Source organism: Abrus precatorius, unplaced genomic scaffold, assembly GCF_003935025.1.
Source record: "Abrus precatorius isolate BTA unplaced genomic scaffold, Abrus_2018 Scaffold5, whole genome shotgun sequence".
Taxonomy (NCBI): Eukaryota; Viridiplantae; Streptophyta; class Magnoliopsida; order Fabales; family Fabaceae; genus Abrus; species Abrus precatorius.
In genome coordinates this window covers 1,543,495-1,607,848 of record NW_020874395.1, presented here as the reverse complement: position 1 = coordinate 1,607,848, position 64,354 = coordinate 1,543,495, and the positions used below count along the sequence as shown (strand labels likewise).

Here is a 64,354-nt window from a genome sequence, read left to right as displayed (position 1 = left end):
TAATTAGTTAATTATACTACAACCTAGATTAAACAACCATGGAAGAGAGGGTTAGAGATTAACATATATCTCAAGATTAGATGTGAAAAAAGAAAATGACAAAATCAAATATCATTATTTCTCTCTCTCTTATCTCTTAAATCTTTATAGATAGTGATGATAAAATTGGTTTTTACCAGCAATTTGTTACACTCTGGTGATCTTAATTAACTTGATAAGCTCCAAGGCCTATATAAACAGGCTAGTTATGCTATGAATACAAGGTAAAAACCACAAACACCAAATCTCCCGTTGAGTCTTAAATCTTCAAATCAAAAACACCAATTCAAGAAACACGATCAAGAATGATGAGGTCAACAGAGAAGGGTGATAGAATATGTCCTATCACTTCTGAAATTATCACATATCAAGAATTTGCTCGATGTAGACAGAAATACTTGGTTACATATTTATCCATTTAGTAGCTTCGGACGTGAAGAGAAACAAACTACGAAGCGAAAAATACAAAAGTGGATCAACACCATGAACTTGAAGAAACATATCGATAACTCGAAGAAGGCCAAAGGTACTGCACTTACAGTAAACTCGCCTAGCAAATCCCAGTACATGGCACCGTGGCTCGGTTCTCATGACCATTTTAGTGTGAGAAAACTGAGGTTTTTCCAATGTTTTGGGTGCAACTATGACAATCATCGTCCTCAACTCAGTGAAAGCTTTACAACGACTTCAAGAGTACATGCATTGGCAACGCTTGATTTTTGAAATTCTGTAATTTGATTGATCGTAAAATATTTCATACCAGTAAATCTGTGTTAGTATTTCGTAGTAATATTGAAGCATGTTAGGATACATGCTCTCAATTTTTTTCTTTAGAGTTTATAAAATAAAAATACTAAATAACATTTTTAATTTTTTTAATCAATTTTTGTATATAAATTATGAGTCTTAATTCTTGAATAAGAATGTTTTACAAAATATTATTGAACAAAGTATTTTTAAATTTATTTAATATAATAAATATTTATTATTAATAATTCATGATATCATTTTTAAAATTTAAAATAAACAGTTAATATATTTAGATCTTATTTATTTAAAAATATCCGAACGTTACAATAAACTATAATATCTAAAAAAATTTAAGGTATATGATTGAAAGTGTTGAATCTCACTTGTTTGTTGATCACATGACCACATCCAAGTTCACTTATTGTTACTTAGGATTGATCATTTCATTTGAAAGTTGAGAAAGATGTGTTATTCGATTTGATTATTTCATATTGAAATATATATCTATATATGGTTTTATTTTCAAATCAACTCCTAACAAATTTAAGTGTTTATTTTCAAAATTGCAGTCTTTTTGTTTATGCATTCTTCTTAATACATGAGATGACCATTTTTAAATAAAATGTTAATGAAATGGAATGGTAATGAAGTAAACTTCGTCCAGTTTTATATAATTTAGAAGTATTAATTCAATGAAATCAATATTATTTATAAAGAATTCAAACAGTAGGGTGATATTTTTATTTTACTCAATTATATTCCCTTATCATTTCACTTAATTTATCTCTAGTTAATATGGAAGTAAAGCCTTAAGCACATTTTAATTTCTATTTTATTTTTAAAACATTATCTATTAATTAATTCTATAAAATATTTTATTTTGACAAAAATACTTTTTAAGACACGTATGACTTAAACCATAACTTAAATTATGGTGATCCTATGTTTTCCTTTTGAAATTTTTCTAATTTTAATTATGTTGTATTTTTACAAAGTTTGTCTAATTGGACTTATTTTTAATAGATTAACCATTTTTCATATAATTAATCATTTAATTAGCTACAATATTGTATTTAATTAATATATTTTTTATTATTAGCCACGTGAATCAACTAGTACTTTTCGATTCTCTTCAAGGAACAGTATATTAGATTCTTTTATATTCTTATATTACTTATAAAAAATGGATGCACTTACCCAAAACACACTTGTTCCAAATTTTTTATTCTACCAGGAGGTGGATATCCAAAATAAAGCTTATTGTAGATACTTGCACTGTTAGAATATTATATGCGCATAAAAAAAATGAACAATGTACATAAAATTCAAATATGATAGTTTTTTATTTTTGGAATTTACTGAGTCATAGTCTTGAAGTTCCTTTTGGTGTTAACATGGTTAATTCGATACTTTCATTGCAGGCCCAAAATTACCCAAACATTTACGACGTAGTTGGCCCAAAATTAAAATAAAGAAAAGGAGGGCAATCTGTTAGATCAAATAGCATACAGCTTCGATCCTAAAACACAAATGAACAAAATTGGGCTTAACGTTGTAACGCGGCCCAAATCTAAACCCAACCCCCTCACACTTTTCTTCCACATCATTATTATTATTAATAAAATAAAAAGAAAAATGACCCAAGGAGAAAAACACTTGCCCTAGAACATTCTAAAATTAAAAAAAAAATTAAGTAAAATGATTTTTAATATACTTTTTCAAACTTAAAATATATTAAAAAGTCTTAAATTATATAAATTTTATCTTTAACTTAATGATTTTCAAACTTTGTGCTTAGAATTATCCAATACAGCTCAAGTTGGAGTCACGGGTGGGACTAGATACACTCAAATTTATATTTTATAAAATTATATCTTATTGTTTTAATATATTTATAATTTAAAGTTGGCAATCTGAATGTAACTTTTACTTCTGAAACGTGACCCCATTATGGGAAAGGAGTTATGATTCACTCATAATAATCCTCTCAATTGTTCAATAATCATCATGAAAATTGTCACGTAAAGTCAAGCCTGGGTGTGACTTCAGATGCTGCTCACATTCAAATTTGTTGTAAATGAATTAAAGCTTCCATAAGAATAATAAATAATGGTCTATGCTATTCATATTAGATATTTTATTCCAAGTCAACGCACTTCCCTTTCTGAATTCAAGCCTGTTTTTAACGAGGAAAAATAGGATTTCCAAAACAAAATTGCATACATATTAATTTCTCACAAGTGAGGAATGTTCCACGCAATTATTTTCATGACTAAAGTCAAGGGGCATGTAAAACCATATCATATGGTTCTTCCCATGTTTTTATGAGAGGCTGGCGAAAAAGGGCACTATTTTATCTTTTAATTTCATTTTTATCATTTGATTTTTCTATTAAATGAAAAGAGCATTAATCGAGTAAGATAACATAATGTAATCGTACGTCTAGATTAAAAAAATTGTATTTTTCTTTTCTGAGATTGAAATGCATCTGTCATGGAATAATGCTCCATCCGCTAAGCAGGTAAAGTAATTTGATTAATTTCTAAGAAAGTGCTTCGTCTTGTTCCTTAAATTTTTTTTTCTCCGTAGAATAGTCCTCTTTTTCGACAGGATATATTTTTTGTTGATTAATCAAACGTAAAGAAACTCTTTTTGACTCAATTAATGCATCGTTAGCAGGAAAAGTAATCATGAATAATTGAAAATGGTTAATCAAGGAATCGTTAGAGTAGTAGACATAGAAGAACTTTTGCTCCTTATGAGCCGACATAGCTGTAATCTTTTGGACATCAATAGAAAACAGTATTAAACTTTAAACACCAAGAAATTCATTTATAATGATGTTCTGAAGAGAAAGTAGGTAGAAATAATGCTGAAATTAGCAAATGTTTGTGACACATATACTTTAAATATCCAGAAAACCTTATGATAAAAGAAAATACATCAAGGGCCTTGACCACTCTCACTGATGGATTGATGATTTAAGTTCTATTAAACAAAATGTCTTAGTGTAAATATAAACAGTTTAATGTAAATTATTAATGAAGAGAATTTACATAGATCAACAATATAGAGAATCAAATTTTGCAGTAATCTAAAGAGTCAAGGGAAGAGAGATGCAAACACGAATTTATTCTAAAAGACATGATTTTTTTAAAAACTTGTTGTTTTGTGCGTTCAAGTACGTTGTAATTAATTACTAGATCAAGTATTCGAGTACATTATGTAAAATCACATTTCTAGAATTTAAAAAATTATAATCTATCACTAGATTGATATTTAGGAGTCATACTGACTATTAATCAATTACAAAACAAATATATTTTATTACCAGAGTAACATCTTCTAAATTATGCTGAAAGAATCAGATGTAATTGATTATAAGAATATTATAATCAATTACAGATATTAAAAATGTTTGTTATCATTATTACTTGATTATTCTTTCTTTTATTTAGATTTTTTTTTTTTACTTTTATAGTAAAAATTAACAATTTGAATCTTAATTATGATAATAACCATTATACAAGAAAACTTTCAACAAATAAAAACCTAATTCCTCAACATCTAACCATATAAATTTTAAACTCTTTCCTTACAAAAATTGATATCAACTTTAGCATAATTGAAATCTGCGATATAATCATTACATTCATCTGTCCAACTATGGACTAGGTTCGATGTTATACAAATTAATTTTAAAAAGTGTAAGGAATTTCGGTTGTTGGGTGTGAAAAGAGGTTTAATGGAAAGAGACATAGATATGCATGTTCATTGGAAAGTTTAATTGAAGGAACAATAAAAGAATAAAAGTGTGTTCAGATTGGATTATTTTGATTGATAAAAAAAAATTGTTAATATATACTTTTTACAGTTAAGTTTAAGTAACAAACAAAAATAAATTTTTATTAAAAAATATTTATTATATTAAAGATAAAAATATTTTAATAAATTATTATTAAATATGTAAATTTAGCCAAAAAAAAATATTAAAAAATATATAAAATACTATTTAATCTTGTTTAGTAACTTTTGAAAAACAGTTTGCAATTTTTTGATATGAAAAAACAATTATTTTATGAGAAGCAAAACTTTAAAACTTTAAAACTTTAAATCTTGAAACCCACGGGACATTGTTTAGCTGTAATTGCATTTTTTTTAATGCATGTGGACGCTTATACATACAAAAGTAAAAGATAATATAAAAACTAATTGAAGGAATATTTGTCAATGGATTACAACTAAAATGTTCAAGGGAATTAGAGAATGCAATCTCTAATCTAAAACCTTAAAAATAAACTATGAGTCTATTTCAATAATGCATCTTTCATAATCCTACTTAAGGCAATTTTTTTACTCACACTTATTATTGACTGATATCTGTCATTTCAATAATGTATATATATTTTAATCTTAATTTACGAGTCTTCAAGTCGGCAAATATATTTCTCATAAATTTCTTACATGAGAACAAAAATGGACAATGATCATTTTGTAAATTGTCAATTGCAAATAAGAAAACAAATTCACAAAAAGCTGAAAACCATCAACACCTCGAAAACTAGTCAATATTAAAATTATGGGCTAAAAGAACTCTGCAACAACTTTGATCTCGGAAATAGATGATCATATATTACTATAAATTAAAATTATTTTGTCGTATAATTAACAATAGCTGAAACATTAGTAGTGAAACATACCTCTAGATTCTTTAATCTCTTCTGAAAGCAACCTTCCACAAATGGGGTATCATAATGCAATGAAATCCATTTATTTTAAGTGATAATGTAAGGATAGAGGTCGCAGAGAATCGTGTCGCTGGACAGAGACACTAGCTATACATACACATGCATATACAAATATGTTAAATATAAAAATTATAATCAATAATGTTGAGATAAATGTGTATTCATGTTGGCTAGCAGCAGTGTCATCTATCCTGCGACAAGACTCTCTCAGCCTCTTAATTAGTGCTATTAATTCTCTCTTTCTTTGCCTTCTTTTGATTGCTTTATATAGAACTGGTGAGAATGATTCAGATGCTCTAGAAAAAAGTTGAAAAGTGGCACGGATCGATGATAATGCTGCAAAACTCCAAACATTTCAGAAAGACTTTCAGATTACAAGAAAGTAGATTAAGATTCAAAGTGTGAAATGTTGAATTGAGTTTCACTTAATTAATTTTCTAATAACAAGATAGTTTCTAGGAATTTACTTTGGAGATTAATATATGAGAAACTTCGATGGAATTACGTTGATTGTTTGTTAAATAGTAATTGGCACACCAAGAAACTAGCTCGTTATCACCGTTGAAGGTGACACCACCTTGACTTTGTGCTTTGTGGAAATTAATTACGATTAAGGTCGGTGGCAGCTGTCATAACTTTCCAAAGCAACAATACATAAGAGTTCAATGCATGCAAACCTTAACCTTAACCTTAGTTGAGTTTAAATTAATGTATATAATTAAGTAATAAACTTTTATTATAAATGAAATAGTATTACACTTCTATGTTAAATTTTTTTATTTTTAAATATTTATTAATTAATAAATCATAGCTTAATAAATACTTTTATGTGTTGAAACTTAATTTTAAGAGTTAAAGTTAATAAAATTAATAATTTAACTAAGCGTTTATTCTATGTATGTTTATTAGAATAAGTTACAATAAATTTATTTTAATATACTATTCTTTTTATTTTTTTAAATAAAATTAAAAATTATGAGAATTATAATTTATTTTTATAAGTTTCTTTTTAAAGATCCTTGTAAAAAAAATATAGCCTTAAGTTTTATTTTAAAAAAAGCCAGAAGTCAGAAATTTATATTAATTACCATGTCAAGATCCTTTTGTCTTCTGTTCAAATCCTTATTTTGAACAAATTTAAAAACTAGAGGTAGTTTTTAGCGTGAGTAATTGTGAACATTTATACTTAGTTTTGTTCAATTCCATGAACATCTTATGGTGTGTTTGGTTTAATCTTATCATAGTCTTTCAAATTTTGTCCATATTACAATATATATATATATATATATATATATATATATATATATATACTTTTAGAAAAATATTTTTTTTAAAAATTATTTCTTTTGAAAATTAGCTGTTATGTACCACTAATTTTACCTAATTTAGGTCAGCTCTTTAGCTGGCTAGTTTTGATGATGTACTCTGAATCAATTGTTTCATGACTCCCAATTTGACCAAAAATTTAATTGACCAATTTAGTCTGATTTTAACCATTATGATCTTAAGTCATAAACAACTTAAAATATTATGATAAAACTCACTAGCATATCCAAGAAGATATAAGAATTCTTCTTCCAAGAAATCATATAAGCATGATATTTGTATCGTATGATTTGTAGTTTAAACTATACTTTTATTGGAATGGACTTGTATTATTTTTAAAATTTGATTCAGTTTAATTAATAAAAAAAATTAAATTAAAACACACTAATAATATAAGAAAATGTGTACTAATATTTAGTCATGGACTGTTATATATCAGCATGAATTATTTATTCATGTAATGATTAATTTAAAAGTCATACATTTCGTGTATTTTAATTAATTAACTTTATACAAAATTTTACACTAACTATATATCAAACAATTTTAATTTTTGTATTTTCATTGGATTTTAACAGTTTATAAATATTCTTAACAAGTGTAACCTATACTACATGAAAACATTTATATAATTGAAAAAAGAAAGATAAAAACGAAAAAGAAAATCTAGTTTATCTATATTTTTAATAATTTTTAAAAAAATATCAAAATAAAAAAGATAAATTTTAGAAAATGTGATTATAAAGGTGTGTTTAACATATTAGACGATAGGTTTTGCATTAAAGCGTTTTTGGAAGCTAATACTTTTCACCAGTAATTTTGTAAAACGAAAGTCTGATCAAATTAAGTCCCCACAACATTAAATAAAGATTTGAGGGATAAAGTTAAAACAAAGAACACATAAATTATACTGATATTCATCTTACAAACGTAATTCAATCTTTAACTAATTACCCAAAATTTTTTATTATAATTACTCGGATACCTCCCTACCTATATATTCTTTGGAAAGTTTCATCAAGCTTATAATCTAGATATTTTTTATATATATTTCTTCAGATTTCACTCTCCAAATTATTTTTAAAAAAATTATCTTCTATCTATATATAAGTTTTATGATTAAATTTATAACATAAATTTTCATATAATAAAAAATTATTAATAATTATTTATATATCTTCATGTAATCAACGGATCTAAGTCTTTATATAAATAAACAAATATACATATATATATATATATATATATATATATATATATACATTACAGATAATAATAATAATAATAATAATAATAATAATAATAATTATTATTATTATTATTATTATTATTATTATATTTGTATTTATTTAAATATCTATTAAGTTTATGAGGGCTTCTTTAGTGGTTTAATGCTTAGTTAAGGTATGTAGATGGACTGAGACCGCAAACTAAAATTTACATAATGAATGCATTGTTTATTTCGTTTGGTACGAATTAAATTTACTTCGAAAAATGATAACGATAAACTTATTTAGTATATATGAAAAAAACACCTAAAGTTATTTTCTATTAGGTTTAAAATGCTTTTCAAATGAGTTTAATTGTTTAATATCTTTATCTTTTTATTCACTCATTTCAATTCCTTTTCTTTTTCTTTTCCTTTTTCTTTTTACTTATTTTAAGAAATGAGGTAAAAATAAATATTTTAAACTTATATTATAAATTCGTATAATTGATTAGTTTGAGGTAACTATATCATAATGAATGTATTAGAAGTGTTGTAAAATTAAATTTTCCATCTTTCATTGTGCATAAAAACAAAAATGATTTTCAATTTTTCATTTAAAATAAAATTAATGACAACTCTATTTAAAAAATAAACAAATATTTTTTTCTTCTATTGCAATCTTAGCTGTAATATTTTCTTTAATTTTTTATTTATTAAACAACTCATTCACTTTTTTATTAAAAAAATAAATTACAAACTTATATTATCAAACACCCTTAAGCCATAAGCATTTCATGAATATTCTAACTTATTTTTTGCTTTAAGAGAATAGTGTTGACTTAAATAAAAGCTGTTACTGATACATGGAGCCATAGATGTATAGCCCACATAAGAGGGAATTATCGATGACCAGTCTAACTATGGGTAACCATAGAAGTGAGGATTTATGGACCCTGGGTTGACTTTGCATCTTGTTATGTCTTTATATACTCAATCTGAAAGAGATTATCTCAAGATCATCAAGTATTTACAAAATTAAGGAAAAGGACAATTCAATTTAAACTCTCTTTGGGAAAGAAAGTGTATTTTAATCCAAGAAAAAAAATATTATCCCAAGAGATTTTATCCATGTTTCTTGATCTAACGAATTGAGTCATGAAACTTAATAAATATGCAATTTAGTGCGGTATAGTTTACCCGTTTACTTTTATTTAATAAATAAAATCGTGCATGTTAAATGTTATTATATAGTTTTAAAAGTGAAATAAATAATAATAAGTTTCAATACGTACATATATATTGTGTTTATGTATATATTTGACTTCACTTTTGTAATTTCTTTAAAATCTTGAATTCATTTTTTTTTCGTTAAATTTACACTTTATACTCTCGTTCTAGAGAAAATGAGTTAACCAATCCAAATCCTTATATTAAAACCAAAATCAATCAAAAGGTTTTTCTAATGTTTGTGTTAAGTGATAGGAATAGAGGGGGAGAGTATATATATACACGGTTGAATCCCCCACTACATATATACATATTAACAAGACAAAGCATATTCAGATCAGTTTTAAACCTGATTGGAATCACACTGTAAAGCCTTAAACCAAAAGACAATAATATATAATACGGAGACTGAGAAAACACCATTCCAATTTTTCGCACCTCGTGAAAATGAAAGATTTTCCTGTGGGAACTTGACTTTGATCAAAAGTATATATAGTTTCAATTGTAGAAGAGAATGACCTTAAATTAAATAAATATTTAGGAATCTTCAATTATCACAATAATTTTTGGATCACTGATGGACCAAAGAATAATGTGTTGATTTAGTTAAAACTTGTGTGATTGAGAATAATTTTGACAATCTAATAAAAAAAAAACTTGACTTATAGTAATATGTAAAAGTTGCAGCTTATTCCCTTTTAATAATAATAAAAAAGAACAAGCCTCGCACATTGTCAAAATTTTGGAGTTTTTATTAATTCATTTGTGAAAGATGGATCCTCACACACCCTTGAGGGACTTCCCTGTAGAGATTTGTTTTAACCTTTTATGATGATTTCTCTTCGCTTTTTTTTTTTTTGGGGGGGGGGGGATTCATTGCTTATATTAGATGAGTTTTCTTTTTATTGGTGATAATCCTTCTTTATTTCTAACTGGCTATCATTTTATATTTATTTATTTACCTTAATTTTATCCTCCTCTCATCCAACTCTAGGCTCTTTTCTTCCATGTTATTAAATTTGCGAGATTTGCTATTATACTATTAACCTCCACCATGCCAGACTGTGGATCCCATTGTCACCATTTCGAAATACTCAGCTCCATCAACAAGACAACAACTTTGTTGATATAAGATGTTTCAAGCTTCAAGCTATTAATGTCTTTATCCATGTTGGCCTAACTTGTCGGACTTTGTATTAAATTGAAAGGAGAGGACAAAAAGAGACAAACTTTTTCTTGTAGTTGCATTCCTTGCCATCAGCAAGTAAGACACTTTTTTTTCATTCGGTCGCATTTGGAGTGTATTAAATTGTTAACTTGTGTGATAGTAGATCAAGGAGGTGTTTACAAGAGATTTGGCCTTGTAAAATTGACATATAACTTCCTTAATTTAAGTTCTTTTCATATAGTTTATTTCAATAAATTTTGTGAAAAAAAGTATCTAAATAATCAGTTCTAACCATTTTTTAATAAATTTCACGTATTAACTTTTAAATAAACCCTCAATAAGTTTATTGTATGTAGTTAATTAAACTATTTATCAAAAAAGTATCTCAAGTAATAGGGTTCTAAAATTTGCTCTTGCAATATTGCAGTTCAGATATATATATATATATATATATATATATATATATATATATATATATATATATATATATATGAAAGCACCGTTTTGTTTCTGCCACCATTCACATTATTATTCTTGCTGTTTTACAACTGCAGCAGGAAACTGATCATTCATACAATTGGAAAACTATATGAAGCACTGATGAGAAAACTGAAAAATAAATTGACCTGTACCTGGGTTACCACGAACAACTTCAACACGGTAGGATGGTTCATTCTTAGCAAAATCCTAAACTAAAGAAAGATTAATTAGTGTGGCAAGAGAAACAATAATTGAAAATCATACCTCATATAGTAGCACTACTTTGAAGTGAATGTAAAGAGACAAATCATAAAAACATGTATAATTAGAGGTTTGAAGGGTATCCTGTCACAGGAGGATAGCGCTAGCTATAGATATTTTCATATAATAAACATTCATATATGATAATAGCTGGTGCTATCGCTCCTGCGACAAGACACCCTCAACCCCTTTTGCTCCTTCTCTTCCTTTTGCTTTCAATGATTATTTTGCCAGTAACGTTTACACATACGTGTATATATAGATAGAGATTTTCAGTGTAGTGTGAACAAGCACTGTGTTGGCTTTTCTTTTTTATTTTTGTTTTCCTTCTACAACTCTAATCACATGACATGAATTGCTACGAAGTTTCCAACATATATTTTCGAAGGGCTTTTGGAAAATAAAAGAAGGGTCTTTTCTAACAAGTGTTATCAAGATATTGGTTAAGGAATCTAAATTAATTTTTTTATTAAAAACCATGCTGAAATACATTAAAAATTATAATAAAAGATGTATTATAAAATTATTTTTAATAAAAATTTGTTATTTTAATTTATTAATCAATATTCTTAGGACACTTTTATTTGTGCTGCTTTAATGGTGCTAAGATATGTATTAAAAAATATATTTTAATAAAAAATTGTTATTTTAATTTATTAATCAATATGTTTTGGACAATTTTATTTTTGATGACAGAATGGTGCTAAGATTCTCAGCTGTGGATGTTTGATTCAACATCATCATTTCATTTCCCTTAAGAAACTTACAAGCAGCTTACACTGAACAATATTATAATGATAATTGAAGAGGTTCGTGAGCTTCTAGGAAGTCACTTGTTTCATTAGATGTACCGCAATAAATTGAGACTGCTTTTGAATAAGTCATTGGTTAGTCCATGCAAATTGGAAAATATGGGAAATAACTGTTCGTTTTTGGATTCTTGAGAAATCATATGAGCTGTATGATTAAGGTTTTTCTAATTCATTATAAGATTGTATAGGAGATTTTTTTAATCGATGATGGGAAATTGACTATTCAAAACATTCACAGTTAGCTGGTATGACTTTGTAATTGATTTATGTTTGTGACAGACATTTCAGTTTTGACACAATTTTTGTGGTTATTGTCAGTTTCCATATAAAATTACAAACAAACAAAAAATGGTTTTGGTATGTTTTTGAAATATTTAAACGTTGCATTGTTGTTTTGAAGAATGAGATGAAATCAGGATTTGATTCGTAACTAATTCATGTGATCAGATTATAAATAATTTTCTTGATTGACTAGTATCTTCTTCATTTGACCATCAATTAATGTTTGTTCAAAAGTAAATTTTATTACAAGAATTGATATTTAATATAATGAACTTGAATATTTGTTTTGAAATTTTGAATAGTAGGGTATGGTTTTGCCTGAAAAATGGATCAAGAAAAATTTTAATTGGTAGATATTTAACTAATTATAATGTATTTTCTTCGCCAAAAGGATCTTATGATTCTTATTTAATCCAAGAGAGGATATAAATCTTAATAAATATATATTGATAGGGTTCAAAATGCAAAATCACATCAGTTATATAAAGAACACAAAAAGTAAACCCATTGTGACGTGGAAAATTTTATAATTTTGTATATCCAACAAATGAAAGTTATAGAATTATTATTATTTATTAGTTTTATGGTTTAATTCATGTGATTATCAAGTGGTATTCATATTAATTTGCATGAATTGTAACAAAAATAAGGAATTCACTTGAACCATTAGACGTCTATCCATTTTTTTCTTTAGACTATGGGTTTTATAACATTTTCTCACGATATTTTTTCACAATTATTTTTATTATTTTCTTTATTATAATATTTAATTAATTTTATTATTTTTTATTTTAAAAATATTATTAAAAGGAAAAACTAGAATAATTTATTCATATTTTAAAATTTCATTCTTTCTATATACATGACATGGTGGTTGTGCCGGCAAATTGTACGGCTTCGCTTCCTTAAACTAGACACAAATAGTTTCTTGAAGAAAGATAACTTTTTATTCTTATTTATTTATTTAAATAAATTTAAGATAATATTAATTATTATTTTTTCACAATACTATTTTTTAATAACATTATTTGATAAAATTCTTAAATATTAAATATCTATTTTGTAAATTAAAATTATTAAATATCTATAATACCTGTTTAATTTTAGAATTATTTGATAAACATCTTAATTTAAAAATTACACAGACTAACATTTTAATTGATTCAAATTATTTGTTTCTAAAAAATAATTAATTTTTTTTAGTTTGTGTAATTTTTTTATCTGAAGAGATAAATAAAAAACAAATAAAAATTAAAAACTGCAGAAGTTGTGGTTCCATAAACCCTGGTTGTTTACAGCTAATATAACCTGTAATGATTAATTTTGACAGTAATAAAAGAAAATTGGTTAGACAATTTTTAAAAATAGTTATATAGTCCAGAATAAATAAAATATAGTTATTAATAACCTTTTATTATGTTAAATGCTAGTAACTATGTTGCATAATTTTTCACTTTAAATTGCTATTTGACAAGCATTTTATCACGTGTGCATTATTTTTAAGTTAGAAGTTTGTAAGATAAATTTTAAAATTTTATTATATAAAAAAATGTTTTGTAAGTTAATATTAAATAGCAATTGTATAGCCACTGCCTTTTAAAATCAGTTTTTAAATGATGTAATGTAATTACAATACCTATTAAGAAATAAATTTATCAAGTTAATATTTCATGATAATTTAATTTAATTTAATATTTCATATATAGTCTGATCATAAATGTTGACCGATGGACCCTTGTGTGAAATATAAAGGAAGAGTGAGTAGGATTTTTCTTCTAGCAATTGAGAATTGAATAATTCTAAATCACATGAATTGGAATCAAGAAAGAACCTTTGAATGGTCCAGCAAACAGAGAACCCATGACCCTATCAAACAAATTGCATGCATTGACATTCGGGTCAATTAAGGAAACAACTAAGGTCAGTGTTCACACCATCCTGTTAATAGAAAATTTATTTTTAAAATATATTTCAAATTATTTTATACAATATGCCAATCCTTTCATACTTTGTTTTTTAAAAATTAGATCATTCATTTCACTGGAATATTTAAATAGATACAGTATTTTCTCAGGTGTGAAGAGTTGTATATTTGTTTTTATTTTAATTATAAATATCTTTATTAGAGACAATTTTATGAATTTAAGTAAATAATATATATTATATAATAGAATTAAATCCTTATATATATATAATTTGATTTTAAAATTTTACTCAAAGAGAATTAAACATATATTACTTAAATTAATTGAGTAAAAAATTGTAAACATATGACGGAAAGATAAATAAAAAAATTTGTAATAAAAGAGAGAGAAAATAATGTGAAAAGTTAAGTGAATTTTTTAAAATAATTTTAATGTTAATTTATAACTAACAGTATAGTTTAATAATTAACATTAATATTTAATGTTGATTTTTAAGCTTAATTTTTCTTAAAGAATAAAAGTAAAAACATCACTTCACTATGTCCAAGATTTCCACTTTTTTATTTTGATTAACAGATAAAAGCATGCACAAGAAAAAGAAAGTGATGGAGAAAGAAATTAATTAGGACTAACATCGGAATAAAAATAATTTACTTTGTATACGTTCATAATAATAAAAAAAAAGTCTTATACTATGTGAAATTATTTTAACTTAATTTTAGAAAAATAAAAATTTGAGTTCTTCAAGCAGTTAGAAAAATATTTATTTATAAATAAATTAAAGTAAACGTGCATTATTTTTTTATGATATTTTACAAGTTATATTTTTTAACCTAGTTAAATTATAGATATATTTTCATTTTTTTCATAAAAATGTTTTTTTTTTCAATAAAAGAATTCCATTGTAAAAATTGTTGATGCCCTGTTTTTTGTATAGTACTGGGCCATGTTGGAAACTGGTCACAAGGCTAAGACCATAGAGCCCAAACCAGATCCAACAACAAGCACCCAACTTCTGTTGGACCAAATTATTTTAGACATGACCAAAATAATAAGAATGAGGTAAGGCAAGTGGGGATAAATTTATTAATAAATATATATAGTAATTAAAAATTAAATGAAAAAATGAATTAAATTTTTATAAGTTAAAATTGATTTATATTTATTTTTTTAAAAATTATTTTATTTAACTTTTCTAAAATTTAAATTATTTTTATAAATTAAATTTAAAAGATTACTTCTATTTTGTTTTTGAAAGAGTAGTGTAATGCTAAGGACTAGTTGGAATGACTACTCGTATAGGATCCATATAATAGCCCTTTTCATGTCTTATATAAATCTAACATGTTTACCAACAAAATATCTCACATGTTTTCCTTTGTCCTGAAATTTATACTAAAGTTGTTTAAGGACATATAAAATATTAACAAAATTCATTTTAATAAAAATAAAAAGTAGAATTAAAAATAGAGGCATTTTAAACTTTAAAAAAAAATAATTTTGATTGATGAAGTTTAAATATTGAAAAATTAATTAAAGAAAAATAAAATGTTGATTTAATATATAAATACATAAAATATAAATTACAAAACTAGAAAAATGTAAATATGTGAGAAAAAAATATGTATATCAAGTATCTCATTTTAAAACATAATAACTTGAATTTATTATATTTTATAGATTTCTACATATAATTATTCAAAGCTTAATGTACAATTCTGATATTTAAATAACATAAATTAATTTCGTATATAATATTATTCAAAATATAACAAATAATGTTATTAAAAAAAGTTCTAATATATAGGTTGGATTTTTCACTATTCTTATCATAGTTCACCATTTAGTGCATTCTGGAGAGGACGAAGTGCGTGCTTGCGCATAAAGGAATAGATAACGCACATAGTTGCCAAATAGTAATTTTCTAACATATTTTATCAATTTCCCATCTTGTCAGCATATCTCTGTTGGAATTTTAGTTTGGTCATCATTTAGGTACAACTTAGATTGGGTCAAACAATAATTGATATTTTTTAACATTAAAATTATTTTTATCTTTTATATGATTCATTTTATTTGTTTTAATTAAAAAAAAAACTCATTTCTATTTATCGAAATGATTCATTAGTGAAACTCACAAGATGCATACCTTTTATCATAAGTAAACAGAGGTGATCTTCCCTGTAATTATGATAAGTGTATAAAGAATTCAAAAGATTAGTAGAAATAAACATATAATTAAAAAGACAATAATTAATATTCTTTCAAATTTTTAAGTAACAATAATTATAAACGGTTTTTTTTAAAAAATAGACCAATAATAAAAAGAAATGAAAGTAAGAATTTTGAATTATAGTAATGAATGTCCCAAGGACATAATGACATATTAAATACGCCTTATATACATTGAATAACTTTTGCATTTTTATACAATAAATATATGATTTTTCAAATGAAAAACTTTGTATTTCTGTTTGTTTATCCAATGTCCTAGGATAGGTCTTGCCTTTGCCAAATTCTCAGGTTATAACAATTGAGTGCCTTATCCATTGCCTTCCAATGATCCACACCTTTAACTCTCTCTATCTTGGTGACTCTAATTTGCATCAAGTTTATGTGTAGTTTTCTGATTTCCCGTTTGCTTTGGCTGGTGAATCACTTTCAGTCCAATGAGAATCTTGCTCAGAGGATGCTTCAATCTTTCTTGCATCTTCCTCAGATTTAACCCTGGCTTCTTCTTGTGCCAATTCAAGTGCTTGAATCAAACTTTTCAAATAAAATTCTGCATCCCTTGAAGCAGTCTTAGGCATCAAATGCTCTGCCACTTCAGCTGGGGTGATTTTGGTTTTCTTCAACATCTCACATATTGTGCCAAATAAATAATGTGATTCAATGTTAAGATAATTCTTAGCCAACACTTTGAATGCCGCAAAACCACAATATGACAACTCTATGTGCTTATCCATTCTCCCTTTCCTCACCAATGCAGGGTCAAGTTTCTCCACATAATTTGTTGTAAATACTATAAGTCTTTCTCCACCACAAGCAGACCATAACCCATCAATGAAATTCAGAAGACCAGAAAGAGTTACCTGACTATTTCTTGCATCTCTTTCTTGCATTCTTGATTGCTTTTCCTTAGGATCCTTCTCTTCTTCCTCTTCCTTTTTCTTCCTCCTTTGACCAGTCAAATCAAGTGAACAATCAATATCTTCAATCACAATTATAGACTTGCTAGATGTTTCAATCAAAAGCTTCCTCAATTCAGTGTTGTCCTTCACCGCAGTTAATTCAAGATCATACAAATCATAGCCTAACAAGTTTGCCATGGCAGCAATCATAGTGGACTTGCCACTTCCTGGGGGTCCATAAAGTAGATAACCTCTTTTCCATGCCCTACCAATTCTTCCATAGAACTCTCCAGCATTGCTGAATGTGACGAGATCATCAATGATCATTTTCTTCTTATCTTGGTCCATAGCAAGTGTTTGAAATGATGCTGGATGCTCAAACACTACATGGCTCCAATAAGACCCACTATTAGTATAAAGCTTCCTTTGTCTGTTTTTCACCTTAATAGCCTTACCCTCTTTAAGTACAAAATTCAAATATGTTCCTAAGATCATGTCTCTATTGCTTTTATGGAAAGTGAGTTTGTAGTACCTTTTTTCATCAGTCATCGGGTGGTAAGAAAGTGATTGTGATTTGGAAGTGTGTTTGCCAGAAGCCCACCAGAGTTTGATACCATTGAACTCATCAGCTACTTCTTCATGATCATCCATGCTAAGAACAAGGGATTGGTTGTTCTTTCCTATGTCAGCTTTGAGCCTCTTTGCTTGTGTAGAAGCCTTGGAGCTAAGGTAGTTCTCTATGGCTGAATAAGCCTCACTTCGCATCAGTCTCTCCCCTGTGAACTCATGGAACGTGATTTGGATATAAGGGTAGATCAAAGTCACCAATCTTTGATAGTATTTCTCAATTTGGTGGCTTAGTTGGTGAGGGAAAAATTGCTTAAACATAGCCCAAACAAACATTATGGAAGCAACTATGGATCCTATTTGAGCAAACATGTCACCTGGCGTCATATTTTTCAGCTGTTCTATTGTTCTTTCTTACACACATGTTTTGGATTAAGAAATGGGCATTGCCTTATATAGAGGGTGAAGGATATGCGTGACAGAATATCTATCTCATATCTCATAATATCTATATGTTTAGGGGGTATGGTTTGTTGTTAAATTTTTATAATACTAAAGGTAAAATCAGTGTTTTATAATAAATAAATAAAAATTATTGTAAAAATGACTTTTTATTTCATACAATTAGACTTAGAGGCATTTTATTAATATAGTATATATAGATTTTAGTATTTTAAAGATAGTAATCTGTAAAATCTGTAACATGATTCCTCTTTTGGAAGGGTAATCCCTGTAATTTCATAACCACGTACGCGTGTAGGTTGAATGTTGAGTGAATGTAATGGGAATGGGAAAGTTGATTGGTATATTTGTCTGCATCCTCAAATGTCGGCAACAAAAGCAGAAGCATAGGGTGTTTGTATGCGGTTGATGCGTACTAAATTGTCATGACAACACCGACTTGGGTTCCTTAATCAATCGGATAAGAAGACTCAATAAAAGAAAATATTTGGTTAGGTATTCTCAATCGTCACCTTCCCATGCAACACAATATCCATCTTGGTTGGTCCTTTTAAAGTTTTCAAGATCACCAGATAAGATGAGATCAGATCCTCCCTTTCATTAAAAAATATTTCAACTTAATGTTAAATTCGAGTTTCATTGAATATAATTTTATTAAATATTTTGAGATAAACTTATCTACTTTCTTAAACATAATTGTATCTAATAAATAATAATAATGATTTATATTTAAAAAAAAAAAAAGACAGAGTCGAATTAAACAAAACATATAATTATTAACTTTGGAATTTATTTTTACTTATTAGTTATTTTAACAAACTTTACTTACCTTTAAACTTCTTGATTCAACATCACAGTTAAAATTGAAAACAAATTGACTTCTCAATATATTCTGGTCATGGTAAACTCGAATAATTGTTATAACCTTTTACCAATAGTCTTAAAATAAAAATTAACTAGGGAGTTGGAGATTAATGATTATCTTAAAAGTGTTTTAAAAGAATATTTAACATATTTCATTAAATATACTCTTGTATTTTCCTTCCATTGTTTTTACTTTATTGTGTTGCAGGCGAGCGTGGGTTAAATTGGTTAAGAAACTAAAAAAAAAAAAAAATTATTCAGGCGCATATTTAATAATTTATGGCCTCGATGATTTTTCTCAACTTCTAATTATAATCAGGCCTAAGGAATTGGGATTATACAGATATAATCAATCTCTCGGTAGATTGTAAAACTGGGATTTTCTTGATGCGGCAAAACAGTACCAAAACGATGTCTCATGCCATCTACCATGCTGAACATCAAAATCTATAATATTTAGTTTGTAACATAATTTTAGTTCTAAATATTCATCATACTATATTCAAATGTATGAAGCACAAAGGAAGAGTCTAATTCAGCACAGCACCATTACTTTCATTAAGAGAAATCATACTAATATAACTATAATAACACAAACAGATAAACATGCTGATATTTAATAAAGCTCAAGGTGAAACATTTGAAAATAAAACAATAATGAACAACTAATTGATCTTGCTTAGGACTCTGCATTAGAATCTCGTGAATCCTCTCCATTAGACTCTTTTGTTGATGCCGTTGCCCCCTCAGATGAATCAACTCCATTCGACTCTTCCATTGTTGTAGTCCCTTTTTCTTTCTCAGCATTTTCCTTGGATCTTCTAAGGACTTGAATCAACCTCTCCATGGAAGTCTCAACATCTTCATCAGCTACCTTAGGCATCAAGTTTTCAGCAACATCTGCAGGGGTTATGTTAGTCTCTTCCAACAATCCGCGAATGGTGTCAAACAAGTAATGAGACTCTACGCTAAGATAATTCTTTGCCAACACTTTGAACCCCTCAAAGCCACAATAAGAAAGTTCAATATGCATGTCCATTCTTCCTCTTCTAATGAGAGCTTGATCAAGTTTCTCCACATAATTAGTAGTAAATACAATGAGTCTCTCCCCGCTACTAGCGGACCAAATCCCATCAATGAAATTCAACAATCCAGAAAGTGTGACCTTGCTGCTTCCAGCTTTGTTTTTACTTGCAATTGCACCTTCCACTTGCTCCATCACAGAAGTGACTCTATTCTTCTCATCTTCACCTTTGCCACCCTCAGAATTAGTCTCCCTTTGGCCAGTGAGATCAAGTGAGCAATCTATATCCTCAATCACCACCACTGATTTGCTTGCAATTCCAATCAGAAGCTTTCTTAGTTCTGCATTGGTTTGCACAGCAGTTAGCTCAATGTCATATATGTCATACCCAAGAAAATTAGCAATGGCAGCAACCAAAGTTGATTTTCCTGTCCCTGGAGGGCCGTAAAGGAGGTAGCCCCTCTTCCAAGGCTTGCCAATTCTAGCATAGTACTCTTTGGCCTTGCTGAAAGTAGTAAGGTCATCAACAATCTCCTTCTTTTTTTGTGGATTCATTGCAAGTGTTTCAAAGGAAGCTGGATGCTCAAAAATCACATGGCTCCACTTACCCTTATTGTCATAATCACCACAACCTGTGCAATTGGTGTAAAGCTTTCTCAGCCTCTTCCTTAGCCCAATGTCCTTACCTTGTGCCAAAACATGGTCAAGGTAAGAGTTTGTGACAACATCGCGGTGTCTGGCATGAAATGTGAGAAGGTAGTATCTTTTGTCTTCAGCAGGATAGAATGACACAGATTTTGTGTTGTGCATTATCTGTGAGGTCCAGCACATTTTCAATTTCGGTGCCCCCTTTTTTGACTTCATAAACAATTAATAATATTTTATTAAATGAATAGTAACTTTATTTGGCTATAAATAGCCGTGAAATGAAATTGAAGGAAGCACAAGCAGCAACACACACAAGATTTCATCAAGCATTGTGAGTGTTTGTGAGAGAAAAAAAAAATAGAGTGTTGAGTAAATCCTAAGAGTGTGAGAAAAATACACTGGGGTGGGTATCATCTCTATTTCTTCTTGGTATTACAAAATTTGTAATATTTGAATAGGAGTGAGTCTCACTGTGTACACTATATTTTACACCTCTTGTGTGATAGAGTGTTGAAAGGATATTGTAAATATCCTGAGATATAGTGGAATATTTTTCGGAGTTTGTCCCGTGGTTTTTCCTCCACATTGGAGGTTTTTCCACGTTAAATAGTGGTGTTCTTTATCTGCTTATTTTATTCAGTTAAAAATAATTCTTAGTATGCTCTGTGGTTGCAGTTTAGTCTGATCTTCCACATCAGAAAAGAATTATTTTTGTTATCCTTCCGTGGCTGATTGTTGGATTGCTGGAGAAGTGTGTATTTGTATTAGTGTTGTAACTGGAAAGATTCTGGCTAAGGAAAGACCTGGTATTTAAGTGATCCGTTGTGATCCACCTCTCTTTCCTGGGAAGTATTTCAGTGCACACTTTACAAGTTACACCGCTGCGCTGCTAGATCTATTTATTAGGTCTGAATTATTGCTCGCCAGTTTACGTCAGAATTTTAATTTACACGTCCAAGTTATTCCGCATTTGAGCTCAACAAGTGGTATCAGAGCTTAAGTTGGGCTCTGTATCACCGAGTGTAAATTAAATGGAAGAGAACGTAGGTACCATGGTGAAGCTAACAGCAACAAACTACTCTATTTGGAAGCCGAAAATGGAGGACATACTTTTCTACAAGGACCTGTATGATCCTGTGGAAAAGGGAGATCAAAAGCCAGAAGACGTGAAGGATGAGGATTGGAAAAAGATACACCGGAAGGCCGTCAGTTTAATTAGGCAGTGGGTGGATATCAGCATATTCCACCATGTTGCCACAGAGACGAATGCCCAGACTCTGTGGAACAAAATTGAACAAATGTATCAGAGGAAGACTGCACAAAACAAAGCTTTTGTTATTCGGAAGCTGGTGAATTTAAAATATCAAGATGGAAGACCAGTTGCAGAACACTTGAATGATTTCCAACACATGGTAAACCAGCTAGTTACCATGGAGATAAAACTTGATGAAGAATTGCAGGCGCTGTTACTTTTGAGTTCTTTACCAGACAGCTGGGAGACTCTGGTGGTGTCATTAAGCAACTCTGCTCCTGAAGGAAAACTGACTTTGTCTCAAGTCAAAGACAGCATGTTTAATGAAGAAACAAGGAGAAAAGACTCTGGGGCAAGCAGTTCTCATGCCCTTGTCACAGAGAACAGGGGGAGAAGTAAGAGCAGAGGACGAAGTAACAAATCAAGAGATAAGTCACAGTCTCAGCCCAGAAGAAAATTCAAGTGTTACCACTGCGGTGAAGAAGGGCACATAAAAAGAAACTGTAAAGCCTGGAAGAACAGAGAGAAGAAAGACCGACGAAACTCTAGATCGGATGACGATGAAAATACTGCATCCCCTGTGACAACTGGGGATGTGGTAGTACTCTCTGTTGAAGAAGAAGAAGAGTGTCAAGTTACAGACTCATGTGATGAATGGGTCATTGACTCAGCAGCATCTTATCATGCAACTTCTCACAAGGAATTCTTTACTGTGTACAAAGCAGGAGACTTTGGTAAAGTAAAGATGGGCAATAGCAGTATCGCAGATATTGTGGGAATTGGTGATGTGTGCATTCAAACCAATACAGGATGCACAATAACACTAAAAGATGTGCGTCATGTGCCAGATCTACGTCTGAATTTGATCTCTGTGCATGCTTTGGATCTAGCTGATTACGACAGCCATTTTGGTAACAGCAAGTGGAGGCTTACCAAAGGATCGTTGTTGGTTGCTAGAGGCACAGTAAATTCAACGTTGTATAAAACTCAAGTAAAGCTGATCAAGGGAGGATTGAATGCAGTCGAGGATGATGCTTCGCCAAATTTGTGGCACAAAAGATTGGCTCATATAAGTGAAAAAGGATTGCAGATTTTGGCAAGAAAGTCCCTTATCCCGTTTGCCAAAAATACAAAGTTGAATCCTTGTGATCACTGTTTATTCGGCAAGCATCATAGAGTGTCTTTCAGCAAAACGTCAAAGCTGAAAGAGAATATTTTGGAGATGGTTCATTCTGATGTATGTGGACCCATGGAAGTGGAGAGTCTTGGTGGTAGCAGATATTACGTGACGTTTATCGATGATGCTTCACGAAAATTGTGGGTGTACTTCTTAAGAACGAAGGACCAAGTTTTTCAATGCTTTAAAAGGTTTCATGCAATGGTAGAGAGACAGGCTGGTAAACCTTTGAAGTGTCTTCGCACGGATAATGGGGGTGAATATACTTCCCATGAATTCAAGAATTATTGTGCTGAGCATGGCATCAGGCATGAGAAGACGGTACCTGGAACCCCACAACATAATGGTGTGGCCGAACGAATCAACAGAACCATTATGGAGAAAGTAAGATGCATGTTAAGAATGGCAAAACTGCCTAAGCCATTCTGGGGTGAAGCTGTTCTAACGGCAAGCTACCTGATTAATCGATCTCCATCTGTTCCTTTGGGCTTTGATATCCCTGAGAGAGTATGGTCCGGACATGATGTTAAATACTCTCATTTGAAAGTGTTTGGATGCAAAGCTTTTGCTCATGTGAATAAGGAACAGAGACAAAAGCTTGATGATAGAGCCATTCCTTGCATATTTCTGGGCTATGGAGATGAGGAATTTGGCTACAGGTTATGGGATCCAGAAAATAGGAAAGTTATTAGAAGCAGAGATGTAGTGTTCCATGAGCAAGAAACTATGTCGGATTCTGCTTCACCAAAAATCAGAGAACCAGGTGGTAAGGTTGATCTTACACCAGTTGTTCCTCCTAAAAATGCCACAGTAGGGGGAGAGTGTGATGAAGAACTTAGGGTTGATAATGAGCCAGCAATAGAAGATGGTGATGATGAAGGTGTTGAGCAAGAAAACCCAGAAGCTCCACCTCAGCCTCGGAAATCAAGAAGACCACACCAGCCATCTACAAAGTACCCTAGTTCGACGTATATTACCATCACTGAAGAGGGGGAGCCAGAAAACTTTGAAGAAGTTCAGACTCATAAGGATAAATCCCAGTGGATGAAAGCCATGCAAGAAGAAATGGATTCTCTGGTGAAGAATGATACTTATGAGTTAGTCAAGCTCCCTAAAGGCAGAAAAGCCTTGAAAAATAAGTGGGTGTTCAAGCTTAAGAAAGATGGTGACAAGCTGTTGAAGTACAAGGCTCGCTTAGTTGTAAAAGGTTTTGGACAAAAGCGAGGAATAGATTTTGATGAAATTTTCTCTCCAGTTGTGAAGATGAGCTCTATTCGAGTTATACTCGGATTGGTGGCTAGCTTGGATCTGGAGCTTGAACAACTAGATGTGAAGACTGCGTTTCTTCATGGAGACCTTGATGAAGAAATCTACATGGAGCAACCAGAAGGTTTTGAGGAAACTGGAAAGAAACACATGGTTTGCAGATTGAAGAAGAGCTTGTATGGATTGAAACAGGCTCCAAGACAGTGGTATAAGAAATTTGACTCGTTCATGACGAGTCATGGATATGCCAAGACTGATGCAGATCATTGTGTATTTGTCAAGACATGTCCAGGTGATAAATTCATTATCCTTCTGTTGTATGTAGATGATATGTTGATAGTGGGACAGGATGTGAAGCTGATTGGTGATTTGAAGAAAGAATTGTCAAAGTTTTTTGATATGAAAGATCTGGGCCCTGCAAAACAAATTTTGGGCATGCAGATCATGCGAGACCGAAAATCCAGAAGGTTGTGGTTATCGCAGGAACGGTATGTGAATCGGATTCTGGACAGATTCAACATGAAGACGGCTAAACCAGTTAGTACACCGTTGGCAAATCACTTCAAACTCAGCAAAAGAAGTTGTCCCACAAGTCAAGAAGAAAAAGAAGCTATGGCGGGTATTCCATACTCCTCAGCAGTCGGGAGTTTGATGTATGCCATGGTTTGTACGAGGCCGGATATAGCTCATGCGGTCGGAGTTGTTAGCAGGTATCTTTCCAATCCTGGAAAAGAGCATTGGGAAGCAGTGAAGTGGATCTTGAGATATCTGAAAGGTAGTTCTAATATGTGCTTGAGCTTTGGAATACCTAACCCAGTTCTTGAAGGATACACAGATGCAGATATGGCAGGTGACCTGGATAGTAGAAAATCTACTTCAGGACTTGTGTTTACCTTTGCAGGGGGAGCTATATCTTGGCAATCCAAATTGCAGAAATGTGTGGCCTTGTCAACTACTGAAGCTGAGTATGTTGCCATGACTGAAGCAGGAAAGGAAATGCTTTGGTTGAAGAGGTTTCTTCAACAACTGGGAATTGAGCAGAAAAGGTACGTTATCCATTGTGATAGCCAAAGCGCATTAGATTTAAGTAAGAATGCGATGTATCACTCTCGTACGAAGCACATTGATATCAGATATCATTGGCTGCGTCAGGCAGTGGAAGAACAAGAATTCAAGCTAGATAAGATTCATACGGATAAAAATCCTGCTGATATGATGACGAAAGTTGTTGCACGAGAAAAACATCAACAGTGTGCCAAACTGATTGGCATAGATCGCATGTGAAGATTCCAAGAGTGCACCTTTGTGCTGGAGGGGGAGAATTGTGAGGTCCAGCACATTTTCAATTTCGGTGCCCCCTTTTTTGACTTCATAAACAATTAATAATATTTTATTAAATGAATAGTAACTTTATTTGGCTATAAATAGCCGTGAAATGAAATTGAAGGAAGCACAAGCAGCAACACACACAAGATTTCATCAAGCATTGTGAGTGTTTGTGAGAGAAAAAAAAAATAGAGTGTTGAGTAAATCCTAAGAGTGTGAGAAAAATACACTGGGGTGGGTATCATCTCTATTTCTTCTTGGTATTACAAAATTTGTAATATTTGAATAGGAGTGAGTCTCACTGTGTACACTATATTTTACACCTCTTGTGTGATAGAGTGTTGAAAGGATATTGTAAATATCCTGAGATATAGTGGAATATTTTTCGGAGTTTGTCCCGTGGTTTTTCCTCCACATTGGAGGTTTTTCCACGTTAAATAGTGGTGTTCTTTATCTGCTTATTTTATTCAGTTAAAAATAATTCTTAGTATGCTCTGTGGTTGCAGTTTAGTCTGATCTTACACATCAGAAAAGAATTATTTTTGTTATCCTTCCGTGGCTGATTGTTGGATTGCTGGAGAAGTGTGTATTTGTATTAGTGTTGTAACTGGAAAGATTCTGGCTAAGGAAAGACCTGGTATTTAAGTGATCCGTTGTGATCCACCTCTCTTTCCTGGGAAGTATTTCAGTGCACACTTTACAAGTTACACCGCTGCGCTGCTAGATCTATTTATTAGGTCTGAATTATTGCTCGCCAGTTTACGTCAGAATTTTAATTTACACGTCCAAGTTATTCCGCATTTGAGCTCAACATTATCTTCCTTAGACTCCATGTAAGCTTTATGCCTTCAAACTCATCATAGACCACTTCATGTTCATCCATCTTTAGCACCAAACATTGTCTAAAGTACTCACCTTTGAGTTTCCTTGCTTGTTTGAAAGACAAGGAAGCCAGGTAGTGCTCGATGGCAGAGAAGGCTTCATTGCTTTTCATGTAGTCACCTATGTACTCAAAGAACTTGATCTCAAGATAAGGGTAGAACAAGTTGGCTACTTTCTCTGAGAATATTTCTATGAGGGTTTGAAGCTGATGAGGAAAATACCTTTGAATCAAAGCCCACAAAAAGAGTATGCTAGCAAGCTTTGATCCAAAAAGACCCCAAATATCACCCATACTTTGATCTCTCTCTTCTTTTCCTTCTTTCTCTTCTCTTCTCTTTTTTGGTGTTCTTCTAATGATCAATCTTTGCTATATATATATATATATATATACACTTAATCAGGGGTCATTTGTTTCTCGTGCATTGGTTATATGTACCAATAAAATTCACATGATACGAAGTACAAAGTCATTACCATGAAATGTTTAGACTCGAAACTGCATGTTGTTTTGTACTACTTAGTAACAAAGACAGCGCATGATGCTTCAGCCTTTTACCACATGTCAAGTGCTGCTCACCCACTATTCTCATTGGTCAATTTTTTTTCTCTTATTTTTCCTTAGACATCAAGATAGCCACAAATAATTCTCTAATGTGATATCCAGTTGTCTAAAAAGTTTAATGGATTCTAAAAGAATAATATAAAAATATCCGAAATTAAATACTTTTTAATATAGCAAGCAATTTATTAGAAAAAATAAGATAAAAACAAAATGACAGGTCAGCAGAGTTACTTTGGAAGTTATGCTATTTTGTTATTTTGTGTGAAATTACTACAACTTGGACAAGGAATTTTTCCTCAGGAAGGAAAGAGGCAAAAGGGTTTCTAGAGCCAGCTGCTGTATTCAATATTTATAATCCCAATGAAGTTTTCATTCCTGTTTACAAATAACGTTATCATCCTTCAACTCTCTATTTTTAAGATTTAAGATTTAATTTTTTTGCATTAACTAACCTATTTTTAATACTTAATGTTTTTCTTTCAATCTGATTTTTTTATTCTATTTAAATTAATCACACTTATTTATATAATTTAAAAATTTTAAATAAAATTAAATATTCTTATATTATTTAATATTTTTTATAAATTATAAGCTTAATTAATTTAACTGTTTGTTTGAAGATTCTTATTAGGTAGATTAAATTTATAATTTATTATAAAAAATAATATATATATATATATATATATATATATATGATCATGAAAATAATATAAGATAATTTAATGGTCAAATTACTCAATCTTATATACTATGAAAAGTTATCAAGTGATATAAGTGTCCAAATTTAACACATAATATCAACACATCCTAACTCTTTAAATAATAGCTTTTATATTTCATAAAAAATCTCATAAAATGTAAGAAATATTTGTTAATTATTTTTTAAGAAAACTAACAACAAGAGACATTTCGAAGTAACATCTCTTGACTTTGAAATCAATTTAACGGGAAAATTTAAAATTTACTATATTTGATAGACTTCAATGTGGTTGTGATGGTGGTAAGAATCTCTTTAAAGTACCACGAATATAACCTCAAACTAGCTAAGATTCTAAATTAACAATTTACTATCATTACATTTTCATACACTTATTTTATATTTTATAGGTATTAAGATTTTAATATGGTTAGGCTAGTTAATTTTTATTTTTTGTTATTTTGCGTTTAGAACTTTAAGTTTTTGGACTTATACTGTATGCTTTTGTTTTCTTTTTATTGTCAACATTTACTATTTTTAAAAATTACTTTTTTTAATGCCATAGATCTAATTTTTGTTTGTTTGATCCTTTATTCCTTTTTTTTTTCAACTATTTGAATCTGGGCTCTGATGACATATTATGACATATTGGGCTTAATTCTGAAATTCCAGCTCTTGATATATTCCTAGCTCATCAATGTAAGTTTGATATCTCAAGAGTAAGTTGTAATAAAAAGTTAATAATATTTTTTTAAAATCATCAATTAATAAATTTGAGTCACTTTCTAAATTTTTTTGGTGTTGTAACTGAGGCATAGTTCAGATGAAGGAAGCATGCATCTTCCTCTCATTTAAGAAGGTTATCCTTGTAGAACATACATATTTTAAAAAGGGTATCTGCTTCATCTTCTTTTATTATAGATGTCATGATCATTTGAGAATAAGTTAATACCCTAAGCACACTTACAAATAAAACTGATGTTGTCAGAAAGCAGTATTGGGACATTTATAAAATGATTGATAAAGTACTTTTGAAAAAGCTTACAGAGAACTTATTTGAACTTATAAAATAGTTTATAATTTTTATAACTTACTTTAATAAGTTTTGCTGAAATATGTATCCAAGTCAGAGAGAGATGGGCTTGAATAGTAAAAATATATGATTTTGAGTTTAAGTGAATTTTTAATAATACTTTTTTTTTTTTGCATTTAAGCAAATTTATGTTTATTTAAATAAATATATCTAGACGCTATAAAATTAGGGATAGTAAAATGGGTCAGCTTATTCAATTCCACCAAAAGTTCACCTAAAAGTGGACTAATATGAGTTCGTTCTGTTTAAGAATGGGCTAACAGGTCAGCCCGCTAAAAAAATTAAAAATAAAAAAATTAGTGAGTCGTTAAATTAATAGACTAACACATAAAAAATGAACAAAAAAAATTATAATAAATAATTAAAAAATATTTAAAAAATATTTTTATATTAATAAAAATTAATACTTTATTAATATTTAATTATTTTTTATTTTAAAAAATAAATTTTGGGCTCTATGGGCCAGCTAGCCTTGACTCGTCATTTGCCTGCATTTTAATTAAGTAAGACGAGACAGGTTGGTGGATTTATAATATTTACCTCAGCTCATCAATTTTGGTGGACTATGTGGGCCAGCCCATTGAACTATGCCTATTTTAACACCCCTACATGAAATTAATGTTATTCTAAACAAACTCTTATAATATTTTTTTTTTAAAAAAATAACACATAATCATTAACTTCTTTAATTTTAAGAGTTAAATATTTTAAATTAACAATGCGTTCTTTTATACTTTAAAATACTTTCCTTTCGGTCTTTATTATTTATAATTTTTATAAACTAATTGAGCTTATCTTTGTGATTTTAAATGTTTAAAATAATATTTTATATTTTATAAATTAAAAATGCCCATGAAATATAAGGAATATTTGTTAATTTAAAAGATAATGAAAAGATATTTCGAAATGACATCTGTTGACTAGGGAATCAATTGAAATGTGGAAAAATTGAATTGTGTATGTGAAAGAAAGAAAATCAGATTGCTTAAAACCAAAGATTATTGAGCTTTCTTGATAAAAATAAAATAAAAATTTGTCATTGGAAACGAGATACTTTGAAACGACATCTGTTGACCAGGAAGTCAATTATTTTTTTCAACAGGATTCAATTCAACTGGCAAATATAATGGTGATAATTATGTAGGTATAATTGTGAATAAAAATGTCTCATATTAAATAAAATTAAAAAAAATGAATAATATATAAATAATAACAACAACTTGATACCTTAAGATTTTAAATTAAATGTAATATCCTTGAATGATTTGCTTATAATCCATAAAAGAAAAATCAATATTCAAGTCCTGTGTGTAATCTATATACAGAACCACGAATACACTCCAAATTTTTGGAAATGCAGTATAACTGGATTTCTCAGTTATCAACAAACGTGCCAAAGATCCAAGAACAAAATAACTTTAATCAGCAGGGGACTGTTATATTTGAGGGTTGGAAGAGTGAATCAATTATTTATATCCAAAGACCAATTCCTTGTAATTGAAATGAAAAGTATAATCATTTGTTGTTAATTTGATTAGTATCTTTTATATTCAAACCAACCACTTCTTCCATATAGTAACAATTAACATCTTTAAACTGCATTTTTTCAACTGATTAGCATTTTTGGTCCTTGAAAATATTTAGTTCTACCATGAACTACGTAGTATATTCGATATTTCAAAAGGCCACAATCTGAAATGGAATGAGAATATCGATGTAATTGTTACTGTAAGAGACACTAGAAAGAGCAAAAGACATGGAAAACAGAAATTGAACCACACAGCATGTCAATTGTTACATAGCCAAGAAGCTACATTGGGACATTGGGACAATTGGTAGATATTTCAAATCCTAATAGTGGCAGTAACTAGCAACTAGTGAATCTATCTAAATTGATCAATGGAAACCATTTTCCTTCACATCCTCCCTAGTTTTCTCCTTATTTTTCTCTTCCATCCTAGTACATTCTTCCTTCTCTTTCTCCTCCTTCAACCTTGCTTCTTCTTCTGCCTTTTTCCTTGCTTCCTCCTTGGCCATCTCAAGAGCATCAATCAATTTCTGCAAGCAAGTTTCCACATCTTCATCCACAGACTTTGGCATCAAATTCTCAGCAACATCAGCAGGTGACATATCAGTCTCTTTCAACAATTTCTCAATTTTACCAAACAAATGGTGTGACTCTACATCCAAGTAGTTCTTGGCAAGCACTTTGAATGGTTCATAGCAACAATAGGACATCTCTATGTGCTTATCCATCCTTCCCCTCCTAATGAGAGCAGGATCAAGTTTCTCCACATAGTTGGTTGTGAAAATTATGATCCTTTCTCCCCCACAAGATGACCAAATCCCATCAATGAAATTCAACAACCCAGATAGAGTTACTTTACTACTTTTGTTATTCTCCTCTTCATTCCTCCTAATAGGATCCTTTGGTTCCTCATCATCACTCGTTTCCTTTTTCTGTTTCCTTTGGCCAGTAAGATCAAGAGAACAATCAATATCTTCAATCACTATAACAGACTTACTTGGAGTCTCAATCAGTAACTTTCTTAACTCAGTGTTATCTTTTACTGCAGTCAACTCAAGATCATACAAATCATAGTTCATGAAATTAGCAATAGCAGCTATCATAGTAGACTTACCAGTACCTGGAGGACCATACAAAAGATACCCTCTTTTCCAAGCCTTACCTATTTTTGCATAATACTCTTTCCCTTTCTTGAATTTGACAAGGTCCTTCAATATCTCTTCCTTCTTTTTCTGCTCCATTGCAAGCGTCTCAAACGTTGCAGGGTGCTCAAAAACTATGTGGCTCCACTTTGATTGCTTGTAACCATACCAACCACTACTAGGATTGTTGGTGTAAAGCTTCAACTGTCTATTCCTCATTTCAAGTTCCTTTCCCTCTTCCAAGACATGTTTTATGTAAGACATAGTGATGAGGTCACGGAAACTTTTGTGAAAAGTGAGTTTGTAGAACCTTTTTTCATCTGGGGGGGCATAATATGAAAAGGGGTTATACCTTTGTGTGTTGGTGCTTGATTTGTTTGCACTCCACCACACTTTGACACCTTTGAACTCATCTGTGATCTCTTCATTGTCATCCATGCTAAGGACCAGTGGTGTTTGGCTATCTTTAACCACTTCAGCTTTGAGTCTTTTGGCTCTTTGTGATGAGTTTGCACTAAGGTATGTTTGGATGGCAGTGTATGCTTCACTCTTTTTTAGGCGTTCACCAGAGAACTCAGGGAAGGTTATTTGGACATAAGGGTTGAAGTGGTTGGTTAATTTTTGTGTGTAGGCTTGAAAACGGTCACGAAAGTGAGGTGGGAAGAAACGCTCAAAAATTGTGTAGACAAACACAACTGTGGCCATTAGTGACCCCATTTGTGCCCATAGCTCCCTCATTATCTCTTCCTTCTCTTTGATCTTTGGCTTATTTTGTGTGCTGCTCTGATTTATAGCATTTGAGTCGAATGTTTTTGTGCTGGTTTTCTGGATTTGATGCAACAAGGTAATTGTGTACAGTCTAAATCTCCAAGGAGAATCATTCAATTTGTACAAGTAAAATACACCATTGGCACTTCTTTTCAACTATATGGAGCCAAAAAGTCATAAAGAGAAGATTGAAAAATAATAAATGTATTGAAGTGATATGTTGTCATCAAAGTAAAAAAGAAAAAAGAAAAAAGAAAAATATTAAATTGATATTTAGGTTATAGTATAAATATATTTTGAGTCATGATTAATTCACAAAAATATCAAATTTTAATACTTACATTATTTAATAATTTTATATAATTTAAAAGTAATTAATATAAGTATTGACATAAAAATCCTTATTAAATAAATAATTTAAAAAAAAATAAACTTATAAATAATTCATCATATTATTTTATATTAATAAATAATATATTTTTAAAATATAAATAAATATTAAATTTTAAATAAAATACCTATAAATATTTAAATCACGTGAAATTTAATATACATAACTATAAAAATATTATAAATGATTTAACAATTAGTCTGATCAATTTTAATTTTTAAAAAACTATTAAATAGTAGTATTTAGATTGAACACCTAATATTAATAAATCTAAGTCATATATTTTAACTTCTAAATTGATATGATATATTTTAAAATAAAAATTAAATAGGAGATAACTTAACAACCACACTAGATAGATACACCAAGATTGATAATATCCCATTTAACACTATCAAAGTATATTAATATCTTTTATTTGAATACATTTATCTTTTTGTCATATTCTATTTTTATTTTTATTGTTTCAGAATATAGGGTGTTTAATAAACATTTTTCTAAAATACATAAATATTGATTTACAAATAACATATATAATTATTTAGTGAGTAATTGAAACGAAAGTGACATGAATATTGGTTTTGAATTAGAATATAAGTATGACAAATATTGATGGGATTTCTTAGGAAACAAGTTGAGACGGTGCAAAATGTCAAAGCTCCGTTCACATCCGGCATTGGTAGTCACCCCGATTTGTCATATCAAAAGCAGCCTCTCCTCTTTGTTGACGTTGACCCTGTCTTCTTCTACCCTTTTCTATTTTTTGCAAATTTTTTTTATTTTTTTTTCAATTACATTTTGCGTACTAGTTAATAACATTTACATGTTAACTATTTAGAACCTTTATCAAAATAAAAATTAAGTAAAAGTTAGTATTATTACTACTCGTTTAAAACTTTTATATAAAATACTTATAATAATAATAATAATATAGTTATAAAAAATTTTAGACATAAAATAATTTTAAAAAATTAATAAATATTTAAAGGGTATAATAAATACACCTCTTATTTTATAACGCGGACACGTCTCTGCTCTCTTATTCAGCGATGGCTATGTGCGTGTCAAACAGTGATGAGAATAACTTATCCAAGGTTTTGTATTTAGTGTGGGATTTTTAACAGTTTAAATATATTAATTTCAAACAATATATAGTAAGTCTTCTTGGGACTACTTTTAACTTATAAAAATATTATTTATTTTTATATTATTTTTTCTCTTATAAATATTTTCATATAAATTTATCTAAATTGAACCATAATTGACAAAAGATGAACAAAGACCTCTTGGGTCTACTTTGTAAAGAGAATAGTGTCGTAATTTCAAGGAAGGATCCTTTGGTTTCAGAGAAAAAAGTTAAGGCACATACGTTAGCTTAAGTAAGTGTATGAAGTCATCAAGTTCATACATAGCTTAATTAATCGATATTCTTCTGATTCACACTTATGATTCATGCACTATTGATCTATATTACTTAAGCTATTTGTATTTTTATTTACTTTTTTTCATTATTTTGCCCCAACTTGCAATATATAAATTACAATACACATCATTTGTGTCCAATATTGTGCATCATGCATAGTTTGTAGCAATTAACTATGTGTGATGGCTGTACTTGTTATCTATTCTTTATTAAATTCCGCCATGAAATACATAATTGTCATTTTCTTCCACAAAACGGTTCCAATTTAGAGAATGAAATGAAAAAATGACGGCAAAAAGGTAACATTGCATGATAATGATTTGGTGAGGTACTTAGTTGTTTGATCTTTTATTAAGTATATGTCTGGTTTAGTCTATAATTTGAAAAATTAACTGTAAGATTTTAAAAAAAAAGAGATAATTATTTTTCAACATTGAAGTCGAAACAGAAAAACTAGAATATAAATGCTTTTTTTTTTTTTTGTAATTTCATCTAATTCTGAATAACATTATTATGACAACATTTTTTCGCAAGAAAATTGCTGAACAATGTGAAATCAAATCTGATAAAAAGTAACAAAAACTGAATATCAACGCCGGGTTTGACTCGGTCAAATCGTTTATTTTTATTTTTTTTAATCTTGATCACTTTCACACTGACACGATTTTTAGGTAAAAAGTTGTACAAATTCTTACCATTTGGCAGACCCTTTTTTTTTTTTTTTTTCAAATATAATATAGTTTGTGGTTATATTCATGTCAAAATCACCCACTTGCATTGTTTTAATTTAGTTCTGTTTGGACTCGCTAAGATGTATAGAAAGAGTAATAATTATGCGCAGTTAGAAAAATTAAAATACTGATAAAACTTAACTAAATATTGGAATGCTTATTGAAGTAATTACATAAAATAAAAATGACGTAATATGAACTATTAGTTAATAAACATAGTAACTCAATATATTAAGAGTTTTATTCTCATAATAAAACTCAGCAATATAAGTATTGTTCTCACAATACTTTGTATTTTTAATCCGTATTCCACTTATATTATAAGGACTTGGTCGCTCTCTAAAATCAACTACATTCCTTACTTGAAAAAAGAGTGTAGAAGCTATTAAAAAAAACAAATAAACATGTTAATTATTACAAAGAATCATTATATTTTTAAATCCTTACAACACATCATCCTCTCCCTGGTGTATTTGTTTTGTTTTGTTTTATGGATTTGTATAAGTTATCTTTCATCTTAATTAGTAGACTAACAAGATTTTGTATCTGTAAAAAATTAATAGAATGTCTTAACTTCATTAGTTCACATGAAAAAAAAAAAATATTTATCTCATAAGATAACTTTAACAAATTCTTTATTCTATGTGCCAGAAGGCTTTATGAACACTTTATAATAACTTAAATTTTCTCTTTGCCTTCAAGGCTTCAAACAGCGTACACCATGGAAGATCAGTGAGAAAAGCAAACAACAACTTGGATGAAAACGCACCTTTTCAACTGGGCTATCTAATGACCATCAAATCCAATTATACCGTGATACAGATGATTATAAAGTTTGTTTAAAATTAAATTTCATGTTCATTGGACCAACCATTATTGAGTAATATTTGAAAAAGAAACTAAAATGATGTGAAGTTGATCCATAGTCTAATAGAATGTTTGAACAACATTCTTCATTATTTGCCCAAGAAAATATTCAAACATAGGGACACACAGATATTCAAGTTCTACATAGAATTTGCCACCGAAAGGGTGAATACACAGATGTCACTAACTATTTTTAGTAAAAGCTCAATCAAATAATAACACCATTGTCTTCCATTTCTTCACCATGATTTTCACTAAGTGCATTCTCTTGCACATTAAATTGCTCCTTTTCTGTCTCTTCCTTCTTTCTTTCTGCATCTTCCTTAGACATCTCAAGAGCATGAATCAAGTTTAACAGGGAAGTGTCCACTTCTTCATTCAATGACTTTGGCATCAAATTCTCAGCTACATCAGCAGGGGTCATCTTTGTCTCTTCCAACAATTTCTCAATTCTAGGAAACAAATGGTGAAACTCGACATCCAAGTAATTCTTGGCAAGCACTTTGAATGCCTCATAGCAACAATAGGACAATTCTATGTGCTTATCCATCCTCCCTCTCCTAATCAAAGCTGGATCAAGCTTCTCAACAAAATTTGTTGTGAAAACCACGATCCTCTCTCCCCCACAACCTGACCAAATCCCATCTATAACATTCAATAGCCCAGAAAGTGTTACCTTGCTACCTTTCTCATTATCATCATCATCATCATCATCTCTATCACCCCTTTTAACGCAACCTTTTCTTTCTTTACCATCTTTTTTCTTCTTCCTTTGGCCAGTGAGATCAAGTGAACAATCAATGTCTTCAATCACTATAACTGACTTACTACAAGTGTTGATCAATAACCTTCTCAAATCTGAATTATCCTTAACTGCTGTCAATTCAAGATCATACACATCATAGTTCATGAAATTAGCCATAGCAGCTATCATAGTCGATTTCCCTGTACCTGGAGGACCATATAGCAAGTACCCTCTTTTCCAAGCCTTACCAATTTTGGCATAGTAACTTCTCCCACTTTTGAACTTGACGAGGTCATTGATAACATCCTCTTTCTTCGTTGGGTTCATTGCAAGTGTTTCAAAGGTTGCAGGATGCTCAAAAACCACATGACTCCACCTTGTCTTGCTATTAGTATAAAGCTTAAGTTGCCTATTCTTCATCTCAATAGCCTTTGCTTCTTCCAACACATGTTTTAGGTAACACTCGGTTATGAGGCTTCTATAGCGCTTGTGAAATGTGAGTTTGAAGTACCTTCTTTCATCTGAAGCAGGGTGAAAAGAAAAAGACTGTGTCTTTGGGGTGATTTTGTAAGAACTCCACCAAAGCTTCACTCCTTGGAACTCTTCTATGATTTCTTCGTTATCATCCATGCTAAGGACTAATGGGGTGTGTGTGTCTTTGACTTTGACCAGTTCAGCTTTAAGCTTTGTGGCTTGTTTGGAAGAGTGTTCACTGAGGTAGGTTTGGATGGCATTGTAAGCCTCACTCCTCATGAGGCGTTCACCAGTGAATTCATGGAACGTGATTCTGATGTAAGGGTACACAAAAGAGGTGAGTTTGTGAGTGTACTTCCTAAGACGGGCTTGAAGAGGAGGGGGGAATAAGCGCATGAAAATGGTGTATATGAACATGCTTGTGGCCATGAGTGACCCTAATTGTGTCCACATCTGATGCATGTTATTTGACCCCTCACCAATCTTGTGTGATTGTTTTGTATCTGCAAAGGGTTGTGACTAGATTCAGTTTGTGTTGTTGGTAAGCGTTTCTTTTGTTCGAGTTACTCAACTCTGACATAATTGTAGTTCTTAAAATTTGAATTCAATCATATTATAAAATGAACTGGGACAACTTTGCGCGTTTGTTTGCAATGAAAATAAATTGTTTAGTTGAAATACACTTGTTACGAAAAATATAAATACTTAAAAAAATAAATTTTTTAATGAAAAAATTAATACACTCAATAAAATTTTGATTTTGTTAATAATTAATTACATGCTCAAACAACCATTAAAAAAAACTAGTTAAATTTTTTTTCTAAAAAAAAACTTTGTACAATAAAAATTAAATAATAAACTATTTTATTATAAAATTGAATATTCTATAACATCACTTATTTATAAAATTTTGAAAGTGGACCTTTCTTAATAATTAAGTAAACAATTTCAACTTGAATTTGTCCTTTTATTTATGATGACAAAGAGTTTAATTTGAATTTATTTTTATTTATAAAATGTTTAACTTGGATTTATATTTTTTTATGATGATAAAAAATTTAATTTGAATTATTTTCAGTTTAATTTAAATTTATTTTCTAAGAAATTTAATTTCTAACACAATTTATGCGTTAGTGACATCGAATGAGTAGTTTTAATCTACAAGATATAAATAGAAAAAAAAAAGGACAAAATATAAAAAATAACGTAATGACAAAGAAATAGAGGTATAAGAAAAGGAAATAAAAATAAAATAAAGATTGCGCAAACTTACAAAATGGTGATTGTTATCTGGAAGAGTAAGATAAGGATAAAATTGGTTAGAAATTAAGTAAATTTTATTGTTTATTTTCAATTTAATATTATACTTTCTTATTTTAATAAATTTTTATCAGAAAGATATTTAAAAAAAGTTCTCTTGTATTAAATAAAGAGGCATTATAATTGATTGTATTTAAATGCCTGCTCATTTTCTCGAAGCTTCGTAAACGATGAAATTGCCGTGTGGGTTCATTTAATTGGTGGAGAACCCTTCGAAAAACAGAGGGTTAGCTCAACTACTCAGTCAAAATGATTCCACTCTTATATTCGAGTATTTATTGTTATTTTTATATATTACTTTTTTAAATTTATGCATATTATACATGATAAAAAATTAATAAGTAATATATTTTATTAGAAACTACAAATTTAATAATATCAGTATATTAAATATAAATTATTGTTATGTACAATATTGCTTAAATAAAAAATTATATATTTATTGATATTTTTAGAAACAAATTTATAATTGTAACATGTTTTATATATATATATATATATATACACACACACAAATTTATTGATATTCTAAAAAACTTACCCTTAATGTCAATGGATAATATTGTTATAATGCATTTTCATTTAATAACATGAGATAAATTATGAACCAAATCAATGAGTTGTAGATAGAATTTTTAAATGCCTCCTCTTTCGTGTGAGCTTCATTAGGATGAAATTTTTCAGTGGGTTAAATTTATAGGTGAAGCTAAGAGTTTGGGATAAATAGTTTAATTAATTTTAAAAATATAAAATTTATAATAAAAATTTAACCATGAAATACATAAAATAAATGTTTTTAAAAAAATATATGCAGACCCAATTCAAAAAAAGGTTACTTTCAATGCTTTTAAGTTTCTTGTATTTTAGCTTATATCCAAATTTAATTCTCCTGACTTTTTATTTATTAAAAATAATCTTTATAATTTTTTAATTATTCAAATAAATTTTATCTTAAAATTTATTCAATGATTAATAAAAACATATCAAATTATAGGTATGATGTATTATTGATTTGTTTATATTTATAAAGGAAAAATATATAAATAACAAAACAAAAAAGTGTATACATTTTGCATATTATATTTTTTATTAAATATTTTATATAATTTTATATTTTAGATAATTCAATAATATGTCACATTTCTATAGTTATTAAAAGAAATTTTAATATAAAAAACATCATTTAAATAATTTAAAATTAAATAAATTATGCATAAATTTAAATATAAAAAATTAAAAATATAATTAAGTCAAATATTTATATTTATGCATAAATTAACCAAAATATTTATACAGCTATTTAATTATTTATATTTGGTTTTGCCAGATAAATAAGATACATTCATCATATTATGTGTATGTTTGAATTTATATTTAAATGGGTATGAAATTATGTGTATCTTTGCACTATTAATTATAACTTATATTAGATTCATGTTGACAGATTTTTTTAATATATTTTTCAACACATTAAAATTGAGGGAATCCTTATAAATAGCTTTACAAACAAATCTATATAATGATGACATGGATTTTTAATTTTTGAAATTTTTTATTATACTGCTAATTACACTTTTTTATTTTTCTCTTTCCTTAACTTGACAATCCTTTGCGTGATACTAGACAAATATTATTATTAACTATTGTTATAATATGCACCGTTGTTGTATAAATTCACGTCCAATAAGAGAGGAGTAAATTCACTAAATTGATAATAAAAGTTTATAGGGTAACTAAATAAGTATTTAAAAAGGTAACTGTAATAAATATTTTAAAAAATTATTATTTATAATAATTTTATTTCAACTCAAAATAAGGAAAAAAAAAAGTGTGACCCACTTGCATTTCGAAGTAATGCTATGAAAAGGAAATTTTTTTGAAATTCTTACTACGATACTTATGAATTTGAAAAAAATTATTATATACTTAGATTGTGGCTTTTAAATATTTTAAAATTAAAAAATATTTATATTTTAAAAATAATTTTAAATTAATAATTATGATTTTTTATATTTTAAATTATTATATGTAAAATTAATAATAACTCATAATTTACGTGTGAGAAATTATATAATATTTTTTGTATAAAAACAAAAAACTACACAAAATTTCTCCACGGAAAGGTGTTGATGCGGACAACCGACCCAAACGTCACGTTGATGCAGAGAAGATGAAGGTCATCCATGGCTAAGTGAGTCAGTGCCGAGTCAAAAGAATAACGTGGTATGCACGCCTGCGTTATAAAATTTATTGCTTTTACACTATTTTTTATAATAATTTATATATTCACTTTTTTATTTTTTCTATCACATGAATCCATTTATTACACATTTTTTTCTTGTTTTTTTTCCTCTTATGTGTAAAAATTATACTCAAATGTATATTTTAAATTTTAATAATATTACGTTAAATTGTGTTTCTACATAAAAGCTATAATCTGTAATGTTAAACTAGATTTACGTTTGAATGAATTTAACCAAGAGGTAGTTTGACATAACATTTGGTCAGCTGTGATTAGAAGCAATTTAAGAGCATTTTAATACAGGTATGTTATGAATATATAGTTGATTTTTATGGTACAAAAATAAATAATAAAAATGTATAAAATTGTAAGATGAATGAATCAGAATGGATTTACCGTCATTCAATATGAAAATATATTTATAATAATTTAAATAAATTAGAAACTAACTATGTAATTAAGATTTTGACAAACTTATAATAAATTAAATTATTTCTAACAATAATACTTATCTAATAAATTGAAATTACCGAAAATAGTTATAAAAGTATAATGTTAACTCTTCTTGATTTTTAAATTACAAATTTCTTTTTATATTTTAGATTTATTAACATAAAATAAATTTGTTGTCAATAAAAATTTTATATTCTCTTTTCACTTCAAATCAGAATTAAATAATTTTTTTTTTTAAAGAACTTGATTAATCATAATTGGTTCTAAGAAAATTTTTATATAATTAATTGAGTCACTTCGATTACTATTAAAAAAATTAATCAACTTAAATTTTTTACTCATTTTAAAATTCATGTATGAGTTGCAAATATTTTTAAAGTATTTAACTATTTATTTTCAACACTTAAAAGTATTAAGGTGAATTATTGTCATATTCTTTTTACATAATAAAGTTGTTTGCTTCACTTCTAATAAATTTAGAGTAAAAAAAATTCTTTTTTATTTATTTTTTTAAAATATCTTAACCAACTTTATCTTTAATTAAATAATATTTGTTTTTAAAAATAACTTCAAATCATTTTTTAATCAATTGATCAACACTTAATAAATTTTAATTAATTTTAGAAAACTAAGTGCCTATTAATCTTATCTTATTAGTTATGTTAAACAATTTGTATGAGTATACTTTAATTATCACAATTTTAGAATTCAAATTTTCTTATTAAATTTAATATTTGCATATCTTGAAATCTTTCATTTCTAATATATTCTTTCTTTAAATAATCTTAAATTACTTTTGTTACTTTTAAAGTCATAATTCTCATAAAGATAAGTATTGAAACACCAGCTAAAAAGATATGAATTTACATTTTCTTTCTATATTTTTTTTTATAATTTTTATTTAGATTATAGTAAGATTATGTAATAGTAAAAGAACTTCGTAATTTTCTTTAATAACTTTCTAAATATTCAAAGTCTTCTTTTTGATAACTCAAATATTATGATTTTTTTCGTCAAAGACAAGAGAACAATTTATAAAAAATTTGATTCAATATCCATTTTCACGTATTCATAAAAATATAACTATGTAACGATTTTTTCAGCAAATAAAAAATATTACCATAAACAATGATACAACTGCATATTAATTGCTTTTGAAACAAAGGAAAAAACTTAACTATATTTGAATTATATAATGCAACTACATATAAATTATTTCACCAAGAAGGAAATATGTTATATGTTATTTAATCTTTATCTTAATATAAACTAATTGTTGTCACCATTCTCTTTCGCCCCTTCCTCAGATTTTCCATTAGCTATAACCTCTTCCTCTTTAGCCAGCTTTTCTTTTTCTTTCTTCTCTGCCTTCAATCTCTCTTCCTCATCCTCCTCAGCCTTTTTCTTTGCATCCTCCTCAGCCTTCTTCTTAGCCTCCTTAATAGACACAACAAGATTCTTCAAGCAAGTCTCAGAATCTTCAACAATTGACTTAGGCATCAAATTTTCAGCAACATCAGCAGGTGTCATATTGGTCTCTCCCAACAACTTCTCAATTCTAGGAAACAAACTATGAGACTCAACATCCAAGTAGTTCTTGGCCAAAACCTTAAAAGCCTCAAAACCACAGTAAGACATTTCTATGTGCTTATCCATTCTCCCTCTCCTAATCAAAGCAGGATCAAGCTTCTCCACAAAATTTGTTGTGAAAATTATGATCCTTTCTCCTCCACAAGCTGACCAAATCCCATCAATGAAATTCAACAACCCAGATAGAGTCACTTTACTTCCCTTCTCTTCATCTTCCTCGTGTTTCTTAGTAGGATTCTTGGCTTGTTCAACCTCATCCTCATCTTTTTCCTTCTTATTCTTTTTCCTTTGGCCCGTAAGATCAAGAGAACAATCAATGTCCTCTATCACTATAATTGACTTACTTGATGTCTCAATCAAAAGCCTCCTTAGCTCAGTGTTTTCCTTAACTGCAGTGAGTTCAAGATCATACACATCATAGTTCATGAAATTAGCCATAGCAGCTATCATAGTAGACTTACCAGTACCCGGAGGACCATACAAAAGATACCCTCTTTTCCAAGCCTTACCTATTTTTTTATAGTAATCTTCTCCCTTCTTGAACTTTTCAAGATCATTTCTGATCTCTTCTTTCTTCTTTGGGTCCATTGCAAGGGTCCCAAAACTTGCAGGGTGCTCAAAAGTTACATGGCTCCACTTGGTGCGTTTCCAGCCATACCAATCATTGCTTGGATTGTTGGTGTACAACTTCAGTGTCCTATTTTGCACTTCAATATTCTTGCCTTGTTCCAACACATGTTGGATGTAAGAGCCTGTGATGAGGTCACGGTAACGTTTGTGAAATGTAAGAGTTAAGAATCTTTTCTCACCTGAAGAAGGGTACCATGAAAATGTTTGTGTTTGTGGGAGGGTGTGGTTTGAAGCCCACCACACTTTAACACCTTCGAACTCATCTGTGATCTCTTCATTGTCATCCATGCTAAGTACGAGTGGTGTTTGGCTATCTTTAACCACTTCAGCTTTGAGTCTTTTGGCTTTTTGCGATGAATTTGCACTAAGGTATGTTTGGATGGTAGTGAATGCTTCACTTTTTTTGAGGCGTTCACCTGTGAATTCAGGGAAGGAAATGTGGATGTAAGGGTACATGAGGCCTGTGAATTTGTGTGTGTATTTTTTGACATAGGATCGAAGATGGTATGGGAAGAATTGCTCATACATGGCATATACAAACATAATGCTAGCCATGAGTGAGCCTAGTTGTGACCACATTTCCTTGATCTCCATCTTTCTCTGAGATTAAGTTACTGCTTTTCTGTTCAATGAATTCAACACGTGGTATTTATAAGGAGAGAGTGACATGGACTAATGGAGTGTCGGTGTTATTTTTTCTGCACCCCATACTGCACGTTGAAAGGAAAAATGTTTCCTTTTTGAACAACTAAAAATTAATACTATATGTAATATTATATATAAATTTTTATTTCTCAATTATTATTATTAAAAATATAATAAAAAATAAAAAATAAAACCAAAAAATGGTTTTCATGACCACTGTTTTGAAGGTAATATGAGAAAAATAATAAATAAATATTTTTATTAATAATTATAATAAAAAATATATCTAAAGTTATGAGAGAATATTTTGTTAATACTTTATAATAAAAAAGAACTTTTTATCTTTAATATGCTTCTATTAATGATATAAAGATATTTATTAGCATTCTTCAACACAAATATGTTATCAACATCAAAATATGATAATAAAAGCTTTTTCATTTAACTTTAAAATACAAGTATATAAAAAAATAATAAAAGATACAGATAAAAAATCAGCTTTTTTAAAATAGTCTACCTTGCAATTACTAAGTAGGTTCTGCTTGTTTTCGTGTGTGTTTCCCTTTGACAGCAATGTTTTATATCAATCGCAGGTTCTCATGTTTGTCTGTATTCAGCTGCCATTTATGACTTTCAAGTTTTTATTTGCATGCGTGTTGGCGTTTTCTGCTTGTATTTAAACAAGACAATGGCCTTTGAGCATTATGCTTGTTATATCATTTTCATTAATACAAAGTAAATCACTTTTTATTGTTATCTTGCACCAATTTTCTATGCTGAAATTAAAAACTTGCATTTCAATATATTTTCTCTCTTTGCTTTTACTTTTCTAATAGACAAATGTAATAGTATAAAATATAAATTTGATTGTGCTAATAACTATTGAGATATAAATATTACATGGGTAGGTTAACAATAAATTATCGGCTACATAATTAAAAGAGTTTAAAATATTTTAAATAAACTGGTTACCTAAGCATGTAGATAACTCACTTTCTCTAACTCTTAAATTGAACTCACGTTCTAAAATCTTATTAATATAATCTTTTCATCAATTAAAAACAAGAAGTCTAGCATTCCATATCAAGAATAAATTGACTTGACTTAGAAGAACAAGAAAAAATATGGTCTACCATTTTAATAATAATGCAGGAAATAAAAAAAAAAAATCTTCAGCAAAGTCTATTATATTTTGAAGGACACAATTGTTGTTTAATTTAGCAAAAAAGTTTTGACAACGTGTCATTCTTTAGATAGAGCACTTCTCCATACAAATTAGGCTTACGCTTAACCTTCAAAAAGAAAGTTAACCATATGGAATTGATATCCATTGTAAAAGTTCTTTTTGTATATAACTGTAACTACTCGTTCAAAAATAAAATAAAAAAGGAAAATAGTTGTTTTTGTAAATATTTTATATAATTATTTCAATAAAAATTTGTTATTTTTAAATATTTAAAATAAATTTGAGACTTAAAATTGTTAAAAAAATATTCCTTTTGTTTTGTTATTTGCTAATTCGATAAATTGAATTCTAAGTAATATAGTGATTATTTATATAATGCATGGTTATATTTAATTTGGTTTGAATTAATGTGTGTTACTATTCTGATTGTGTGTATGTGTTTGGGATAAAGAAAATTTTCTAAGTTAAAGATCATTTTGTAGGAAATTTTATTTTCGACAAAATTTTGAGGGTAAAAAAGGAGCAAAAAAGAAGCCTGGAAGATTATATAGGACTTAGTTTTAAGGGACACAGTTCGAGCTATGTTTAGCGATTTTTGCAACATTGTTGATTTTTCTCAAAAAACTGCTTGAAAGACGAAAATATTCTAAGTCCACAAAACTGAAGGCTTTTTCGAGGAGTTTTAAGGAGTTTTCAAATCACTGACACTCAAAACTACTCGAAAAATAGAATTGGCAAGGAAAAATACTTAAGTCCACAAAACTGATGGCTTTTCGAGAAGTTTTGAAGAGTTTTCAAGTCCCTAACACTCAAAACTGCTCGAAAAAACAAAACTAACAGGAAAATATTCTAAGTCCACAAAAAACTGATGGCTTTTCGAGGAGTTTTGAGGAGTTTCCAAGTCTCTGACACCCAAAACTGCTCAAAAAAAATAGGAAGTGATCAGAAAATATTCTAAGTTCACAAACCTGACTGAGCGCTAGATTTCCTCCAGAATCGCTCGAAAAATAGAAATGGACAAAGAAAAGATTCTAAGTCCACAAGACCAAGACAAAGTTCTCAAAACTCCAGAATGGCTCGAAAAGAGAAGTTATGCCAAGGCCGTCTCTCAAGTCTCTCCCAGAAATACTCGAAAGATAGAAAAACAAGAGTCTTGATAGGTTAAGTCATTTCAGAAGCGGTTACCAGCAATTATCAACATTCACCACTACACAAAGGAGATCGTGGGCAATAGCGGTTACGAAAGAAACCTCAACCAACAACACGATCACAAGCAATCGTGGATAGTGGGCGTCAACAGTTGAAGGCAGTTACTAAGAAGTGCCCGCAAAAGGAGGAGAACGATGGTAGTCTTCATGTCTATAAATACTCCAAAGCACCATTTTACAAAGGACGACTTTTTGCACCCAGACACCGCACCTAAATACTCTGAGACGCTGAAACCCTGCACCGCGCCAGACACCAGCTACGAGGAGACCTACGGTGGCCGCTGTTCGCCGTTGTGAGGAGTCGTACGTTTACATTCACGCACCTTTACATTCCTGCATTTACCTTTCTGCATTTTAATTTCAGTTCTTGTTACTTATGTCTTTGTACGTTGTTTAGTTCCTGCTTTCTACATTTCTGTAAAAGCATCTACGTTTGATTTAATTCTGCACATTTATTATTCACTATTCTTGCTTAATACTCTTTTACGCCGTTAATTTGAGCATCACGTTAATAACACACTTAAAAGAATCCAAAGAGGACCTAAATCCAGTCCCCAGAATGATCTTTGGATTATTTGTTTACCACTGTCATTTTTCACCGTAAACAAATTGGCACGCCCAGTGGGACTATATTGTGTGTTTTGACATGATATTACGTAACGGACGTTGTATTATGGCTAATAGAGGAAGAAATAGTGATTCTAGTTCTGGGAATGGCAATTCCAGAAGTGATGGTAGTGATACTAACCCAGAAAATGTAAGCGACAGTACTACTGCTGCCGCACAACCCACACCAACGACGGCGTTACCTACACCGTCATCTCCCGTAATTAGCCAATTTATGGCTACTATGCCGCCAACCAATCCCAGCATAAATCCTGGCCCAAGGCCAAGGCTGGGTGATCACCCATTTGGCTTACCTCCCGTGTGTATACCTCCTATCTTTGGAGTATCAACCTACTCTAACCCTGTGGTGACAATCGTGTCACCCCAGAGTCACACCATTCCACCGGGAATGGGTGTACTCCATACTATTCCACCGGGAATGGGTACGATTGGTGGAGTACCTGAAACGCAATTTGCGTTTGGAGCTTCGAGTGGGGATTCACTTCCTACTAGCTCGTTTTCGAATGTTGCCTTACATTCCATGAGGCAACAAATGGATGAAAGCAATCACGAGATGGTCAATATGCTGACTCATCAAATGACCACTGTGTTGAATCCCATAGTAGAAACGACTAATACCAGCTATCAAATTTTGGCTGAACAAATGCGTCGAATTGTTGACGTTTTTGGGGCACCTCGAGTCCCTATAAGGCAAGGGCAAAATGTTGCCCAAACACCTAATCAAGATGCTACAAATCTTGGTCGAAATGGTCAAATTTTTTAGCAAAATAGACCAAATTTTGGTCCAAATCTTCCGAGACAAAATGAGGAAAATTTTTAGGTAGATCAACCCTTAGTTTTTGCTCGAAATCCAAATGCTCCGTTTGAGCAAATTGGTCGAAATCTCGACCAAAACCTTTTGAGACAAAATGAGGGTGATTTCCAGGGAAATCAACCCTTTATTATTGCTCGAAATCAGAATGCTGATGAAATACTTGAGCAAGTTAGGCAAAATAATGTAGGGGGCATCAAATTCAATATCCAAACAACCCGAATCCTCAAAACATTGCCAATGTAGTCAAACAAGTCCTGAATCAACATGGGTTCGACGTAGGGTATGCTAATAGACCCTACTTTGTCTCAGCATTCTCTGAGGCAATTTTGCAGGCTGAACTGCCTTAGGGCTGGAAGGTCCCAAAATTCACTAAATTTGCCGGAGATTCCGGTGAATCTACAGTAGAACATATAGCTAGATACGCCATAGAATGTGGAGATTTAGCTCGAAATAAAGATTTAAAGTTAAAGTACTTTCCTAGTTCTTTGACTAAGGGGGCCTTTACCTGGTTCACAACCTTACTCCCGAATTCAATTCATAATTGGAATCAATTAGAAAGAAGGTTTCATGAACAATTCTTTTGTGGTGAAGCGAAAGTTAGCTTAATGGATTTGGTTAATATAAAAAGAATACATAATGAATCCATTGACGATTATCTAAGTAGATTTCGACAAATGAGGTCGAGATGTTTTACTCAAATTCCAGAATATGAACTAGTCCAAATGGCTATAGGCGGATTAGAGTACTCGATTAGAAAGAAATTGATTAATCAACAGTTAAGAGACATGTCGCAGTTAGCGACGAGAGTGAGGCAAATTGAGCAACTTAAGGCTGAAAAATTTGTCCCTAAGAAAATAGAGAAATTTCCTCGAAAAGACAAAGTGGCTTACATAGGTCTCGCTGAAGGGGAAATAGGAAGCGAGAATGATCTCGACGAAGAAGATGTCGATTTAGGGGTAAATAAGGTAAATGTAGCTGAATTAAAACCAGGACCCCCTTATGTTTGCCAATCTTTAAAACCACTCAAAATTAAGGACAAAACTCGACCTAATAAGAGTTATGCCTTTGATGTATCTAAAGCTGATCATATTTTCGACATTTTATTGAAGGATGGGCAAATTATATTATCTGATGATCATAAAATCCCTACTCTAGAACAAAGAAAGGGTCAAAAATATTGTAAGTTTCATAATGTTTATGGACATTGGACTAATAACTGTGTTCGTTTCAGGGATCTTATTCAGGACGCCATTAAACAAGGACGATTAAAATTCGAGCAAAAAACCAAAATGCCGATGAAAATCGATTCTGATCCCATGTAAATAGAAGCTAATTTCGTAGAACTTATCGACATACTGATGGTCGATGTTGCTGAACATTTATTATGTCGATAGGTTTAATTTATTATTCACTATTCTTGCTTAATACTTTTTTACGCCGTTAATTTGAGCATCACGTTAACAACACACTTAAAAGAACCCAAAGATGACCTAAATCTAGTCCCCAGAATGATCTTTGGATTATTTGTTTACCACTGTCATTTTTCACCGTAAACAGTATGAAAAGACTTCATTAAAAGAGACTCAAGTGACTATGGTGATCTCTTTATCTCAAAGAGAAATAATTTAAATTTTGACTGTGACCTTAGTGCTTATGAAAAAAATTAATGTGTTACAAACATCATCGTTATGATCGTTCCACACGTCAGTTCTCTTAAATTACCTATATCTTTACATATACATATTATTGTTATATTAATGCTACAAATATACTATTTAATACAATATTTTTAATATATATTTAATTATTAACTAATTTTTAAAAATTATAAAAATTGTGTAAATCTTTCTTTTTTTTAATATAATATTTCTCTTTCGTATTTTTATAATTTTAAAAATTATTAATAATTGAAATATATAAAAAATTGTTAAAAAATATTATTCTTGAAAAAACACATAAGTAATAAAGTAAATTTTATTATAATATATGTAAGATCAATTGATTTTGTTTTAATATTTTTTGTACAACATGGTGGGATCTAATCCAATTTCATGCTCTGTCAATTTATCTGCTGCTAAATTTTTCACTGCGTGCACCAAGCACGATGGAAAATTTGACCATTCATAATATTAAAATGTTATGTTTATTATTTTTTATAAAATAAATTAAATATTTCAACGACTGTAATGTTATTAAAATTAATTGGCTAGAGTAGACCTTAACCCTACTTCAGCCATTGGAGCAAAAGGAAATGTGAGATGTAATAAAGCTGCTAATTATGTTGAAGAAGGTTAAAGCATCTCCCAAACAGAGCTCAATCACTGAAAAGTCAACATTTGTTTTTATTATAACATCTTTTTTCTTAGAAAAATACAAGAATTGAATTTTTAACTATAAATTAAACAGAAACTAAACAATTGAAAAGTGAGCATATTTTAATGTCAATTATAAAAGTACGAAGCAAGTTTTAATTAATACTAATCAGAAACATTAAAAAAGGACAAAATTTGTGTTCTTTTTCAAGCATACAAAGGGAACTAGTGCCAATAAATTAGAATCTTTAGACATCAATTACTTTAAAAAAAATAGAAAGTGAAATGAGTCAAAAAATTAGTAGCATGAGGCGTATTAAAGAACGCTATCATTTTGTTATACTAATAAATTTAATAATGTGTAAATTTCTCAAAACTTAATTGAGTATTTACTAACCCAATTTTTTTAATCAGGATAATTTGTATTAAGTGAACAAACATGTCGACAAAATATTGATATATTAGATCAAATCGAAACTTATTACAAATGAAATATGTAAAAAAAAAAAAATTATTTTTATTTAAAAAATAAATTTTATTTTATTATTCCTCATTTAACCAAGATAAGAATTCCATTTTAAAATTTTCAAACACTGACAAAATATTCAACATCCCTTAAGGTATAAATAATACACCATAATCAGTACACAATTTTATATCAACGCATAAAACAGTGCCTTAAGAATCAAATACTAATTTGATTCTATTACCAACCTGCTATTCCACCAAGTCAGTACATGAACAACTGAGGAGCAAACACTTTCTACTCATAGAGAAATTGGAACAACACACTTTTTTAATACATTTTCTGTGATTGATTAACTTTTTAAAAGAGTTAAAACATTTACTTTGTAAATTGATATTTTTTAAAAATTATTTCAACTTTTTGAAAATTTAATCAATCACATTTTTAAACTAATCATACAAAGTATATTAAAGAAATTATTTAAAAAAGCACATCGCCAATATTCCTCTTTATTCAGATTTGTGGTCAGCAGCAGCACCCCACCCATAAGGACAAAATGTGATTATATACTCTGAGGATGCACAACTCACCAATGGAGAAGGTGTGTCAAAAGCATAGCTAAAATAATTGGGACAAGCATCCTTAAATATATTTGAGTACACACTAGGCTTGCACTTTGCAGGGCTTCCATATTCATTCCTACAACAAAACTTGTCAATATCAAAAGCCAAACAAGCACTTTTGCATGCCACAACTTCTCCCTTTGAATTCAGCACCTCAAGCTCATGTGGGCATATGCTTTTGAGATCCTTCAAGCACCCTTGAATGTTACACTTGGGATTTATGATCTTAGGGGTAACAGAAACAGGTAAATTGTAACCATCAACAAGACTAACATCATAGAAATTTGGCTTGCCTCTATCACCTTGAAGTGAAATTTCAACTAGTGTAACTGGAGGAGTCCCTATGAGCCCATTGCATGCTAGTCTTCCATCACAGTCTCCAGTTTCACACGCTGGTTTCCAATTATTTGATGGAAAATTGCAACCTGTTCTACCCCAAATCCTACCACTCCATGTCCATGGTGCTATGACACGTTGTACTTGGCCTGGAGCAAGGAAGAATCCACCATCTGCTATCACTGGTTGCCCAGTGTTTGGTGCTGTTGCTGGCCAAATTGGAAAGGGACATTTATTGTGCACATAGAATGTTACTTGATGCGCCTCTACTTTCCCTGCATATATAGTTTTTATGTTTTGCAATTTGTATTACCTCTAAAAACAATAGATACAACCCAATTCAACTATTAACATCCATCAGCATATTTGAAAGAATTTATGAAGAACTTCTGAAGATAATTTGTAACTTCCTTTAATTTTTTTTAATTATGAAAGTAAGCTCTTTTAAGTTTATTTTAATAAGTTTCATGATCAAATTTATACCATAAATTATTATATGTTATAATATAAAGGTTTATTGAATAATTGCTTAATTAAATACAAAAGCACTCTTAATATGATTCACAAGAAAAATAACTCTTGCATGAGCATGGTAATTATAGATACAAACATAAAACAAATCATCATATATTAAAATTAAAAAAAAATCAAAGCCCTTGGGATTATTATTTTGATATTATCTTATTTTTTTCATGTAGACTCATAATTAGGGAAAAAAGAAAGTTTCAGGTGTATCAAATGTTATGGAAGATACTACTATGAATATGCAATTACCATGTAAAATCGAAGAGCAGATTAAGAAGAAAAATAAAGCAGCGATATACTCTGGTAGCTGCATTCTGAATCTTGTTTCAATTTAGTAAATGAGAGTTGGGAACTGAACATCTAGTAGATGTTATATATATAAAAAGTTTATTGAAGGTTGAGGAGAAAAGAAAAGTTTATTCTTCAATTGTACTCTAAGATTTGTTGTAGATGATCTTTACATAAAAGGAAGAAGAATGATGATGTTGACCATAAGCATTGTCTTTGCTTGAAGGAGGGCAAAACAACAGTTAAGGATGACAAAGAAGTTGACACGTACACAATAGAGTGAGTTTGATGAAAATGTTTATTGCTTAATGCTTGTTAAGAATTTAACGCCACTACACTAAGATGGATTCATTTTGGTGAAAAGGGAAATGAATTTTATCCTGTATATGATAGCTTATGTTTAATTAAATGTTTAATTATTTTATGTGAAGCTTCTTAACAAATCAATCAGTGTCTTTAATTAAATGCTTATTATTTTTTTCACATTTTCATTAATATTATTCTAAATTTTAAAAGTTAGTATTTCACTTTCTTTTAATTTTTTTATAATTATTTTTATTTATATAAAATCAATAATAATTAATATTTTATTTTTGTTAACCTTTATTATTTTTATCCATATTATTAAATAATTTTGTATATATATATATATATATATATATAAAACAATAATACACATACATATATATAAATTACAGTAATCGTATTATAACCTTTTAATCAGGGTTAATTCTGATAAAATCTTGCAGATTGATATAGCGTCCCCAAATTTAGTGCGTCTGAGTGCTTAATAATTCCGAGCGCTTAACAAGAGCGTGCAATTTCGAAGCATTACTAAATTCTTAACTAGTAATGATCTTCATCACCAGTTACCTAATAATTAGATAATCGAACATGACCCCTAAAATCTAAGACTTTCAGGTCTTCTTCACCTGCTCCATCTAGGTATATTCAAAATTACATGACTCTTCATTTCTATAGTAATACAATATTCATGATTAAATCAAAATTCCCTCATCCCTACAAATATCTGTCTATTAGTCTTGAATTTCAAAAATCAATCAGAATGTTCGTCTCATGGCCAGTCCCAAATGGTAAAGGCAGCAACGCCGCTCCACAAGGCGATGGAATATGAGACTGCTCCGGCGGAGATGCCACCCGTGAGGGCAGCGCCGTCAACACCAGTAAGCATTGATTTATGACGGTTACTTGAGAACTATGCAAACACAACCCGTTTGCTCTCCAAGAAGCATGAGACTCCTTCTCAGAAATCTCCCGTCAACTTTTAATTCATTTCATAACAAAAAAAAACAATTCTGCTCAGTTTCGAAGATTGTCATTCTCATTGATTTAGAAAATCTCTGAAGTCTGACATGTGAATTTGATTCTTAAATCATCACTGCAGAACCACAATAACCAAAATCAAATCGTAAAAGAAACTCACCAAAATAATGTAATTTCAATTACCAAAGACCCTAAGAAAATCAAATTGGCTCTCATCTTCAATAGAATATCTTCTCATACTGTACATCGGAATAGCGTATACTGCAACATAGGCAGAAAATCATAGAGCCGCTAGCATTCAAAAAACAATTCTAGAATTTCAAAAATCAATAAAAAATTAGAAGACACAAAATACCAAGATTATAACTTACTTCAATTAGAGATCAGAAATTGGTAAGAGTAATCGGTCACGGTGATTCAGAAACACGGACCAATGTAAAACTCATCAAGTCCCTTAACTTTTGGATTTCAAAAAGAAATTCTAATAAAAAAATAGAACTAATCAACAGAAACTCAAATACAACGACTCATGGAACCAATCCAACAAATGCAGAAAATTAAAGATCCACTGCAATACATAATTCATTTACAAAATTCAAAAAATTCAATCAAAAGAGGAAAAAATTCAAATACAAAAAATTATTTGCGATTGGAGATCAGAAATTGGTAAAAGTAGTCGGTCACGGTGATTCAGAAACACGGACCAATGTAAAACTCATCACGTCCCTTCGCTTTTAAAATTTATAAAAACAATATCGAAATTTTCAGAGAAAAGGTAATTTGAAAAACAAAAATATAAAAAGAACAAATCATCAGAGACTTAAATACAAGTAATCATGGAGCTAGTCCAATCATATTGTTGCAGTTTTTTGTTCTCATCACCTGATCGATGCGCAATGAAGAAAATAACATATGAGAGAATGAGAATAAAGAAAAAACCTAATTCAACAGCCGAAGACTGGAAGAGATGGATGACAAGGAAAGCTCTTGCGCCACGACGTATTTATAACCATAGTTAGTCGACAAGAACTTAGAGCCTAGAAACCCTAAATTTGAACGGGTCGTCGTGTCCAACGGGTCGGATCCTTTATCAACGGGCCTCTTATTATATTTGGACTTTTGACCAGCCCAAGTTACGTGTGCATATATAAAGGGAGAAACTTTGACAAAAAAAGAATGGTTTTCCCAAAAATGTCAACAAAAGAAAGGAGAAAATTTTAAATTAAATTGATTTTATTTCTAATTTAGAAATAGAAATTTTAATAATGTATTTTTTAACATACTTTTTGTGATTGATAAATTTTTTAAAAAGTCAAAATACTTATATTGTAAATTTATATTTTCAAATATATATATATATATATATATTAATTATTTGAGAAATTATCAATGATTGTAAAAAATATAAAGCATAAAAATAAAATATTATGTTTGATCGGTGTCAAAAACTCAAAATAAAATAAAATAAAAAGGTATTACATAAATTAAAGAATAAAATTATAAATTTATGCATAAAAATGTTTTGTATAATCATATCAAATATTAAGAAATTTAATGTATTTATTTTATTAGTAAAATCTATTATACTATTTATAATTGAGAGTTCGATACTCTCTTGTACGTGAAATAATAGTTACAATTAATTTTATGTTATGTTAATATATAGTAAAATTAGTAGTTTAATTTAAAAATATGTTAATATTCTTTATTTTTAAAATATTAAAAATTATGAAAGATACAAAATATCCTTTCAAATTTACACGCAGTATCGCAAGCATATTTTTTATTTAGTATTTGGTTTTAAAATTTTTGAATGTTAACGATTGAAAATCTTCCGTGTTTCAAATACATTTTTTTTAAATAGGTTCAGTATCCTTAAAAATAATGGTAAAACAAATTTTAATAATGAGCATAAAAATTAAAACGTTGTCACAATTTAAACAGAGTTTAATTTTATACAACAATTAGTTAATGTATACAATTTATATGAATTTTAAATTAATTATTTCAAAATTTAATTTCTTATTTTATATAATCACTTATAATTGCATAATCATATTTTTTAAATAAAATTAATAAATTTTGATTATGTTATTTTAAATAACATTGACAGTTCATCCAATGCAACATATTTACACAAACGAGTGTATGTCATTTAGATATAATTATTACAAAATATATAATCAATATAAACAATTTTAAAGTTGTAGATATCCCATTTTCTTTAAACATCCTAAGATTACATACACAAAGAGAGAAAAAATTTACAGAGAAAAAAATTAGAATTCTTGTTGTAAGGTTCGTCTAGTTGTGTTCTCTTCCATATTGATAGGATAATATTTTATTAGTCTTTTTTAATAATTAAAGAAAAATTATACTTTTTTTTTAGACAGAAAAGTTAAACTTTAGTATTTCTCAACCATGTTTTTCTCATCATCTTTTCTTGGTGTTAGTCGCATCATCAATAACGTTTAAAATCTTTAAAGTGAAATCATAAAGTCACTCAAATTAAAAAAGTCTTGCAAAATAAAAATTAATTTTAATTGTCGGTGTAATTTATAGAAAGTTAGCTTATGGACAATTGACTCTGGAGTTTATTTTAATTTTAAGATCTCTCTCCTATTTAGCACTATTATTTCAGGAAAAAATTGGAGAGAAACATGTAGTTTTACTTTTTTTTTCTCATCTGTGACGAAAAATATTAACATAATAATAATAAATTTTTTAAAATTCACTGAAAAATTTTAAACGTGTATTTAATTAAACACGATTATTGCATGTTTTGTAATTCTACAAGCACAAAACAAAATTACATCTTATATCGAGGAATAAAGTGACTGTTTTGTCGTTATCCTCCTTCCGCCACACATATTCCACTGATGAGTCATTTTCATCCAAAACAGAGTGCCGCTCTTGCCTGCACACACCCCATGCAATCAAGCCAAAAATTCAATTGATTGGCATAAATAAAACCACCAGTACATATCATGAGGTTAGGAATTACTGTGCAACGTTACTGGAGCGTAGAAATGAACATTAGGGGCGAGAACAATTTCATTGACCATCAACCAATTACATTTACATTACAAAAACCCTTCACCCTTCTTCTGGTTCCTCACCAAAATCTTCTTCAACATGGTTCCTCGCCATTTGGTTTCACTCTTCCTTTGTTTCCTCTGTCTTATCACTGATATCTCTGTTTCTTCTGTTCGATTAACCGACTTGTACCAAGATGCCAAGGCCACGTAAAAACACCACTCACCCTTTTCCCCTTATATATATATATATATATGGGAATTCCTTCAAAATCTCACCTTTCAATTTGTTTGTGTCTGCTTCTTCAGGCATGAATTTGTGCTTAGATCGAACAGAGGAGTCTCTCCAGTGAAGTTTGATCCCACACGGGTTACTCAGCTCTCGTGGCGGCCTAGGTACATTCCTTTTTCATGTTTTGGACAAAAGGGTCGCTTTTTTTTTTTCAATATTTTATTTTTAAATTTTGTAAATTATGTTGTGCAGGGCTTTTCTGTACAAGGGATTTTTATCTGAGGAAGAATGTGACCACATGATAAATCTGGTTAGAATTTTATTTTGATTTTTATAATTAATATTAACAATGGGTTTAGGGGGTATTTAATCGGGTGTGTATATTATAATATTATATGTCTGAATGATTGTGATATTAGGCTAAGGATAAGCTAGAGAAGTCTACGGTGGTGGATAATGAATCTGGTAAAAGTGTAATGAATGAAGTCAGAACGAGTTCTGGGATGTTTCTTGACAAGGCACAGGTATTAATGAATCAAAGATGATTTAAGTTTCTTCTTAACAAATGTGGTTGGGAATTTTTTTGTTTTAATTTTTTAAATTATTTTTCATTTTCAATTGGCTAGACATTTCATATATTTCCAATGTTCCTTTTAAAAAATTCTTCAACATTCCAGATATCTTTCGATTACAATAATCCACTCCTCTGACTAGGTTGGGAAAATTAGGCAACATTTCTCTATAAATTATTATGACAATTAAAACATGTTTTTCATGAGCTGAAATTTTACTCTGAGATAGTTTTTGACACCTGTGCTTTTAATTATTGAGTTTCCTCTTTCTTTGTTTAATATATTTAAGGATGAAGTAGTTGCTGATGTGGAAGCCCGAATTGCTGCATGGACATTCCTTCCTATAGGTTAGCAGATATTATAGTTTTTTGACCTATTTCCCGGTGTTGCTTTTGTGCGGTTCAATTTAACAATGTCTCAAATGCATCAGAGAATGGTGAGTCATTGCAAATATTGCGCTATGAGAATGGTCAGAAGTACGAACCACACTTAGATTACTTCGACGACGAAACTAATCAAATAATGGGTGGCCATCGCATTGCCACTGTATTGATGTACTTGTCTGATGTTGAGAAGGGTGGGGAAACCATTTTTCCCAATTTTGAGGTAAAAATTTTATGATGTCTCTTTATTCTCAAATGTTTACTTTCAACGGATGAGTTACGCAACTAGTATCACATTGTTTAACATATTCTCAAATGTTTACATAAACAAATAATTTTTATAATTTTAAATAAATTTTAGTCAATAAATACTATTTTAAATATTCATAAGGTAAATTTTGTCACAGATAAAGTTTCATCTGACTCGAAAAAAATTTCATTCAAAGCAGTCAAAACTAAAAAATAGTGTCACAGTGATTTGCTATCATTCTACTCAAACCCTCACCAAGAAAAAAAAAGTGAAATCATGATTAATTTGTTTTCGTTTTCATGCATAGTTGTCGCAGCCAAAAGATGAGAGTTGGTCTGAATGTGCTCACGAAGGATATGCAGGTATTTATATTTCAATATGGCTTTACAAAGCTATTGGCACAGCTTTTGATGTATTGAACTACCAGATTTCGTGTCTTGTTTTATGGCACAGGATATACATTCTGACACTTTTTGCTTGTCATTTCAGTGAAACCTGTAAAGGGTGATGCCTTGTTGTTCTTCAGTCTTCATCCTGACGCAACTCCGGATACAAAAAGCTTGCATGGAAGCTGCCCAGTGATTGAGGGTGAGAAGTGGTCTGCAACTAAGTGGATTCGTGTGAGTGACTTTGATAAACCAGTGAGGAGAGTGAATAGTGGAGAGTGTGTAGATGAAGATGAGAATTGCTCTTTGTGGGCTAAAATAGGTGAATGTGAGAAGAACCCACTCTATATGGTTGGCAGAGGAGTAAGAGGAGGCTGTATGAAGAGTTGCAATGTTTGCTCTTCTTAGGGAGTTCTTACAATTTCATTGTTATTAAATGCATGTAGGGTCATAATACATTCTACATAACATTCATTTTTGCTTAACTGCAACATGGTATTGTAATTCTATACCTGGTTTTGATACTGTTTTCTAAAATCTCAAAATGTTTAGCCATATATTTGTTGCTTCCTGTCATTTTTCATACATTTTGGAGAGTGCTCTCGCTCTGTTAGCTATACTTAATTGTTATGACTTCTCTTTTTCGATTTCTTAGATGTATAAATTAATTTCAATAACATATTTTCATAGAAACGTGTTTTTTTTTATTTAGAAATACAATAATTAATTTTATAACTGTAAAACAAACAAATCCGAAATGTGAGAATGTTAATTTAAGGTTTAATTTCATATAGTTCATGAACTTCTGTGACGGATCAAAATATTTGTATACTATGGTGCCTACGTAAAGGGTACATCATTTAAATCCCTCTAAAGGGAAAGGGATTGATGTAATGTTTTAAGTGTCCACCAAGTAGGATTCTGCATATCCGAGCAATCCGTTTCACTCCATATGAATCCGAGTAACTCACTTAAGCAAAATTGGATATTAATGAATTTTAGGTAAGTATAATATTTTTTTCGGATTAAAATGGTTAAATAAAGTCGATAAAAAATATAAAATTAGAAAACTATCGGTACTTGAAACTGACTAAATATGTATATGTGAATTCGTGAAAATTTAATTTATCAAATATGCATGTGATATGAATATTTAATTTGGGTCATGTTCAGTTCTGTTATTGGGTCATTAGGTTTTAATTGATACTGCAACATATCTTTTTCTCATTTCTAAATTCGTGAATATTTAATTTATCAAATATGCATGTGATATGAATATTTAATTTGGGTTAGACCCAGTTCCCGATTTTAATTGATATTGCAACATATCTTTCCCTCAATTTTTTAGTCTGTGTGACGCTCGATCCTTTGTTTGTTATCTTTGAGCTCTGCTAAGGTTTAGAATTTTTCTTCTTCTCTGACTCTTTTTTTTGTTACCACAGACCATAGTTTTTTTCTTCCCAGCATAAGGCTTAACCGAATTAACCACCTGATTAATTGAGTTACCCGATGGACCCAAATCCTAGCTATCCGATAAAAAATTGGATAAAATTGATTATTTTTCTAAACAATTCGGTTAAATATAATTAGTTAATTTTAAACTCGAACCACCCAAAACCAACCGGCGATCACTTCTACCACCAAGTGCATTGTTGGTCATGTGCCGTCCAATTTCTTATACGAGTCATTGACGTAGGCAATTAGCTGTTTGTAATTGCGTTAACAAAAAGGTGTTTGTAGTATTTATTGCCAATGAAATAAATGAATATATTATCACTGATAAATGGTGTTTGCAACCAATTTCTTAAATTTCTATAGTAATTTTATAGTTATATTTTTATAATTGAATAGATTTAAGATATTAACTTTTAGTAATTTCTTAATAATTAATTAAAAAATTGCATAAAAAATACTTTTTCTTATTCCTAATTTTATGTTTGTATCTCATACTTTATATTTTAAAATAAATTTTAATTAATAATTACGAGTGTCTTAAAAGACTATTAAAAAAATATATTTCTAACCTATTTTATTAATTTATATTTTCACTTTAATAATATTATGATAAATTAATAAACTATATAAAAGAATATGTAAATAATGATTATCATAAACTATATTTTAAATTATATTTAAATAAGTTCTTATATATATATATTTTTTCATAAGTTGATGTTATTTATTTTTTTATAGGCAAAACATATATTATTAAAGAGAATTGAAGGGAACTCAACTCATATACAAAGAAAAAAAAACTCACACTTACACAAAAAATAAAAAGACCGAAACATACTTATGCTAAGTCAAGGTGGATGCAATTTTATGAGTTTAGATACTAATCAGCTAACAAAATAACTTATCCCTTACTAACAAGTGATAGTCACTTCCATACTCATTTATCTTTTTGTATCACCTTAATAGAAATCCAATCAACAAGCTCCAACAAAATATTAAAACTTGGGATCTCATGTAAAAAGAGTCATCTGCACCAATTAAAAGCCCAAACCTACCTTGTGTCATCATGAAAACCATTCTCCAGTACACAAGATTCAACATTCCTCACCATCACAAACAATCGCACCCCGCCTACCCACTTATCTTTCCAAAAAAGGGTGTGCAAACCTGCACCCACACTCCTATTCAACTTCTCATTCAACCATGAATTTCCTTGATGAATAACCTCTAATAAATCACGCCACCACAAAGAACACTTGTTGTGTACTAATGGACACTGAATAGAAGATGCTAATATGTCATACCTAGCTTCCAACATCCGTACTCACAATGAACTAGAACAATTAACACCTCGCCACAACTATTTACCAAGAAGCGTCCAGTTAAACCATAAATTTCCTTAATGAATAACTTCTAACAATTCACGCCACCACAAAGAACACTTGTTGTGTACTAATGGACGCTGAATAGAAGAAGCTAATATGTTATACCTAGCTTCCAACACCCGCACTCACAATGAACTAGAACAATTAACATATCGCTACAACCATTTACCAAGAAGCGTCCAGTTAAACCACTATACATTCCTAATACCTAAGCCACCATTCTTCCACAGTCTACAAACCGTTTCTCATTTCACCAAGGAGATTTTAGATTCATCCTTAACATCCTCTTTTATAAAAAATTCTACTCGATAGTGACAAACTCCTTTGTCACCGACTTCAGTGCCTTAAAAAAGAATAATGCGTGCAATGACATAGAATTAAGAACGACAAAAATTAAAGTTACCCTTAATCAAAGTCACTCTCTCTCTAATTGATAAATATCTATACTTTTATGACGTCAACCTCTTTTTAAGAGCTTCTGACACACCTTTTACGCACTAGGCTTTCTCATATTAACACCTAACTGTAACCGGAGATACTTTAATAGGAAGCTACCAATCTTACAATGTAAGAACTCAGTAGCCAAGTTTTCAAAGTCATTATTATTGTTAATTCCCAAAACACAGCTTTTATGAAAGTTAATTTTCATACTTGACATTAACTCAAAGCTATGCAATATTGCTTTCGAAGTCTACAAGTTCTGAACCGGAGCCTCTCCTATAATTAATGTGTCATTAGCAAATTGTAGAAAAGAAATATTTGGTTCCCTAACCACAATCTTCACACCAAAGGACAACCCACATGTCATTACCTTCTACATAAGAACTCTTAACCCCTCCGCTCTCATAAGAAAAGAAAAGGGACAAGAGGATCCCCTGTTTTAAGCTCTGCCCAATATGAACCTCTAATGTAAGGCAACTATTAATCAAAGCTGACAGGCTACTCCCACAAACACAAGCTTCCATCCAATTGACCTATTTTTCTAAAAATTCAAAGCTACGTAACATAAACAAAAGATACCCTCAATCCACTAAGTTATAGGCCTTCTCATAATCAAGCTTTAACATAAAACACCTCTTATAATGCCATCGCACATATTCAACCGCCTCATTAGCCGCAAGCACACTATCTAACATGTTCATTCCTAGGATAAAAGCCAATTATTGTTCTAAAATTATTGAATCTAGAACCCCCTTCAACCTATTCGCCAAAAGCTTGGAAACAACTTATAAAGGAAACTTAATAATAAGATAGGTCAAAAATCAGAAATCTGTTGTGTGCAAAACACTTTTGGCACAAACACTACAAAGTAGGATAATAAAGACTTAGGTAGTTTTCTATTTCTAAATAATTTAGCAAGCATATCCATGAGTTCTCCCTTGATCACTCCCCAAAACCTCTTAAGGAACACAAAATTAAAAATGTTAGGCTCTAGATTTTTATTCCCCTCACACTCCAAAATCATCCTCCCCACCTCCTCCTCCAAAAAAGCACTAACAAGTCTCTCATTTTGTAGTACCGAGACTCTCAATAAATCATTAACATCAATAGTAGGTGGAAGCTAACATATACTACTAAAATGATCAGCAAAAGAAGACACAACACCTATTTTAATCTCATCAACCTCTTCGACACTTCTCCCCCTAATTTGGAATGCATATACATTATTATGTTGCCTATTCTTGTTAACATACAAATGAAAAAATATTATATTTAAATCCACCTCCTTCCCCCATCTCATCCGAGCTTTTTGAGCTATGAGACTCTCTCTATTCTTCCTGACCTTCCAAATATCACCCATCAATATTCGTTGATACTTCTTCTCCACATCAAAAAGTGCCATAACATAATTATTATTATCAATCCAGCTCAACTCATTTGTCAAATTAGAATTACCTTATCAACATTCCCAAACACCTCAATGTTCTATTTTTTCAATGCAATCTTAACATTCCTCAACCTCTGCCTAACTCTTTAAGCAGCTTATGGAAGAGTAATATCTCATTTTCACGCTTTCTCTACTACCTCCAAAACTCTTTTATGAGTCAGCCAACAATTGCTAAATCAAAACGGCTTTAGATTCTAGCTAACTACCTTATGCTTTAGAATAATGAGACAATGATCATACACATCTCAGCTCAGAACCTGAATAAAACCATCTCTCTAGTAATTAAGTTAAGAACCAGAAACAAGGACTCTATCAAGTTTGGTCATCATAGAAGCATCTTTTCCATGTTAATTTCTTACCTACAAGCGGAAGATCCACAAGCTCTATCTCGTGAATGAAAGAATTGAAGTAATTCATTTCAGAGATACCATAGTCTGCCTAACGACCCTTCCTTTCTTCCACTTGTTTTACAGCATTGAAGTCACCTAATATATACCACATAAATCTGTCAAAATCCCTTCTTGTCATGAGCAAATTATCCCACAACTTTCTCTTCTCATCTAGTATGCATGAGATATAGACATTCACCACAACACATAGATTCCCAGTAGCCAACACTTGCAAGCAAACAATCAGGAAGCTAGTACCAGAAAAAGAGAATAGTATTTTACCTTTGGATGTGTCCCAAAATGAAAGCATACCCTTGCTTCTACCAACCTATGGCAAGGCAATTCAATCAAAATTCATAGAACTCCACAGACACGCACACAAGTTGTGATCACAAGTCTTAAATTTTGTTTCCTAAATCACCAAAAATTCTAGACCTTTATAGCGAACAATCTCACACCTTCTTTTACTTCACTTCGCTCCCCAACCCTCCACAATTAAATGAGCCAATCCCATCAATCACTTTATAATCACAGTTGACCGCAGGTTCTTCACTGATAGATTTCAGCTTTTGTTGAACCTCT

General features: G+C 29.9%; 7 protein-coding genes and 3 non-coding genes across 11 annotated transcripts; 1 reads left to right on the top strand and 9 right to left on the bottom strand.

Annotated features, from left to right (window-relative positions):
• Positions 1 to 16,558: 16,558 nt before the first annotated feature.
• LOC113867893 (AAA-ATPase ASD, mitochondrial-like) lies at positions 16,559 to 18,344 on the bottom strand. Its single transcript, XM_027503401.1, has one exon. The coding sequence runs from the start codon at positions 18,311 to 18,313 to the stop codon at positions 16,841 to 16,843; it is 1,473 nt and encodes a 490-aa protein (XP_027359202.1). The 5' UTR covers positions 18,314 to 18,344; the 3' UTR covers positions 16,559 to 16,840.
• Positions 18,345 to 19,931: 1,587 nt separating this feature from the next.
• LOC113867615 (AAA-ATPase At3g28510-like) lies at positions 19,932 to 27,116 on the bottom strand. The gene is made up of 3 exons (XM_027503013.1): positions 26,774 to 27,116; positions 23,580 to 23,590; positions 19,932 to 21,089 (listed from the first exon to the last, which is right to left on the bottom strand). The coding sequence occupies exons 1-3, from the start codon at positions 26,937 to 26,939 to the stop codon at positions 19,932 to 19,934; spliced, it is 1,335 nt and encodes a 444-aa protein (XP_027358814.1). The 5' UTR covers positions 26,940 to 27,116.
• Positions 27,117 to 30,341: 3,225 nt separating this feature from the next.
• On the bottom strand, positions 30,342 to 32,836 carry LOC113867299 (AAA-ATPase ASD, mitochondrial-like). Its single transcript, XM_027502533.1, has one exon. The coding sequence runs from the start codon at positions 32,585 to 32,587 to the stop codon at positions 31,076 to 31,078; it is 1,512 nt and encodes a 503-aa protein (XP_027358334.1). The 5' UTR covers positions 32,588 to 32,836; the 3' UTR covers positions 30,342 to 31,075.
• Positions 32,837 to 35,718: 2,882 nt separating this feature from the next.
• On the bottom strand, positions 35,719 to 37,857 carry LOC113867333 (AAA-ATPase ASD, mitochondrial-like). The gene has a single exon (XM_027502592.1). The coding sequence runs from the start codon at positions 37,708 to 37,710 to the stop codon at positions 36,238 to 36,240; it is 1,473 nt and encodes a 490-aa protein (XP_027358393.1). The 5' UTR covers positions 37,711 to 37,857; the 3' UTR covers positions 35,719 to 36,237.
• Positions 37,858 to 40,161: 2,304 nt separating this feature from the next.
• Positions 40,162 to 44,283, bottom strand: LOC113867220 (AAA-ATPase ASD, mitochondrial-like). Of its 2 annotated transcripts, XM_027502369.1 has the most exons (2): positions 42,547 to 44,101; positions 40,162 to 40,175 (listed from the first exon to the last, which is right to left on the bottom strand). In XM_027502369.1, the coding sequence occupies exons 1-2, from the start codon at positions 44,075 to 44,077 to the stop codon at positions 40,162 to 40,164; spliced, it is 1,545 nt and encodes a 514-aa protein (XP_027358170.1). In that variant the 5' UTR covers positions 44,078 to 44,101. The 2 variants fall into 2 exon arrangements, with proteins under 2 accessions (XP_027358170.1, XP_027358169.1); XM_027502368.1 differs by lacking the exon at positions 40,162 to 40,175 and having other exon boundaries at positions 42,427 to 44,283.
• A 6,955-nt stretch (positions 44,284 to 51,238) lies between these two features.
• Positions 51,239 to 52,538, bottom strand: LOC113867073 (thaumatin-like protein). The gene is made up of 2 exons (XM_027502040.1): positions 52,475 to 52,538; positions 51,239 to 51,975 (listed from the first exon to the last, which is right to left on the bottom strand). The coding sequence occupies exons 1-2, from the start codon at positions 52,536 to 52,538 to the stop codon at positions 51,251 to 51,253; spliced, it is 789 nt and encodes a 262-aa protein (XP_027357841.1). The 3' UTR covers positions 51,239 to 51,250.
• A 1,288-nt stretch (positions 52,539 to 53,826) lies between these two features.
• Positions 53,827 to 53,921, bottom strand: LOC113868260. Its single transcript, XR_003505280.1, has one exon. It is a non-coding gene; the product is annotated as a small nucleolar RNA R64/Z200 family (small nucleolar RNA).
• An 83-nt stretch (positions 53,922 to 54,004) lies between these two features.
• Positions 54,005 to 54,087, bottom strand: LOC113868259. The gene has a single exon (XR_003505279.1). It is a non-coding gene; the product is annotated as a small nucleolar RNA U54 (small nucleolar RNA).
• Positions 54,088 to 54,604: 517 nt separating this feature from the next.
• On the bottom strand, positions 54,605 to 54,685 carry LOC113868256. Its single transcript, XR_003505277.1, has one exon. It is a non-coding gene; the product is annotated as a small nucleolar RNA Z199 (small nucleolar RNA).
• Positions 54,686 to 56,780: 2,095 nt separating this feature from the next.
• Positions 56,781 to 59,300, top strand: LOC113868055 (probable prolyl 4-hydroxylase 6). Its single transcript, XM_027503613.1, has 8 exons — positions 56,781 to 57,042; positions 57,142 to 57,228; positions 57,317 to 57,374; positions 57,484 to 57,588; positions 57,926 to 57,983; positions 58,067 to 58,242; positions 58,577 to 58,631; positions 58,759 to 59,300. Exons 1-8 carry the CDS (start codon positions 56,933 to 56,935, stop codon positions 59,061 to 59,063), a joined length of 954 nt encoding a protein of 317 aa, XP_027359414.1. The 5' UTR covers positions 56,781 to 56,932; the 3' UTR covers positions 59,064 to 59,300.
• The last annotated feature ends 5,054 nt before the right edge of the window (positions 59,301 to 64,354 follow it).

Bases quoted from the DNA above. Each gene is read 5' to 3' on its own strand.
- LOC113867893 (XM_027503401.1), bottom strand. From the start codon at position 18,313: ATGACGCCAGGTGACATGTTTGCTCAAATAGGATCCATAGTTGCTTCC.
- LOC113867615 (XM_027503013.1), bottom strand. From the start codon at position 26,939: ATGAAAAGCAATGAAGCCTTCTCTGCCATCGAGCACTACCTGGCTTCC.
- LOC113867299 (XM_027502533.1), bottom strand. From the start codon at position 32,587: ATGAGGGAGCTATGGGCACAAATGGGGTCACTAATGGCCACAGTTGTG.
- LOC113867333 (XM_027502592.1), bottom strand. From the start codon at position 37,710: ATGCATCAGATGTGGACACAATTAGGGTCACTCATGGCCACAAGCATG.
- LOC113867220 (XM_027502368.1), bottom strand. From the start codon at position 44,077: ATGGAGATCAAGGAAATGTGGTCACAACTAGGCTCACTCATGGCTAGC.
- LOC113867073 (XM_027502040.1), bottom strand. From the start codon at position 52,538: ATGCAGCTACCAGAGTATATCGCTGCTTTATTTTTCTTCTTAATCTGC. The intron at 51,976-52,474 runs GTAATTGCATAT...CTATATATGCAG, and splicing joins CTGCTCTTCGATTTTACATG to GGAAAGTAGAGGCGCATCAA.
- LOC113868055 (XM_027503613.1), top strand. From the start codon at position 56,933: ATGGTTCCTCGCCATTTGGTTTCACTCTTCCTTTGTTTCCTCTGTCTT. The intron at 57,375-57,483 runs GTTAGAATTTTA...TTGTGATATTAG, and splicing joins GTGACCACATGATAAATCTG to GCTAAGGATAAGCTAGAGAA. The intron at 58,632-58,758 runs GTATTTATATTT...TTGTCATTTCAG, and splicing joins TGCTCACGAAGGATATGCAG to TGAAACCTGTAAAGGGTGAT.